Source organism: Giraffa tippelskirchi, chromosome 6 (assembly GCF_054371585.1).
Source record: "Giraffa tippelskirchi isolate mGirTip1 chromosome 6, T2T-mGirTip1v1.2.pri, whole genome shotgun sequence".
In the NCBI taxonomy this organism is placed as follows: Eukaryota; Metazoa; Chordata; class Mammalia; order Artiodactyla; family Giraffidae; genus Giraffa; species Giraffa tippelskirchi.
The window spans coordinates 114299393-114368398 of NC_137280.1; the positions used below are offsets into that span (position 1 = coordinate 114299393).

The following is a 69006-nucleotide window of genomic DNA, read 5'->3' on the forward strand; positions in this document are numbered from 1 at the left end:
ATAAAATTCACACACACACTTTTTTTTGGCGGGGGTGGGGGGAGCACAGTATGGCTTGCAGAATCTTAGTTCCCTGCCCAGGGATAGATCCCTGGCCCCAGGCAGTGAAAGCCTGGAATCCTAACACTAGACAGCCAGGGAATTCACACACAGACACACACACACTCACTCACTCTTAAAAACATTGAGGAGCTAACAAGATAGTGAGGAACTGCTGGGCCAAGGTCCTGGAGAGGACAGGATTCCAAAGAGGTGATCCTAATACTTGATGCTATGGTTGTCCTCAGAAGCTTTTGCCAAGTGCAAAGAAGTGGCTGAGAGGCCAAGCTCACTTCTAGTGGCCTTGCATGGCTGGAGACAAAAATCAGAGTCAGGGGGCTTCCCTGGTGGCTCAGTGGTAAATAATCCACCTGTCAAGGAAGACAAGTGTTCGATCCCCGGTCCAGGAAGATCCCACGTGCTTTTGGAGTAACTAAGCCCATGCATCAGAACTATTGAGCCTGTGCTCTAGAGCCAGCAAAACACAATTACTGAAGCCTGCATGCCCTAAAGCCCTTACTCTGCAACAAGAGAAGCCACTGCATTGAGAAGCCCATTCACCACAATTAGAGAGTAGCCCCGCTGCTCACCTAGAGAAAAGACTGCACAGCAATGAAGACCCAGCATATATATATATATATATATGCTACATTTTCACTATGATGGATCGAGGCATGGATTTCTTTTTATTTACTCTGGTGGGATCCATTTGAGTTCTCAAATCTGTAGATTAATATCTTCTATCCATTCTGGAATATTCTCAACCCATCTTTTGAATGGTGTCTCTGGTCTGGTCTTTCTTTCTTCTTTCCTTCTGGAACTGCAATTAGAAATATGTCAGATCTTATTATAATTTTCTTAGCTTCTGTATTTTCCATCCTTTTATCTTTCCATACTTCTTTCTGGTTCATTTCTTCTGACCAACCTTTCTGTTCAGCAATGCATTCTTCAGTCATGTCAAATCTGCTGTTAAAGCATCCATTCAGTTTATAATTTGAGCTTTGAGTTTTTATTTATTCTGTTTTTGCATATGCTATATAATTTTATGGAGTTCCTAGTTCCTTGCTGAAATTTCCAATGTTAGTATTTAATTTTGTAAACATAGTAAATGTAATTTGTTTTATAGTCTGGAGTTCCTCTGGCTCTGTTTCTATTTCCAAAGTGTTTATATATATATATATATATATATATAAATTATTTATATATATATATATTTTTTAATATATATAAATTATTTATATATATATATATAAATCAGTCAGGGGCCTACCAAGGGTGGCGGACTGACAAACCAGCTCAACATTGGGCTCAGCCCCAAAGAACTGCACCCCAGAAGTAAAAATGAACTGAAAGCAAAACTGCCCTTCCCTGAATGGTAGTCAAGCTCTGAGTCATTCAGGTGCCCCAGAAAACATCATGCCCTAAGTATGAACTAACATGATCTCAGTTTGCTAATCCCTCCAGGCACCTGGCAAGAGCAACAGAAAATTCCCCTTGGTGAATTACAAAATCACCTCATATCAAATTATTCTCTACAAATAATTTCACAAACACAATATTCAAATACAAAAATAACCAGACACAGGAGGAAGTAAGATTCCTTGAGCAAAACCCTTTGGAAATAGAAACAGAGCCAGAGGAACTCCAGACTATAAAACAAATTACATTTACTATGTTTACAAAATTAAATACTAACATTGGAAATTTCAGCAAGGAACTAGGAACTCCATAAAATTATATAGCATATGCAAAAACAGAATAAATAAAAACTCAAAGCTCAAATTATAAACTGAATGGATGCTTTAACAGCAGATTTGACATGACTGAAGAATGCATTGCTGAACAGGAAGGTTGGTCAGAAGAAATGAACCAGAAAGAAGTATGGAAAGATAAAAGGATGGAAAATACAGAAGCTAAGAAAATTATAATAAGATCTGACATATTTCTAATTGCAGTTCCAGAAGGAAAGAAGAAAGAGAGACCAGACCAGAGACACCATTCAAAAGATGGGTTGAGAATATTCCAGAATGGATAGAAGATATTAATCTACAGATTTGAGAACTCAAATGGATCCCACCAGAGTAAATAAAAAGAAATCCATGCCTCAATCCATCATAGTGAAAATGTAGAATATCAAAGAGAAAAATGGTAAACACATCCAGAGGAAAATAGGTAATAATTCTGGTTATTTACTTCTTGTCTCTCAGGTCTTAGCCCACTCTTCCATAACAAGCTCTGCAATGTTAGGGGCGAGGGGTTGAAAGCCATATTTCCCAGGCTCCTTTGCCAGCTGACTTTCTATTCAGTTCTGCCAGTGGGAGGCACTAAAAGGAAATTGACATGTGGGAGAAGGGGATTCCTTTCTGTCCACTTCACTTTAGGAGCCTCCAGCTCCTTTCAATGCTCCCAGCACAAGTCACACAAAACCCCCTCCAGGAAATAGCACAAGCCAGCAGGGCCCTTCCTATAGTCAATCCAGCCCAGCTGCAGGTCCTTCTTCAAGCCCTTAGGTCCTGCTACCCTGCCTCTTCCCTTTTATCCTTCTAGGCCAAGGGATGGCAGCTGCTTCCTGTAATTATTAATATCTGGGTAAACTCAGCATCCTCTTTTGCTCTTGCCACCTTCAAAAATATGTGTAAACAACTCATCTTGTATATTATATCCCCTTTGTTTGAAAAAACTAACATAATTTATATTTTCCTGAGTGTACCCAAAGTGTACCCTAGTGAAGAGGAACTAAAGAGCCTCTTGATGAAGGTGGAAGAGGAGAGTGAAAAATCTGGCTTGAATCTCGACATTGAAAAAACTAAAATCATGGTATCTGGTCCCACCACTTCGTGGCAAATAGATGCAGAAAAAAATGGAAACAGTGGCCAATTTTATTTTCTTGGACTCCAAAATCACTGTAGACGGTGACTTCAGTCATGAAATTAAAAGACGCTTGTTTCTTGGAAGAAAAGCTATGACAAACCTAGACAGCGTACTAAAAAGCAGAGACATCACTTTGTTGACCAAGGTCTGTATAGTCAAACTATGGTTTTTCCAGTAGTCATGTACAGATGTGAGAGTTTTCATTTTTGCTGTTGATGAGCCAGATATAGTTGAATTCTGTGAATCAGTCAGGTTTTGCTAGAGTATGCTGCAGTAACAAACAGCCCCTGAATATCTTTGGTTTGTGACAACAAAGGTTTATTTCTAGCTTTCTTTCCATGTTCTGCATGAGTTGGCTGCAGCTCCTGCCTGAGACATGCTAATCTCCTAGCAGAGGGAAAAAGAACCATGGCAAAATCATGTGATGGTTTGTAAAACTTTTACTGAGAAGTAGTGGTCTTTTAATTTCATGGCTGCAGTCACTGTCCACAGCACAAGCTTTACAAACCATAAAGAAGGCTGACCGCTGAAGAACTTATGCTTTCAAAATGTGGTGCTGGAGAAGACTCTTGAGAGTCCCTTGGACTGTAAGGAAATCAAACCAGTCCATCATAAAGGAAATCAACCCTGAATATTCATTGGAAGGACTGATGCTGAAGCTGAAGCTCCAATACTTTGGCCGCCTGATGCCAAGAGCCAACTCATTATCAAAGACCCTGATGCTGGGAAAAATTGAGGGCAGGAGGAGAAGGGGTAGACAGAGGATGAGATGGTTGGATGGCACCACTGACTCAATGGATGTGAATTTGAGCAAACTCTAGGAGACAGTGAAGGACAGGGAAGCCTAGTGTGTTGCAGTTCATGGGGTCGCAAAGAGTCAGACATGACTTAGTGGCTGAACAACAACAACAACACACCTAAGTGCTACAGAACTCTTCAAAGGAGCTACAGTGTGATAGCACTATTGTTCCCAATTAGTCATCCCTCAGGATCCACAGGGCATTGATTGGTTCTAGGATGCTCAAGTCCCTTATGTAAAATGGTATCGTATTTGCATATAACCTACACACATCCTCCCATACACTTTAAATCATCTCTAGATTACTTATAGTACTTAATAGAATGTAAATGAAAATAAATAGTTAGCTGGGTGCAAAGCAGATTCAAGTTTGGCTTGTGGAACCTCCTGGAATTTTTTTCAAATATTTTTGATTGAAATATCATGGTTGGTTGAATCCACAGATGCAAAATCCTTGGATATGGAAGGCCAATTGTATTTGCCACCAATCTTCATGGGAGGCTAATATTTTTCCAACCTACTGTCAGGCTTTGGACAATAACATATGTGGATAAGTGATATCTACCACCACTTCTCAGCAAAAGCTTTCAAACCATCACATGATTTTGCCATGGTTCTTTTCCCTCTGCTAAGAGACTACCATGTCTCAGGCAGGAGCTGCAGCCAACTCATGCAGCACATGGAAAGAAAGCTAGAAACAAACTTTTGTTGTTGCAAACTAAGGAGACTCAGGGGCTGTTTGTTACTGCAGCATACTCTAGCAAAACCTGACTGATTCACAAAATTCAACTATATCTGGTTCCTCAACAGCAAAAATGGAAATGGATGGTTGAACAATAGCATCAATTTACTAAAAGAAAATTGGTGCCAACTTAGAATTCTATATACAGAAACATTATTCTTTAAGGAGAAATGCTAGATCAACACACTGTCACAAAAACTGAGAGAATATGCTACCAGGAGACCACAATACATGAAAGGAATTCTAAAGGCTGTTTTGCAGAGAGAAGGAAGAGTTGTTGGAGTCTGTCTTGCCTCATGGTGCCCTCTACTCAATCCTGCTCCCTTTTCTTTCATAGATGTTCCCCCAATAAACTCTCCCCTTCTGCCTTTCCATCTCAGCATCTGCTGCCAGCAACAAACTGTTCAGTACGTTTGTGGACCTTCCCACTGGCTCCTGTGGGTAAACTAACCCAGGGACAAAGGGTGAGGTACTATTTGTCCCCGTCAGCCTGGTAAGCCCCCTGAAACTGACAGCTGTGTGCAGAGTACAGGACTGGCCCCATCCCCCTGATGTCCATGCCCACACACAATCCTGTGCCCATCCTGCTGTCAGATCTGACAGGGGTACTACCAACTCCTGCTTGAAAAGACCTTGAGGACCACGTGAAGATCTGTATGTGGCCTGGATTTCAGAGGAGGTGGAGCAGTGGGTGGAGAATGTCTTCTCTGGGGAGGTTTGGTTGGTGGGTGGGGTGGGGGTGTGACAGGCAGGTAGGCAAAGCTGTGCAACAGCCTGTCTGGCTCTCCTGGGTGGGGCCAGTTGAATGTTTGGGTATGGGCAGCAGCTGACACAAGCCTCTTAGTCAAGCCTGCCATGAGTTGGGGATGGAAGCCAGATAGGCTGTGTCGGGCATATCTACTCAGTGGGCTGAGGAAGGGGAACAAAGCAGGGGCCTGAGCAGAAGACACAGGGAAGAGGGCTGACTTCCAGACTTCCAAGGCCTGTAGCCTTTCGTGCGCCAGGGCCTGGGGCATGGATGAACAGAAGGGCAGGTGAGGTGCTCACAGGGTGGATATGTGAGTGAGGGGACCAGGGCAGCCAGGTAGCCGAGCTCCCCAAGACCAGGACCTAACTGGTCAGGCCTATGGCTCCCACTCACTGTAGGAAGCATCCTTGTCTTGGCGCTCCAGCCTGCACCTGAGCACGTCAGCCATCTTTTAGACATATGCAGGGGTCCTACAGGTGACCTCGAGGTCTTTCCCCCTGGCCCTCTTTAGAGGGCAAGAGAGAGGAATGAGCTTCCTCGTTCTCTCTCAGGAAAGCAGTGTCAGTGAGCAGGTCACCCCGGTGGTGGTAGAGGGCAGAGAGGAGACCACCAGATGGCCCTACCTGGCAGACCCTGAGGAGTCCGAACCCTTCATACCTGTGAAATCACTCAGCCTAGAATAAATGCGCATATAATTTTAAATGCTTGTTGACACTGAAATATTGACAGATGAAATACCCTGTCTGGAATTTGCTTTAAAATAACCCGGAGTGGAGGAGGAGCTGAGGGCATGGGGAGGGTTTACATAGAGATGAATAAAATCAGATGATGGGGTGATGGGTACCTGAGAAGTTTTTTATTCTCTTCTCTTTACCTTTGTGCATGTTGGGAAATGTCCATGATTAAGCTTTGAAAGTAATCTAGGTAAATCTTTGTTAAAAAAAAAAAAAAAATACCCTTAATAGCACCTTTTAGTGAACACTGGAATATGTGAATCCAAGTTCACTTCAGTGTAGTTTTTTCTGTTAAAAAATTTCTAATTGTGGTAAAATACATGTCACACAATTTACTATCTTCAAGTGTGCATTCAGTATTGTGCTGTGCTTAGTCACCCAGTCACAGCCAACTCTTTGCGACTCCAGGGACTGCAGCCCACCAGGCTCCTCTGTCCATGGGAATTCTCCAGGCAAGAATACCGGAGTGGGTTGCCATGCCCTCCTCCAGGGGATCGTCCCAACCCAGGGACTGAACCCAGGTCTCCTGCATTGCAGGCAGATTCGTTACTGCTTGAGCCACCTATTGGGCCCCCAATCTCCACAACCCTTTCATCTTGCCATAGACTTCCCAGACTTCTCTCAATCTTCCCTCACCCCCACACCCAGTCTCCCCTACTGCCCACTGCCCATAAGTCACTACAGCCAAGGACAAGAGCCCAGATCTCGCTAGTTTCAGGGCAGGTTCCCTGCTCCCACCCTGGCTGGCAGCTGGGCTCAGCCTGGCTGTGAGGCCAATGGGCTGGCCAGGTGGCCTGGACTTCTGGGCAGCTTTCACAATGCAGTCGTGCTGGCTCCTGCAGAGCCAAGTTCTCTGCCCCTGGGCAGGCAGCTGAACAAGTTCAGGCAGCTCTCAGCTTCCCCCTCCACCTGCGGCCTGAGGTTGCCCTGGGTCACGGTCACCGGAGGAGGCTGGTCACAGGGACGGTAGCAGAGGTGGACTCGAGCTCCTCCCTAGCATGGTAGCTCAAGGAGGGCAGTCCAGATCCCAGGAGTCCACTTTCATCCCAGGGTGTGGTGTGCGGGAGGGTGAACAGGGTCCTTCTGCCTCCACCCTGACAGCCACAATGCCCCGGCCATGACACAGCTCTTGGGTTTAGAATAATCTTGGAGCTGGCAGCAGCTAGAGTGGGCACCAGGAGTTACCTGCTAGCCTGCCCTTGCCGTGGTCTGAAATTCTCAGTTGCTGCCTCTCTGGGAACGCCAGGGCTTCTCCCTCTTCCTTCCTCCTGCAGGCTAGGGCGTGGCCTCAGAGGACGAGAAGGGACAAAAGAGGACAAGGAGTGAAGAGCAGGTGGGGGACACACAGCTCTCAAGTCCCTGTATGTGCCAGTTCCTTCCCATGGCTGAAGCCCATGACCTGTTCTGCCTGTTGACAAGTGAAGAAATGAAGGCTCGGAGAGGTCACCAGGAAGTTTTGAACTGGGGATTACAGCCAGGGCCACCTTTCTTCATCCTCCTCCTCCTGGTTAGAAAGCAGTCACGAAGAGGCTTTTTTTGCAGGTGGTGGGTTGGAGCTGAGCATGGTCAACCATCAGGTTTGGGGAGGCACCGGGGGATGTGGACTGGGGGCTCGGAACTCACCAGATGTCTCCAGCCAAATGAACCACAGGTGCCAATGCACTGCATCAAGTGCTGCCCCAGTGGCAGGGAATGGGGGAGCAGTTTTGCCTTGGGGGTAAGAGGAGGGGCCATGGGCATGGTGGGTGCCTTTAGTGGATTCTTCCAACAAGCACTTACAGACGAGGACATGGACGTGGTCCCCAGCGCAGAGGTGGGGGAGACAGGGGCCAGAGCTGGGCCTGGAGGAGCTACGGTACCAGTCCTGAAGATGAGATGCCATCTCTCAAAGACAGGACGGTAGAGACAGAATGCGTAGGATGGAAAGTGCCCTCCGGGGCAGAGTGGGCAAAGGCCAAGGGTAGACAGCAGGGAGCTCAAGCAGGTTGATGCAACAATCAAGGAGAAAAGTGATGAGGGCAGAGGTGGCAGACAGAGAGAAAGCAAAAACCCCAAGTCTCCATGGGTGGCTCCAGGGCTTCACTTTCAAGTAGCGTGGATGTATGTACCACCCAGTCCAGAGAAACTGACCCAAGACAACGTGAATGCGTGCTAGGTGGGAGTTCAGTTGCCTCAAGATAGGCTTGGTGGCAAGCATTTTGACCTTCTGATAAACTTTCCCCATAAGGAGTAGGAAAAGGACAAACTGAACATTTACAGATGCCTATTATTTGCCAGATAAGGTGGCGGGCACATGCTTCACAGATGATACTTCATTTAATCCTCCCAGCCAAATTATGATCCCCTTTTTGAGATAAGAAAACCAAGGTGTAGAGAAAGAAATGAAATTGTCCAAGGCCAGCCAATTCAGGAAGTGGGTGCATCCAGGAAGCTTCTTTCCACTCCCCTGGCCCCAGGCCCTCAGTGCCTCGCCCCTTGGCATCTGGGCAGTGTGTGGCTCCTGAGTCAACTCCACGGGGATGCCAAATCTGGGGGCAGGTGCCCAGGCAAGGGTGTCTGCCTGGTGAGCCCAAGAGGGTGAGCAAAGTTCACTGCATTCAACCCCCACCCCCGTCCAGTCTGGCTTCTCCCCTGCTGTCCAGGTAAGCATGTGGAGGGGAACAGAGGTCTGGTTTCTGCTCAGCCCTCCTTTTTTCTTTTTTGTTTTGTTCGCTGAGGCTGCTGGCATTTATTGTTTATTACTGAAGCCACATCAACTCTATGATACACAAATTTGACTAAATCTGGTGGTGGTTGTATCTGAGAATGTGATAATTCATGGAATGTACAGGAGAAAGAAGGTGGAAAAGCAAACACAATGAGTAGAATATTTTACAAAACTGAAGGTGACCCCAGTTAGGTTAAAATAAAGAAGAACATCAAGTTAGCATAAAGAATTTCACTTTTGTGCTGTATTTCAAGGATATTTTCAACTTTCAAATTTAACTTGTTTTTGAAATATAGCTTTACTGAAATATAATTCACATACCATTTAATTAATTCATTTAAATGTATAATTTAGTGATTTCTAGTGGTGTTGTCACCTCAATCAATTTTAGGATATTTTCATCATCAAAAAAAGAAACCTCATGACTGTTAGCAGTAACTCCCCATTTCTCCCAAATCCCCAGCCCTAGGAAACCATTAATCAACTTTCTGTTGATTTGCTTATTCTAGACATTTTATATAAATGGAATCATATAATATGTGGCCTTTTTAGACTGGTCTCTTTCACTCGACATAGTGGTTTTAACATTTATTCATGTTGTAATAGGTATCAGTACTTCATTCCTTTTTATAGTCAAATAATATTTATAGCTATAAATTTCCCTCTAAGTACTGTTTTAGCTGCTTCCAATAAACTTTTGTCATTTTAATTCATCTCAATATATATTCTGATTTCCTTTGTGATTCTTCTTTGACCCACTGATTACGTAGAAGTGTACTGCTTAATTGCACATATTTGTGAATTTCCCAAATTAATTTTGTTGTTGATATCTAATTTCATTCCATTGCCAGAGAACATAACTTGTATGATTTCAGTCCTTTTAAACTTATTGAGGCTTGTCGTTTGACCTAGCACATGGCCTATCCTGGAGAATACTCCATGCGCACTTGAGAAAAAGACACCTTCTGCTGCTGTTGGATGGAATGTTAGGTTTGGAATGCTTGGGTAATAGTGTTGTTCAAGTCTTATACTTCCTTGTTATCTTCTGACTAGCTATTTTATCCACTATGGAAAGTGGGGTATTGAAATCTCCGACTATTGTTCAACTTTCTATTTCTCAGTTCAATTATATGCATTTTTGCTTCATGTAATTTGGGGCTATATTATTATATTCTCTAATTTTAAAGAATCAGTATCCTCAGATTTGCCAACATATCCTTGTCTAAATTATTTTATAATTTTATTTATTTATTTTTATTTTTGACTCTGCTGGGTTTTCGTTGACTCTACCACTGAGCCACCAGGGAAGCACTCTATGTCTAAATTTTTATGAGGTAATTTTCAGGAAGCTTTATATGAGAAACTGAGATAACTGTTTTTAAGAATCCATGCCTAGGGACTTCCCTGGTGATCCAGGGGCTAAGACTCTGCACTCCCAAAACGAGGGGGCCGGTTTGATCATTGGTCAGGGAACTAGATCTCACATGCCACAACAGACATTTAGCACTGCCAAATGTTAAATAAATAATAAAATTACATTTGAATATTAAACAATAGTCAAAATTAAGTTGATTTGCCTTTTTATAATACAAATATAACAGAAACAGTCCATTACTTTATAGAAAGTGTTAGTCGCTCAGTCATGTCTGATTCTTTGTGATCCCATTGATTGTAGCCCGCCAGGCTCCTCTGTCCATGAAATTCTCCAGGCAAGAATACTGGAGTGGTTTGTCATTTCCTTCTCCAGGGGATTTTCCTGACCCAGGGATTGAACCTGGGTCTCCCTCATTGCAAGCAGATTCTTTACCATCTGAGCCACCAAGGAATGAAAGCTTTATACAGTGAATATACTATTACTAATATTAATTCTAATATATTTAAAAGGAAAATATTTTAACTATTTTTCAGTTTCCAAAAACATTAGACATTATAGAAATGAAGTATATTAATCTATGAGCAATTGCTATCTTAATTATAATTCATTCTTATTTACTTATTAGAGTAGATAATACCCCAAGGTGTATTATTTTGGATTTCATTGTATTATCTTGTATTTCATTCACTTGGAACGAAATAACATTTTGCCAGCCCACCTTCTTAAAGGCCTCAGAAAGGTAGATCAAAGGTTAAAGGCCAAGGGGACAGAGGTAAGAATAAGAGGCAGCCTGCATGGAGGGAAGGAGAACAGTTGAACTGTTAGGTGGCTAGACTTTCAGCTTTCATGTCCAGCTCTCAGGAACTAGCTATGAAATGTATTTTGGGGGAGTAAGTCATGTGCCTTCTCTGGACCTTAGTTTTTCCATCAGAGGTGGCTGGACTGAGGCCACCCAAAGGGTTCAATGTCATGCTCTCTGGTTAATGCCCTAAGGGAAGAAGGCCTTCATAAACGAACAATGCAAAGAAGTAGAGGAAAACAATAGAATGGGAAAGACTAGAGATCTCTTCAAGAAAATTGGAGAGATGAAGGGAACATTTCATGCAAGGATGGGCACGATAAAGGACAGAAATGGTAAGGACCTAATAGAGGTAGAAGAGGTGGCAAGGATACACAGAAAAACTATATAAAAAAGGTCTTAAGGTCCAGGATAACCACGATGGTGTGGTCACTCACCTAGAGCCTGACATCCTGGGCTGTGAAGTCAAGTGAGTCTTAAAAAGCATTACTACAAGCAAAGCTAGTGGAAGTGATGGAATTCCAGGTGAGTTATTTAAAATCCTAAAAGATGATGCTGTTAAAGTGCTGTATTCAGTATGTCAGCAAATTTGGAAAACTCAGCAGTGGCCACAAAACTGGAAAATGTCAGTTTTAATTCCAATCCCAAAGAAAGGTAGTACCAAAGAATGTTCAAACTACTAGACAATTGCGCTCATTTCCCACGCTAGCAAGGTTATGCTCAAAATCCTTCAAGCTAGACTTCAGCAGTATGTGAACCAAGAACTTCCAGATGTACAAGCTGGGTTTAGAAAAGACAGAGGAACCAAAGATCAATTGCCAACACCCATTGGCTCATAGAAAAAGCACGGGAATTCCCCTCCAAAAAATCCACTTCTGCTTCACTAACTATGAGAAAGCCTTTCACTGTGTGAATCACAACAAACTGTGGAAAATTCTTAAAGAGATGGGAATACCAAACCACCTTACTTGTCTCCTGAGAAACTTGTATGCAGGTCAAGAAGTAACAGTTAGGACCAGACATGGAAAAACTGACTGGTTCAAAATGGGGAAAGGAGTATGACAAGATTTTATATTGTCACCCTGCTTATTTAATTTCTATGCAGAGTATGTCACACAAAATGCCAAGCTGGATGAATCACAAGCTGGAATCAAGACTGCTGGGAGAAAAAGAGAGAACAAGAAAAGATTGCTGGGAAAAATATCAACTACCTCAGATATGAAGATAATACCACTTTAACGGGGGAAAGTGAAGAGGAACTAAAGAGCCTCTTGATGAGGGTGAAATAGAGTGAAAAAGCTGGCTTGAAACTCAACATTAGCTTTTACTAAGATCATGGCATCTGGTCCCATCACTTCATAGCAAATAGAAGGGGAAAAGTAGAAGCAGTGACAGATTTCATTTTCTTGGGCTCCAAAATCACTCCGGATGGTGACTGCAGCCATGAAATTAAAAGATGTTTGCTCCTTGGAAGGAAAGCTATGACAAACCTAGACAGCATATTAAAAAGCAAAGACATCATTTTGCCAACAAAAGTCCATATAGTCAATGCTATGGTTTTCCCAGTAGTCGTGTACGGATGTGAGAGTTGGACTATAAAGAGGGCTGAGCACTGAAGAACTGATGCTTTAGAATTATAGTGCTGGAGAAGACTCTTGAGAGTCCCTTGGACTGCAATGAGATCAAACCAGTCAATCCTAAAGGAAATCAACCCTTCATCGGAAGGACTAATGCTGAATTTGAAGCCCCAATATTTTGGCCACCTGACGCTGAAAGCCAACTCACTAGAAAAGACCCTGATGGTGGGAAAGATTGAAGGCAAAAGAAGTGGGGGCAGTGGATGAGATGGTTAGATAGCATCACCAATTCAATGGACATGAATTTGAGCAAACTCCAGGAGATAGTGAAGGATAGGGAAGCCTGGCTGCTGCAGTCCGTGGGGTTGCAGAGTTGGGCACGACTTAGCAACTGAACAACCGTTAAGCTTCTGAATATGCATGGGAAGATGTGAGGGTGAATGGCTGTGGGGGAGGAGGAGGAGGCACTTTCTGGATTAGTGCTGAAGGCAGCTGGTCCCCTCAGCCTTGCACTCCCCACCCAGGTGACACGGGCATCATCAAAGGGCTCCAAGAAGCCGGGCAGGGAGGAACATCTGCCAGGCCAGCTCCTCAACTTCTGAGGGGAAGTGTTGGGGTGCTCTTAGCAATACAGAGACCAGAGCCTGTGCAGGAGATTGGGACCAGTAGCCCGGTCCAGGCTAGAGGGGGCCACAGACCTAAGCTCGGTTTCTGTTCATGACAACTCTCCTAGAGAGATGGGGTCAGGCTGCTCTCTACTCCTGCCCCAACCCACTGCACTCTGCATCGTGGTGCCCAGCAGCCAGGGGTCTGCCAGCCTCCCACCACCAGCTGCTGTCTCTGGTTGCAGCCACTTTCTTGGTATTCCTTTCAGTGGAGACTCTCTGGCCCCTCTCTCCTCCCTGCCCTGTTTTTATATCTCTGGGTTCCAGAATATCATCTGATTTCTTTCCCTCCTCCTGGGATGTTCTAAGATATTGAACACCCTTCCCCTCCTACCTCCCTCTGGCTGGGAAAAAACAGACTGGGGGTTGGGGGTTGGTCAAAAGATTTTGGATAAGTCACTTACCATTGATCCCTTCCCTCTCCTCCTCACGGAATTTCTCACCAAGACAAGTCAATTCTCTCAGACCATCTCATGAACATCCTTCCTCTCCTCACTTCCCTTTCCTTCCGTAGCCCTGTTTCTATTCCTTAACCCTCCTCTAATCCATCCTGCCTTCCTCAATCACCTCATAGGGCCTGTGTACATGCCCCCAAGTCCAGCTTGGTCCTCCCACTCCCCTCTCTCAACACCTCCGAGGCTCCCATCGTCTGGCCTTTCTGAGTCTGCTCAAATGTGTCACCTGTGTTCCGTTTCTCCCATTGACCTTTCCCACCCCAGGGCTCTGGGTTCACTAGTAAGATTGCCTTCACCAACCATGCAGTGCTTTCTCCAGCCACAGGGTCTCATTCCATCATAAGCACCCTCCTCCATGGAAATACCTTCCACCCTTCAAGTACCATCTCAAAACCCACTTCCCAACGAGGCCTTCTTTCAGGTCTCCCGAGAGGTAAAGTGCGTACTTGTGCTGAAGCTTCATATGTAACCCTATCAGACTAGGGGCTCCCCAAGAGCTGATACCCTAAATACTTATTAATGAGTTTTCTTAATTAGACAAGTCCTCTGAACTCTAGCACTTCCATTGTTAGAACACTGGTAAGGACAGCATAGAAGACAGGGGTTGCAAACTGGTGGCCTGTGGGCCAACTCTGATTCAAGGGCAACATGATGTCTTTTTGTTTGTTTGTTTAATTATTTATTCATTTTTGGCTGCACTGGGTCTTCGTTGCTTTGCGCAGGCTTTCTTTAACTGTGGGGAGTGGGAGCTACTCTCTAGCTGCGGTAGGCTGGCTTCTCATTACGGTGGCTTCTCTTGTTGCGGAACACAGGCTCTTGCAGCACGTGGGCTCAGTAGTTTTAACGTGTGGGTTCTAGAGCACAGACTCAGTAGTTGTGGTATGGGGGTTAGCTGCTCCGTGGCATGTGGAATCTTTCCAGACCAGGGATCGAATTCATGTCCCCTGCATTGGCAGGCAGATTCTTACCCACTGTGCCACCAGGGAAGTCTTGATGTCTCTCTTTTTTTCAATTGAGGTAAAATTCACATCATATAAAACAAACCATTTTAAATTGTGCAACCACCATTTCTATGTGGTTCCAAAATATTTTCCTCATTGAAAAAGGAAACCCCACAACCACTGTCGACTTAAAAAATATAGTCATAACCTGAAAGTGGAAAGTTGTTTTATTTGGTGGGAATGTTTAGGACTTCAAGCCCAGAGGACGGCATCTCAAGTAACCTTGAAAGAACTGTTCGAGGAGGCAGGGGAAGGAGTCAGGTTATACAGAAGTTTGCAAGAAAGGGGGCAGGTAGCCTGATTATCGTTAATTAAGGAAAACTAGATATCTCAAGTTAAAGAATCTAGCCCTTTGCTATGTATAGGAAGATGCAAGCTCTGGGCTCACTGAAATCTTTCCTTTCATACACATCTCAGCTATCTGGGGTCAGCATCTTGCTTCTTGGTTTCTTTTACATCCTTAGTTCCTTGTTCACTGCTGGGAGTGACACAAGAATGATGGCCACTGACAGCTGCTGGATTGCAGGCATTGTTCTCCCTTTCAGGCCCCTCCAGACTCAGAAATTCACTTTTGGAGGCCTTGAAATCACTGACATCCTTATTTACTGATATGGCAGGAATCAGTCCATTTTACACCATCAAGCAGTCACTCTTCATTCTTCCCTCCCCACAGCATCTAGACCTAATCTGCCTTCTGCTGGATTTATCTGCTTCATATAAGTGGAATGATACCACATGCAGTCTTTAGTGTCTGGTTCAGCAAAACTGGCAGATCATCCAAATTGTCCTTTTATGGTTGAATAATATTCCATCTATGGACACACCACATTTTGTGTGTCCATTTATCTGTCGATGGACAATTGGGTTGTTTCCACCTTTGGGCTATTGTGACTAGTCCTGCTACAAACATCCATGCACTAGTGTCTGTTTGAATTCCTGTTTTCAATTCTTCAGAGTATATATCTAGGAGCGGAATTGCTGGATCATACCTCAGTATACATTTATAACCTTTTTTGGAAGACGTGGTGTTTTCATATTTGAATCTGAATGCCTCTAGGTGTCCATCTCTGTCTCGGTTTCCATCTCTTCTGTTGTCTTACACCTGCCAGTCTGACTCACGCTATTCGCTTGGCCCCTGAAGACATCTGCAGATGGTGACTGCAGCCATGAAATTAAAAGATGCTTGCTCCTTGGAAGGAAAGCTATGATCAATCTAGACAGCATATTAAAAAGCAGAGACATTACTTTGCCAACAAAGACCCACCTAGTCAAAGCTATGGTTTTTTTAGCAGTCATGTATGGATGTGAGAGTTGGGCTATAAAGAAAGCTCAGTGGCGAAGAAGTGATGCTTCTGAACTGTGCTATTGGAGACGACTCTTGAGAGTCCCTTGGACTGCAAGGTGATCTAACCAGTTTATCCTAAAGGAAATCAATCCTGAATATTCACTGGAAGGACGGATGCTGAAGCTGAAACTCCCAATTCTTTGGCCACCGGATGAGAAGAACTGACTCACTAGAAAAGACCCTGATGCTCAGAAAGATTGAAGGTGGGAGGAGAAGGGGACGACAGAGGATGAGATGGTTGGATGGCATCACCGACTCGATGGACATGAGTTTGAGTAAGCTCCGGGAGTTGGTGATGGACAGGGAAGCCTGGCGTGCTGCAGCCCATGGTGTCACAAAGAGTCGGACACGACTGAGCGACTGAACTGAACTGAACTGAAGACATCTGAATCTGCTCCCCTTATAAGTCTTTGGCACCAAAAACCCCCACAAAAACATAGCGCCCAATTCAACTGCTAAGGAGCCCGAGATCTTGGGCAAATCTCTCCACACCTCTCGGAATACTATTTTGCTCAGCCTCGCCAGGGAACAACACTGCTTACCTAAGGGGAGGCGGCAAGAATCAGGGAGATGATGGACGGAATGCGTCTCTTCGGAAGCTGTCGGGTTCTGGAAACCAAGACGGACGGGCTAGGCTAGAAGAGGAGGAGGCGGCGGAGGAGAGGGGCGGGCTGGACGCCCTCTGGGAGCATAGGCCGCACTTCGGGTTGCACACCGGCCCGGGGTCCGAGCCAGTGCGCCCGGGCGTCCGCAGCACAGAGCGCAACCGGCAGGGGGCTCGGGCGCCACCGCCTCGCGACGTCTCGGCGGGCTGGGCTAGGCTGGAGTCGCGAGCCCGGGCGGGGCTCAGGTTGGCACGCGGTGGGCGGGAGGTGGCCCCCGTCCCCGCCCCCCACATCCGGGGGCCCGGGCCGGGCTGTGGGTCGGCCGCGCGCCGGTGAGTCAGGCCGGGTTTTCCCTCCGCCTCTGGGGCAGGCTAGCGAGCGCGGCCGAACGCGTCCCTCCCTCCCTCGCCAATCCGGCTCCGGAGCCCGCCCGCCCGCGTTTTCCCGGCGCCTGCCGCCTGGCCGCTCCAGCCTGGTTCGCAGTCTCGGCCGGAGCTGGCTCCCTGGAGGAAGGGTTCAAATCCGCGCGCAAGGGAGCTGCAGCGCGCGAGGGGTGCGGATGGGCGCCAGCATGGTGAGTGGGGCGCACCGGGGGGCTGGAACCGCGGCCCGGGGCTGGACTCGGGGGGTGGCGCTGGCCGTCGCCAAGGTCTAGCTTTCCCGGCGACCTTGGCCAAGCCCGCAGCCCTACGCGGACGAGATTCTCGTCTGAGAAGTGGGCAGGGGTGGCAAGGTGAGGTGTGCGCCCAGGTACCCCTTACTTTCAGACATCGAAGCACCGAGGTGCGGGAACGGGGACCGTCCGCGGGCAGGGAATCTGTGCTGAAAGGGCAGGCGACAGGTTATGCTCTCCGTAACCCATGCAAAACGCGCTTTCCTTGGAGGAGTTCCTGGGACCCCTGAACCACCACTGGGGTGGGGCAGGTGCCCTTGGCGCGGGAGTCTGACCTCGGCTTCCGCACCCGCAGCCCATCCGTTCGGGGTAAGTCTTAGAGAGAAGCCTGGGAGAGACATCCCCTCCCACCCCTCAGGTAGTTTGGGGACCTCCCCCACTTTTGGGGGAGCCCTCGCCTCTGCCACATCCGTCCCGGAGGAAATTCCATGGAGATGCCAACCTCCACCTTCCCCAAGAGACGGCTTTCTGCCCTCTTCTGCCCCCTCTGGGATACCCCTTCCTCCACTATATGAGCCCTGTATGAGCGGCAGCTGCCAGCCTGCTGTCAGGGGTCCCGTGAAGAGCAGACGCTCCCAGATCCTGAGCACCATCCCAGTCTGGCCACAACCTTCGGCCAAAGTGAGGGCCCGTCTGCAGCCAGGCGGAAATCGGGGCCGTGACTGCGTCCGCAAAAAAGGACTGGGACCTGTCGTCTCCGACGCGGCAGTCCACCCCCTTCTGCCCCCTACCCGCCCGCCTCCACGAGCCGACCGGGTCTCTCCTGGCTTGCACCGGGGGCTCAGCCTATCCCGCGGCCGTGGTGCTCTCTCCCTGGCCGGCCCAGGGAAGGAGAGAGGCAGGAGGCCGTCCTGGAACCGGTGATCTGCCTCCTCTCAAAGCCCTCCTGGGCAGGGCTCCTCTCCTGCCGACTGGCTGTGTGTGGGTGTGTATGTGCCAGACTGAATGAGGGCGGCCAGTCTGCTCAGGCCACCGCCTATGGAACTAGCAGCTTCCAGGGCTCACAGTGCCCATGCAGCGGTGCTTCCACTATTTCTACCTGACCCAGGGGCAGGCAGTGGGTATTCCAGGTTGAGGGGACTGGGATCCAAACCAACCTGGTTGCAGGTACCCTTGGGAGAAGCAGGTGTGGGGAGCTGAGCAGACATAATCCACAGCAGTGTGTGAGCCCAGGGAGGCCAGGTGGTAACTCCTGGCTGGGACAGCCTGGGGCAGAAGAGAGGTCCTTGCCTGGGGAGTTGGGATTGTTGGTCATGTGGAATCATGGACAGCTCACTTCTTTTTGGACCTCAGTTTACCTAGCTGTAGGATGGAGTAAGGGTAACTACTGTCTTGCCTGCCTCCACGAAGCTGTCGCAGAGATGAGAGGATGAAATGAAAGGGCTGATAAAAACTGTAGAGCGCAAGTGACTTAGTGATACTAAGAATCACTCCAGCAGGACTCTGCCTCTTCATGAGTTGAAATGGGGCTAGGGAATGCCAGCCTCTCCCATCTCCTCCCTGGGCCCCTCTTACCCATTGCCCCCTCTTTTGGAGCTGGGACATTCCAGTCCCATTCCTCAGGGGCAGCTGCAGTCACTCCCCTCAGCAAAGCTGATCCTCCAGCAGGTGGTGGGACCCTCCCTGGGGCCAGGGCTCAGGAGGGGCTAAAGGCAGTCGAGGCAGGACTGGGAGCTACCTACCCAAGTGCTCTAGGTACGCTCCAGAGGAGATGCACAGTGGGGTCAGGGCAGGCTTCAAAATGTAGAGAGCCTATGGTCTTTTTCCTGTGCAGCTGAACATGACCTTAGGCACCTTATTTTACCTCCTGGGCCTCAGTTTTCTCCTCGGAAGTGGGGGATGACACTCTTCCCCTCCCATGTGTGTTGTCAGCATGTGCCAGGCCCAGCATCAGGCTGACCCAATGAGGCACCCACTAAGGGACACCAGGACGTCTCCCTGAGTGTCCTGTCTTTTTCTGCTTCATGGCCAGGGCGGTATCCCAGCCCCATTCTCCGGTCTTTACCAAGAGTTGGTCCAGAGAGATGCTCCCAGTGTCCAGGCTGTCTGATCTTGGAGTGGGCGGAGGGGAAGATGGAAGCAGTGGTAAAGGGACCCTGTTGGGACCAACTAGGACCTGTGCAGAATAGGGCCTATGTGACCAGCTGAAAGCTTGCTGGCAGAGCAGTGGGGTGGCGGCGGCAAGGTTCTGCTCTGTGCAGAGCTCTGGGCCCCAGGCACGTCATGAGTTCTGGGTAGAGAAGCCCAGGCACTTGGAGGAGGAGGCCCTGTTTTCCCCAGTGGGGCTGCAAGGCACTTGCGGTCTCTCCCTCCCTCCTTCCCCCACCACATCCTCTCCTGCACAGCTGCCCTGGGCCAGTCCCTGGGCTTCCAAGCAACGGGAAGGAATGTGTGTATTGGGGGATGTGGAGAAGGCAGGGGAGGTGGATGGAGTCTTTTAGGAAAAAGGACTGTCTCCAGATTGAGACCTGGGCAGGGTGGAGCCTCCTGAGAGCCAGGGGCCTTGGCCCAAGGGGGAGGAGCTAGTAATACAGCCTGAGAAGTTATCTAGGAGGGGTGGAGAGAGGGGGGGGGGCCTTAGATAAAGACAAAGGGAAGGGCTGTTGGTGCCCCTCCGTGTAGCTTGGGAATTATTTCAAATTGCTCAACTCAAGTGTGAAGAAAAGCCAATCCCATGCCCTCCTTGCCACACACACACACACATACACACTTGCCTTCATCTAGCAGCCTCGGGGCTAGGAAGGACAGCTGGGTATTTGTGTGTGAAAGGTGCTGAGTGCTGTGTGGATGACCTTCAGTGTGTGTGTGAGCCTTGCTGTGTCCTCTCACCGAGGAGCTTCTGGGCTGCTGGTGGCACCGACTAGACTGCAGTATGTGTGTGGTGTGCGTGTTTTGGCTCATGACTGCTTCTCCCCTGGACCTGAGACCCTTTGTGGGGGTTATGGGGTGTTGATTATTGCTCCCTGAGACAGGAAATGAGGCTGTGGCCAGGGGAATGTGAAGCACTGTGTGTTTGGGATGAAGAGGGCGTGTTTAGCTCCCCCTGCCACCATCCCTGCCCCCAGGCTCTCACCAGGCTTGCAGCTCAGGAGCCCTTTCACCTCCCTGTCCCCATGCTAGTTGTCAATGCAACCCTATAGGAAGGCAGGGAAAGTAGAGTCTTTCCCATTTGGGGGAAACTGAGGCATGGTCAAGGGAGGTGTCCCATGGAGAGATAATGTAAGGGTGGGCTAGAGACCAGATTATCTGCTGTCTACCTCCCCAAGAAGCAGTGACAGGAGTTCAGTGGGCTTGTCTGTTGCTCAGTGGGCTTGTCATGGTGAAGGGGTGTCAGAGTGGGAGGCAAGATGCTTCGATTAAACTCTTGGGTTGTGGGTGACATTGTTGGTTCCCATTAGACATTTCAAGTCATTGTACTGTAATCACAGGTGAGCACCTCACTCTGACCACCTCTGTGACCTTGGGCAGGCCACTTCACCTTCTGGAGCCCCATTGCCCTTACCTAAAAAACACAGAGAGTTAACCATGTGCCAGGACTCTGTGAGACCCCTACGCAGGGCCGCATCACTGTAGGTGCCCAGCACCTGTCATCCCTTATCTAGATGACTCCCCTAACCCTGTGTGGTTTGTGGCACCCTTAGAGGGGTTGAGCTGTCTGGGGACTGGAAAGGGAAGCTTGGGGAGGTTTCTTTTGCCCAAGGTAAGGTTGAGGACCGCAGGGTGTAGGGGCAGGTCCGTGCCTTCCACCCCCCTCCCTCCCTCCTCGCTGAGAGCTTTGTCTTCTACAAACACAAAACCTGGAAATGGTTGAGGAAGATGGAACCTCCTAACCATTGTTTGGGGTGGGAGTCTGTGTCCCAGAAGCATATTGGATTGGGGTAGTTGAGGCGGGGCGCGTTGGGCTTGTAGCTGCATTGTGCCTGCTGGGTGTCTGTTCAGGAATGGGAATAGCTGGGTAGGAGGCAGAGAAGGGGGCTTCTCTGGTAGCTCAGCTGGTAAAGAATCCACCTGCAATGCAGGAGACCCCGGTTCTATTCCTGGGTAGGGAAGATCCTCTGGAGAGGATACCCACTCCAGTATTCTTGGTCTTCCCTGGTGGCTCAGATGGTAAAGAATCCGCCTGCAATGCAGAAGACCCTGGTACGATCCCTGGGTTGGGAAGATTCCCTGGAGGAGGGCATGGCAACCCACTCCAGTATTCTTGCCTGGAAAATCCCCTCGGACAAAGGAGCCTGGCTACAGTCCATGGGGTCACAAAGAGTTGGACATGACTGAGTGAGTAAGCATAGCATACAGACGGAGAAGGTGGCATTCGTTTATTTGGCAAGTCCTTTCTGAGCACTTACTGTGTGCCAAGTGCTGGGATGGACACAAGGGATCCAGCGGGCACTTTGCGGACAGGTCCTGCCTTCCACAGTGTGGTCCCAGCACAGGTGGGAGGCAATCCATAACCCCGTCACTCGGGCACTCGCCGGTGGCGTTAGTGTGTCTACCAGCTAAGCTCGGCTTCAGCTGGCCTGTGTTGACCCTGGCTGTGGGCCAGGCCCTGGACTGGGCATTTTATCCTCTAATCTTAGCCCGTCCTCCCAGCATCCGTGAGTGATAAGAGTTGACATAGTCAATGTCCAGATGAGGAAGCCAGGGCCCACACACTGATTGGTTCCACACATTGGGTCAGGATTGGGGCCCTGATGCCTGGCAGTGGCCTTTGAAGTGGCAGCATATTAGAGGGGCTGGCAGGGGCTCTGGCTGCCCCGTCTCCCTGCCTCCTACCACTGCCCCAACATGAACACCTGTTCCGGAAACTGTGGCCATTGTTCCTGCCATCCTTCCTTCCCCTGGGCCCTTCCTGTTTGTATCCGTCCCGCTGGAGCCCCTAACCCCACCCCTGCCAGGTGCTTCCCTTGGGAAAACTCTGACCCTCTTCAGGAAGAGGGGTTGAATGAGGTTTTTTCCCTCTCCCAAGGGAAGAAGAAGGATTGGAGCTTCTGAGGCCACTGGTCTTGGTTCCCTGTGCCCTCTGCCCACCCACCACGTTGGGTGCCTGGCAGGAGAATGAACAAAGTTAGAGTCAGAGATGGATTCTGCCAGCTCAGTCCTGGGAGGGGCTCCTGTCCTACTGCTTCAGGTCCTGGTCCCCCTGTGACCCCAGCCACACACTGGCCCCTCGTCGGAACTAGGGCACTAGACAGGTAGCCTTGGGACTTCTACTAATTTCTCTAGGAGTCTTGTTCTGGATTCTCTCTGGAACCCACATCTGCCACTCCTGGGTGGGCTGGGGTGGGGGAGCTGACACAGAGAACAAGCACCTGGTTTTAGGGCATCTGGGGAGTTGGGCAGCAAGTGCATACCTGCCCCTGATGGAGCCTCCCAACCCCCAGAAGCAGCCGCCTGTGCCCTGGTGAAACTTCATGGCCACAGCCCCAGGCCCTGCTGGCATTGCCATGGGCAGCGTGGGCAGCCTGTTGGAACGGCAGGACTTTTCCCCTGAAGAGCTACGGGCGGCACTCGCAGGGTCTCGGGGCTCCCGCCAGCCTGATGGGCTCCTCCGGAAAGGCTTGGGCCAGCGTGAGCTCCTCAGCTACCTGCACTTTCCCAAGAAGGATGGCAAGACCACCAAGCGGGCCCCTCGGAATGAGCCTGCCGACTATGCCACCCTCTACTACCGGGAACACCCTCGGGCTGGTGACTTCAGCAAGACCTCGCTGCCTGAACGGGGGCGTTTTGACAAGGTGTGCCTCGGCTCCTCCCCTCCCTACTGTGGCAGGGCAGGGAGGGGGGCCCTCCTTGAAGACCCCGAGGCTGGGATGGGACATGGAAGTCTTGCCGTGGGCTGGCCTGGTGACACGTACCCCTTGTTCTCAAAGAGGATTCCCAGGGGCTTCGGGAGGGAGCACCAGAGAGCAGTCAGCCCAGAGCCTCATCCCTGCCCTCTCTTTCTGGCAGTGTCGCATTCGCCCATCAGTATTCAAGCCGGCCTCGAGCACCGGGAAAGGCTTCCTGTCCATGCAGAGCCTGGCAGCCCACAAGGGCCAGAAGCTGTGGCGCAGCAATGGCAGCCTGCACACGCTGGCCTGCCATCCGCCCCTGAGCCCGGGGCCCCGGGTCAGCCAGGCCCAGGCCCGTGCCCAGCTGCTGCACGCCCTCAGCCTGGATGAGGGCGGCCCCGAGCCCGAGCCCAGTCTGTCTGATTCCTCCAGCGGGGGCAGCTTTGGCCGCAGTCCCAGCACTGGCCCCGGCCCCTTCAGCTCCTCCCTGGGCCACATTAACCATCTTGGGGGCTCCCTGGACCGGGCCTCACGGGGTTCCAAGGAGATTGGGCCACTGACTCTGCTGAACTGCCTGCCCGAACCACCGCCCCCCTATGAATTCTCCTGCCCCGCCGCCGAGGACATGGTGGCTGTGCTGCCGGACACCTGTGAGGAGCTCAAGAGGGGCCTTGGTGAGGAGGATGGCGCCAGTCCCTTCACGCAGGTGAGAGCAGCTGTTGCCTTGGCCACCTGTTCTGTCCCCTGGCATTAGCATACAGGGCAGACAGAGGGTCACCCACCAGCTCTCCTGCAGGGCTCCGGGTATAGGAGGGTAAGGAAGAAAGAGATGAGTTTGCTTCTCTCCCCAAGCCCCACATGGTGGGGATGTCATGTCTTTGGTGGTCCTTGCAGGAAGTTGTGAGGGAGGGAGACTCCCTGGGAGGGCCGCATGCTGGGGACACTTCACCTCCAGAGGACACATCCTGGGTTGGGGCACATGTGTGCCCAAAGCATTGGACCCTGGACCCTGTGGTGTTGAGACAGAGGATATCAGGAGCAGCTGGAGCATTGGAGCAGCAGGCCAGCCGTGGGAGTGCAGGCAGTTGGCATCCAGGGGGCAGGGCGGTGTGTGAATCTTGGGCCATGGCAAGTGCCCTTTCCCCTGGGCAGGTGCTGGAAGAGCGCCAGCGGCTGTGGCTGACTGAGCTGAAGCGCCTCTACCTGGAGCGACTGCACGAGGTGACCCAGAAGGCAGAGCGTAGTGAGCGCAACCTCCAGCTGCAGCTGTTCATGGCCCAGCAGGAGCAGCGGCGCCTACGCAAGGAGCTGCGAGCACAGCAGGGCCTGGGCCCGGAGCCTCGGCCACCAGGCAGCCTCCCAGAGGCCGATCCTAGTGCCCGAGCAGAGGAGGAAGCCCGCTGGGAGGTGAGAGACCAGGCATTCAGAGACTCCTGCCCCCACTGCTGTCATGCCATCCTCGGCCTGCCCTCCTACCGGTCCGCCCCTTACCCTGCTTTGTTTGGCTCTTGCCCATCCCTGTCCCCCTTCAGGTGTGCCAGAAAACAGCAGAGATCAGCCTCCTGAAGCAGCAGCTGCGGGAAGCCCAGGCAGAACTGGCTCAGAAGCTAGCTGAGATCTTCAGCCTGAAGACACAACTTCGGGGCAGCCGGGCACAGGCCCAGGCCCAGGATGCAGAGCTGGCCCGACTTCGAGAGGCCGTGCGAAGCCTGCAGGAGCAGGCCCCTCGGGAGGAGGCCCCAGGCAGCTGTGAGACCGATGACTGCAAGAGCAGGGGGCTGCTGGGGGAGGCAGGAGGCAGTGAGGCCAGAGACGGGGCTGAGCAGCTGCGGGCCGAGCTCCTGCAGGAGCGGCTCCGAGGCCAGGAGCAGGCGCTGCGCTTTGAGCAGGAGCGGCGGACGTGGCAGGAGGAAAAGGAGCGGGTATTGCGCTACCAGCGGGAGATCCAGGGCGGCTACATGGACATGTATCGCCGCAACCAGGAGTTGGAACAGGAGCTGCGGGCACTGCAGGAGCCCCCCGCACCCTGGAGCCCTCGGCTTGAGTCCTCCAAGATCTGAGGCCCTGGAGCAAGCTGACAGCAGGAGCACTGTCAGAATATGGCTTGGACAAGCCCACCCTGAGACGGCCAGCTCCTTCCTTACATTGGTCTGGGGTGGAAGCTGCTGAGACCAGCCAGGGATGGAGAGGCTGGCCGAGAAGAGGGATCCAGTGGGGCTGTGGGCTAGATGGGGTGCCAGTAGCAGGAGGAGCCAGGGCAAGGTCCCCCTGGCTGAGGAGTCTTCAGGCAGAGCCCAGCCCTGGAGTAGGTATGGCCCAGGAAAGGAGGTTTGGAAGTGAAGAGCCCTATGAGGCGAAAAGGGCCAGTGTGAGGAGGGGAGGCTGGGATGGGAACTTTGGCCTCCCCAGAATAAAATCACATTTTCTACGAGGAATTACCAGGTGATAACGTCAGGCCTGTCCCTGGCCTGAGTGCAGAGGACTGCGGAAGGTCCGGGTTGGGGCTGTTGGCCTGGACTGTAGCTCCGCCACGTCCATGATCGGCGGGCAGGGTGAACCCTGCACCTCTGTGTGCAGCTGCTGGACAGGCACGTTGGGGAATGGGGGGATCCTTGCCCTGGCACTGCCAAGTTTCTTAGCTGCCATGTGAGCTGAAATTCCTTTCTTTAGCATTGGTGAGAATTTTAATAGGGAACAATGCTGGGAACCCAAGAAAACAAAGGGGCAAGTCAACCAAGGCATTGCTAGAATATGAAATGTCCTCTTGATAAAAAGTCTGGGCTCCTGGGTCCCAGGCCCGGCTGGATGTGGGGCCAGCCTAAGACAGCTTCTGCTGGAGAGCCTTAAGCCTCCAGTAGTCTTCCCCTCCCAGAACTTGCCTCCCACCTTTCTCTCTGGCTTGTGTACCCCTCCCTCCATTGGGATGAGGGCCTGGGAAGATGCAGGAAATGAGGCAGAGAAAGTTCGATAAAGGGCTAGAACCACAGCAGGGAATGAGGATATTTCCCCGTAGGCATGGAGGGCCATGGGGTATTCTTGAGCAGGAGTGTGAGGTGTGATCTGATTTGTATTCTGGAAAGCTCTGTCCTGGGAGGAAGCACCCCTGTGCCCAGCCCTGCATTGCCTGATCCTTGCTCTTAGCCAAGGCTTGCTGGTCCTTGGCCCCTAAAACCCACTCCCATCCTCTCTGGACCCTTGCTCCCTCCTGGTGGGTTACGTAGAGCACAGAACCAGTCGGGCTGTGCAAGTGGCATCTCCTTGCTTGTAAAGCTTGGTGTCCTTACAGATGCATTAGTGTATCTGCTGCCACACATGGAGCACTTCCTGTCTGCCTGGTGCTGCGTTAGGCTGTCTGGGTCTGGGGGCTCAGGGTTGAATGACATGTGCTTCCTGCTGCAGGGGAATCAATACACAAACGTCTCCCTCCTAGGCTGCCTGGCCGCCTCAGATCTCCGCAGACACCCCCAGTTTGCTCCCTATGGCTGTGCTCTGCTCCTTCCCTGGCCCCTTTGGCAGCCCCCTCAGGTGGGCCCTGATGGTGGGGGGTGTGCAGGGGTACGGACGCAGCAGTGGAGTGTGAGCCAGTGGGCCCCGCCTTTTTAGGGCGGAGAGTGGGGTGTGTGTGTTGTCTGCTGTGGGGATAATGTGTTTATGTCTGTGTGAGTGGCATCTGTGTACAGTAGAGGTGTGCTGTGGGTGGTAGGTGTGTCTAAGGGGGTGTGTTTGGGCCTCCTGAGTTGGAGGCTGGGTTGGGGCTCCTCCCTCTGTTCCATTCTTTCCCACCCTTCTCAGCCCCTTTTAGTCCTGATCTGAACTTGACTAGAGCTTGACTAGAGCTTGTGACCAGGTCAGATCCCTGGGCCTAGGTGAGAGTTATCTGGGCTCACCCCTGAGCCAGGTCCTCTGCCTGGGGAGGGAAAGTAGAGACACCTGAGTTAGGCAGGCCTATTCTTCACAGGCCTTGATACCCATTTTACACACCCCACCCAATCAAGCTTTCTGGGTCAATGGTTCCTCCAAAGGGCCCTCCAGAGCTCAGTGCTAGCCTGAAGCCTGGCTCATCCCATGGGCTGGAGCTGGTCAGGCTGGATACCCACGTGGTCCACAGTGGCCGGGGTCTACTTTTTGGTGTCCCAGCTTTGCAGAAGAGCTCCCCACCCAGCAATTAGGGAGCTGGGCCGGCCAGTACAGCCAGCAGGGAGTGGGTGGGCGGTACCAAAACTTGGCAGGTGTGCCAGAAACCAAGGCCAGGCCCAAATGTAGGGGGAGGGCACAAGAGAGCTGAAGCTGGGGCGTCTCAGAGGGAACAAGATCCTGTTAGCTCATCGCTGCCAGGAAAACCAGTTCCCTGTCCCCAAGCCGGCTGGGCAGCTCTGGGGCCAGCTGATCACAGGTGTCACTGTAGTGGCTACACCTTGGGGCAGCCCCTCCATTCTGCCCCCAGTGGATCCCTCAGCGCCCAGCTGTCCTCTGAGCCCCTCCCCCAGCAGACTAGGCCCAAGAGTTGATTCTTTCCAGAACTGAGGCTAGCTCCCTGCACTGGACTCCCTGCCTTTGGTCCCTCTTGTTCTCTACTCGATAGTGTCCTCCAGTGGCTCCTTGGGTCCCTTAGCCTATCACTTGAGGCCTCTGACAGTCTTGCCTCCAGGGCCACTGATGGTGGTACCCCTCCTAATCACAACAGCCCTCTGCGCCCTCGTTCTCCAGGCAGACTACTCCCCTCACCCCGACTATGCTGCGCAGATTTTCCCTCCTTAGGGAAGCCTTCCCTGAACTCACACCCTGTCCAGGCAATTCCTTGCTCCCTATGCCCACCCCTGTTTCTGTCCACCAGCTCTGTCTGTTCCATTGGAATGGTCAGTTTGCCTCTGTTTTCCACTGGGCTGTGGGCATGGCTGGAGCAGGACCACATCTTCTGTTTTCATCCCCAGAGCCTGCTGTGATTCCAGCCCAGAAAGCACTGGGGTGGCTTTGGAGTCAAGAGAGACCAGACCCCTTCCCTGACTGGCATGGGTTCAAGCTAGAGGTCATAGGGGGAGATGGCAAAGGCTCAAATGCCAAGCATTCATTCACCTTTCGTGCCACCTGGTCCGAACCAGGTCTGTGCCAAGTACCACCATTCACTGCACAGTGATGTACCAAGTGCCTCCTTCGGGGAGGAAGCTGAGGTGGTCAAGGCCTTTGCCCCTGTGGTCCTTTCCAGAGGGTGAGGGAAGGAGACAACACATACGGGTCCACAGTAGTGACTGGGCCAGAAGACTGCCAGCATTACAGGGGACAACAAAGGCACCTGCACAGTGGTGAACAAGTCAGCAGGGCATGCAGAAGGCAGAGGGAGTCCATCTGGGGGATTAAGAGTAGATTTCTTTGAGACCGGTTGGCTGCGGGTATTAGGGAAACTTTTCCCAAAGAGGGTGTAGGCCCCACAGTGACAATTCAGATTGCAATAACCCACCATTCTAGTAGGTGGGGGCTTAGCCCTCTCTATTGGATTCAGAAAAGATAATGTGCTATTCCTTGTAGAAAAAACAAGAAATATGACATATGCAGCAAAAACAAAAAGTGAAATATGTCATGAGAGATGAAGTTTGAATGCCATGGGAGTTCAGAGGAGAGCTGGCTCACTTATCACTCCAGGTGGTGGGGTGGGGCGAGGGGACAAAGGTTGACCAAATTTGGGGCAGGCACTTCCAAGCTTTCTGACTGTGTCTTCCTGTGTGCTTCCTTGTGCAGCCCAGTTCTGGCAAGAATCCTGCTAAGTTAGGTTAGCCAGAGTCTCCCATCTTCTATGTCTGAACACCCTCCATATTCTAATCTGGTTCCTCCACCTCCACCATCTCCCACATTATGTTTGGTCACTCTGGCCTGCCTTCATTGAGAATTCTCTGCGGTCGTTTCCCAGTTCCCCCTGCCCCCTGAGGTTTCCTCTTAGTAATTTTTCATCCACTGACCTCCACCCTGCACCTTGGCTATGAAATATACTTTTCCTTGTATTTGGAGTTGAGGCCATTCTCTGACCCTTAAATCCCATTCCAGTAGCCCCCACTGAATAAAGTCTTCCTTACCACTCTTTAACACACATCATGGCAATTTTTTTTCTTTTTTCTTTAACAGAGGCAAGCTTCCCTGAGGAGGAGAAGTTGTTGGGGGGGGGGGATATTTCCTGTGGAGTGGGGTGGGATGAGGGCATTCCAGGATGGGCCTGGATTTGGGCATGGGGAAGTGTGGGGCATGTCTGCAGAGGGTCTTGTCTGGAAAGGGATGAGGAGGCAAGACAGATATTGGGCAGCCCGGCAAGCTGGCACAGAACTTCACATCTTGTGACCGTGGGTGGATCCCTCAGGCAGCCAAGGGAAAGGGCCAGAACTGGGACCAACTTGGTGTGTGTATGACCTGTGCAGTCACCAAGGCCTCACACTCAGAAGGGCCCTAGGCTTGGTGCGGTGCTCTACTGTCACTATCTGGAACTTAATGATGTTTGAACAAGGGGCGTCACATTTTCATTTTGTTCTGGGGCCTGCAAATGACACAGCTGTTTCTGGCCTGAACCAAAGCTTTGCAAGGACAGGGAGAAACAGGAGACTGGTTGGGAGCCACCTGAAGGGTGGAAGGAAGAACAGGGCCTGAGCAGGCAACTTGAGCTCCACAGGCTGAGCCCTGATGCTCCCAGGTTCTGCAGAGAGCAGGCAGTGGAGGTCTCACCTGATGTTGCCCCCTATCCCACCAGCTATCAGGGGAGGGTTCATCTTTTTCTAGCCTGGCCTTCCTAGACACACTCTGGGAGGCAAGGAAGACTGTGTTTTCAGGACAGAATTCCAAGGCTTGTTCTCTCTGTCAAGGACCAACCTTTCTTTCTTCCTAAAGATTTATCTGGTGTGCTTTTTGTGTAGTGGTCTCCCTGCCCCCTGCCATTTAAAAAGTATAATTTACATAGAGAAAATTCAATGTTTTGACAATACAGAGAATTGTACAACCAGCCCTATGCCAAGATACAATATGGTTTCATCCTCCTCCCACATCCTGCCCCTGCCACCCCCTCCCGGGTCCCTCTACCCTTCTGCCCCACCCTCAGGCAACCAGTGATCTCCTTTCTCAATAACCTTGTGTTTTTCTTTTTGTGAGCAGTGTTTAATCCCGATTTCAAAGTAGTGAGTAAAACAATATGCAAGGGTGCGTGCATGCTCAGTCTCTTCAAGCTCTTTATGACCCCGCCAGGCTCCTCTGTCCATGGGATTCTCCAGGCAAGAATACTAGAGTCGGTTGGTTGCCGTGCCCTCCTCCAGGGGATCTTCCTGACCAGGGATAAAACCCGCATTTCCTGTGTCTCTTGCATTGCAGGCGGATTCTTTACCCACTGAGCCTCTTGGGAAGCCCAAAACAATATGACATTGGTGTAAAAATAAAACTATACCTCACTGGAAAGAATGAAGAACTAGAAATAGACTTCCTTTTGAAGAAAAATCTTGGTATTATGGTAACGGGCTTCCAAAATGAGAAAGGAAAGAAGGATTATTTTATTAGCAGTTCTGGGATAACTAGACAGAAGTGTGGGGAAAAATAAGTCATACTTTGCACCATCCCCTGCAAAATAAAATGGAATTACATTTTAAAAATAAAATCCTAAGAAACTAGAAAAAAGGTGAAACAGAGTGTTAATGAGTTAGTGGAGAACAGCTAAGTTTTTCTGCTTTGAAGCAGCCACACTCCAATAAAACGAAACGAAATAAAATCACACAGTCCCAACGAGGAAAGACTGACAAAATTAGCTAGGTAAGAAAACATGATGTGCCCTGAAAAGTGACAAAACCATAATGACAGACAGGTGAAGGAGCCTGACATGTGAGCTGGGCATTCTAAGTTTTGGCAGAAGGTAGGCTTTACTCACATCCCAGTGTGGCTGAGAAGCAGGCTCCTCCAAAGTGGGGAAGCCTGGAGCGTGTGTTTGCGAAAGCCTGTGAGGTCCTGCTGGAGTGAACTCAGCTTCAGATCAGTGGCCCCAGGTAAGGTTCACTCAACCTTCCGACCCCCACAACTCCCACCTGGGCCAGGACCACCCAGGCTCCCGGTGCAGACAAGCTTCTCGGGGATGCTCTGACACCTCTGTGGGTTCCTGGAGGGGCTGTTGACCGCCTTCTTCCCTGCAAGTTTCATCAGGTTTGGAGCCGAGGTTTCCTCATTCATAAACAGAGGATATTGGCTACTTTAGACTATTTCTGAGCACCTCCAGTGTTCCAAGCACAGGGTGTTGGGGATACAACAGCGATGAGTACCAAGTGCTGGCCCCAATGGAGCTTTTATCCTGAAAGGAAGGGTGGGGAGAGTTAGGCGCAGGAAACCAGGATAAACAAATAAACGCTCAAGACAATTTAAAAGTCAAAGATTATAGAGAAAACAGGACTGGATTGTGCAAGTGCTATACAGAAAACAAACCAAGATTGTGCAAGGGTGTTCTGTTGGGATGGGGAAGAGGTATGGAAGGTTGGAAGGCAAGAGGCCTTAGAATGAGACGGGCCCTGAAAGGAAGCAGGAAGTCAGGGAAAAAGAGAGTCTTTTCTCTCGGGATGTTTCTAGTCCAAGTCCCTGAAGCCTTCGGAGGGGGTGGGGAGGGAGGGGCTTCTCTACCCCTTCCCTGCAAAGCAAGGGTGCCTGGCAGGGTTGTGAATTCAGTCCTTAGGGTCACCGCCTACTCTTTCCTCCTTCCTAACTCTTACCCTTCCGCCTCAGGGAGGTTGTGCAACTCCTGTCTCCTCCATTCTGCAAAGAGGGCGACCAATGGAGGGCAGCAGAGCAGGGCTGAGTCCCTCACAACTCAATTTAATTGCCCAGTGTCAGGCGCCATCGCGGGAAAGCCTAACTGTTGGACCTTACGTGCATTGTATTGTGTGCTACTGTCTTTACTTTGAATGAGAGTGGAGGGCGGGGAGTCAGAGCGGCACAGTCGTTTCTAGTCTAGAGCTTCTTACTTTCGAGCCGCCCCGCGTACCCTTGCTGGCCAGCGAGCGGGTTGCTCCGATTCCTTCCCGCACACGTGGAAAGTCGGGGCCCAGCCGGCGGCTTCGGGGGCTGGGGCCCCTTCCCCTCGGGCTGCCCAAGGGAGCCCGGTCACAGCCGCAGCAGACATCTAAGGTGCAATTTCTAGCCGCCGCCCGGATCCTGTGGCCGCCTTCACTCTTACTGCGCGGGAGGAGGAGGCTCGGCCACCCCTCCGCGAAGCTGTGAGTGGGCGAGCCCGGAGCTGCTGCGCAACTGTCGTGGCTTCCGGTTCCGTTGACAGCTGCACCGGAAACCAGAGACCCGGCTGCAGGACCAGGTGAGAGCCCGCTGGCTTCCCGGATGGGAGGTGCGGCTTAAGGGCGTGGCGCGCTGGGCGGCTGCTCCGCCAGGCTCCCAGGTCCCGAATCTTCTTCCAAGCTTCGGGACTAAGCGCCCTTCACCAGTCCTCCCTCGGGTTTGTGTTCTCCGCAGACCTCGGCCCGGGCGGGGAGTTGGACCCTTGCATTCTGAGAGATTTGAGGAGCCGCCCCTACTGGGGAAGTCGCTCGAACCGACAAGACCCATCCAATTGCGACCCGGCCGAGTCGGAGGTAACCGTCATAGGGAAATCTGGAAGAAGTGTTCTAGGCAGTGGGAAAAACCTTGAGGTAGAAGTAAGCTGATGCTCGAGAAACAGAAAACTAGTGATTGGAATACGGCCATTGAGAGGGACAGTGGTAGGAGATGAGGTTAGAGAGGTGGTTTGGAGTCACATAGAACCTTGTAGACCATAAAAACAAGGGTGGTTTTTAAGTACGTGTAAATCTATTGGTTTTTTAAAATTCTTTATCTTTTTGTTGTTGTGCTGGGTCTTTGTTGCTGCTCATGGGCTTCCTCTAGTTGGAGCAAGCAGGGGCTACTTTTCATTGTGGTGCACAGGTTTCTCATTGCAAAGGCTTCCCTTGTTGTAGAGCCTGAGCTCTAGGCATGCAGGCTTCATTAGTTGTGGCACACAGGCTCAGTTGTGGCACACGGGCTTTAGTTGCTCCACAGCATGTGGAATCTTCCCAGACCAGGGATCGAACCCTGCATTGGCAGGCGGATTCTTACCCACTGTACCCCCAGGAAAGTCCAGTCTATTGGGTTTTAAGCAGAGGAGTGATGTATAAGGTGAAGAATGGATAGAGATGGGGGGTGTAAAAGGTTAAGTCTTGGGCCAGTGGAGGCTGTTCAGTTCTGTGTCAAGCAAAGGGGACTTTCTGTGATTTGCACAAACCCTTACCCGCTCACCCCAGAAGGTGCCCCTCTTGTGTTAGGATGCTGAAGACTGAGGACAAGACCCCTGTGCACACGCCTTGATGGGGATTTCATTATTTCACTCATGTCTCTTCCTGCCCAACCAGGACATGTTTGAGTTCCGGTCCCCTAATTAGGAAGTGCATGTACCCACTGTGGACCAGGCCATAGGCCTGGGGAGAGAAGATGAGATTGGACTCCAGCCCTGAGCAGCTTACAGTCTAGTGTGGGGAGACAGATGTGTGAATGGGCAGTTACTGTGTTGAAGTGCTGAGAACTCAGATGTCTGTGGTTTGGGGCGCCCTTGATAGAGGTTTGGTTTGTGAAGCAGAGGAGGAGACAGGGAGTTTCATTGAGGGCTTCATGGGGGAGCTGATGATTAAATGTCATCTTGTGTTCTCCTTGCAGAGAACACTCTAGACATAGGAAGAGTAGCACTCTAAATGTAGGAACAGCTCATGCAAAGGAAGTGAATGAATGTACAATTGCAAAGGGCTTCTGTGTCAAACCATGACAGTGATGAGTAAAGGGGTGACAGGATCTGATGTGTTGTTTTGGGGTGATCATCCCGGTAGATAATTTGAGGCCTTGAGGAGGAGGGCTTAGGACAATGGAAGTGAAATTCCCTGGATTAATCCTGAAGACAGACTCCCACTCATCCATCTTTGTGCCTGGTGAAGATGACCGACTGTGACTAAGACAGAGTGGTTTACCCTGGACACACTGAATTGGCCTCTTGGGCTTTTCAGATGGAATACCTGCAGGCAGTTCTATTTTCCCCATCTCGTTCATTAAAAAAATTTTTATTGAGGTAATCACACTTGTCATTTCATGGTACATTTAACTGGTCCACACAGGCCATCTTTCTCCTTGGCATTTGTTTACATTTTTCCCTTTTATCCCTATCCCTCCCTCCATTCCCTTCACCTCCACCCTGACTGCAGAAAGCCACTCTCTTATGTGTTTGGTACGTATCCTTTTATTTGCGTGTGTCCTTGGTTGTATACCATATTTTAGAAGTGCATAAATGGTATTCTGCCTGGACTTAATTTTGTTTCTTTTTTTCCTTTGGTACCATGTTTTGCCATCTTACTGATGTTGCTGTGGTTTCTCAGTGCTACCCCAGTTTCCACAGATGCATCTCCCAGATTTTACTTCCCTGACTTACAGCTTCCTCTAGGCTCCTGAGTTGTCTCAAGCTCCCTGCCATAACACACAGCACTGGGATAAAACTTCCATCTCCTTCCTCAGCTTTTTAATTCAAGTTCAAGTTGGTGACTTGGGCTTCCCTTTAATAATCCTGGTATTAGCTGATGTCTGATAGGGTCATACTCTTTGACGTTGGTGAGGTCCTAACCTTTCTTGAGCTGTGTTTATTTTTGGTAAATTGTGATTCTGGTTCCCAGAAACTTTTGGCAAATACTCTTTTGTACTGCCATCTTTCCTAGTTGATCATTTCATAGGCTGTGAGGTTACTTTCCTGTTTCTTGTCATCATGAATCATTGCTGTCTACTCATTCCAACCACAAATATTGGCTGTGTTCCTTTCCTGGTGACCTGGTGGCCTGTTAAGCTGGTCCAGGGAGGACTATGATGCAGAGTGCTTCAGAGAGGGGCTCTGGAGCCAGACTGCCCAGCTTTAGTTCAAGATCCTCTACTTTCCAGCTACGTGACCTTGAGCAGTTTATTTAATCTGAGTTTCATTTTGTGTTCTGAAAAGTGGGTCTCATAATTGTACCTGCCTCATAGTGCAATTGTAAGAATTAAGTAAATTAGTTAATGCCAAGTCATTAGAATAGTTCCTATCACATAATAAGCCCCTATGAAATATTAACTATTAATAGTAATAATTATAGTATATTATTTCCAACCGGTATCCCTGTTATATTTCGCTTGTAATGGTTCATATCCAGTTATAGAGTATTTCTTCAGGGAGCATGAAAATGGGGGCATGTTTTCTAGACACGATGATGAACAAATTCTAGTGTGATAGTGTCGACCATAAGGAGGGAGGACTTGAATACATCTCAAGGCCCTGCGTACCATTCTTCATCACTCATCACCTGTTTGATAAGGAGACATTGGCTGCAGGTTGGGCTGAGATGATGGGGCCAGAACTAACAGTGCTGGTGGGAATGGGAAGAGAGCCTAGTAAAACTGGGAGAATCCCAATGGTCACTTTGGACACAGAATTCTCTTTGTGGTGTTACTCTGTACCCTTCTTTGAGAGAGAGAACAACTGGCTAGATGTGATCATTTGAGAGGTGCATTTGACAGAACCCTCTCACTTTTTTGGGGGGAGGGCTTCCCTGGCGGCTCAGACGGTAAAGAATCCACCTGCAATGTGGGAGACCTGGATTCAACCCCTGGGTTGGGAAGATCTCCTGGAAAAGGGAATGGCTACCCACTCCAGTATTCTGGCCTGGAGAATTCCATGGACAAAGAGGCCTGGCAGGCTGCAGTCCATGGGGTCGCAAAGAGTTGGACACAACTGAGTGACTTTCACTCTAAATCCTGTAGATGGAGGGATGAGGAGTGAAATCAACTCTGTCACTAACATTTTAAGGATTGTCTATGTGTTCAGTGTCACAGGCTGCTCTGAAACGGAAGGGAGCGGTGGCCCGGTGTTGAAGGGATTTAGCAGTGGGACCTCAGTGGGGAAGGTAGGACAAGAAAAGTCAACTCTCTTTCAGTGGTATAGTGAGAAGGAAAGTTGTGTTACAGCAAGAGATTTTCTAGTCTAGTGGGGGAGGCAGGCCCTCAAACAGATCATTACCCAGTGATCAAAACTGAAATAGAAGGGTGCCAAGTGAGAGCGGAGGGAGCCAGGTGGGAGCAGGCTAGGGATAGCTGCAGAAGATGCCCTCTGATGGGCCATCTTCTCCAGTAGTTGAGGAGGTGAAGGGTGATGGCATACCGAGGCATGGAGCTGTGATGGAGTATAGATAGTATTGCCTACTGAGGGCTCTGCAAGGCCTGCTCTCCATTTTGATCTAAACAAGAGATGAAGGGAGTCCCCTGGTGGTACAGTGGTTAAGACTTCATGATTCCACTACAGGGGTCATGAGTTCGATCCCTGGTTGGGGAACTAAGATCCCTGCATGCTGGGATCAGCCAAAAAAAAGGAAGAGAGATGAGTGAAGATTCTGATAAAGAGTTGAAAACAATGAAAACAGGAATAATTTTCTTACCATGATTCAGAAAACCCCTGTCCTCGTGTCTCCCTACACCCTCCAATGGGCACCCTGGCTGGGGGTTATGGAAGCTGTGTACGTATATGTTAGGCTGGGAATTTCTAAGCATTGAAATATGATATGGGAATGGTGAGGTGGGATCTGGAAGCCCTCTTCACTGTGCCCCTCTGACCCAGGTGGGGGTCTGACGCAGTGGCTGCTATGGAGCAGTGCGCAAGTGTGGAGAGAGAGGTGGACAAGGTCCTGCAGAAGTTCCTGACTTATGGGCAGCACTGTGAACAGAGCCTGGAGGAGCTGCTGCACTACGTGGGCCAGCTGCGGGCTGAGCTGGCCAGCACAGGTAGGTGTCCCCTCATGAGAGTCCCACATCTGCCTCCCTAGGGGCCTAGGAGACCCCAAGGCTTCTTGATGACCGAGTTCTGGAAGGATGGTGGTTAGGGCATTGATAATGTGGGTCCTTAGGCCTCTTCAACAGGGGACAATGGAAGTCTCTGAACTATTTCAGAAAACCCAACAGAAATTGTTAATTTACCTGAGATTATTTTCATTTATGTTTAGTTTTCGATTTATTTTCTATTTTGAATGTTTAAGACATTTTAAGATGATTTCAAATTTACAGAAAAGTTCTAAGAACAGTATAAAGAGCTCATATATACCCCTTTATCTAGATTCACCAACTGCTAATATATTGCTGTATTTGTTTTATCAGTTTTCTCACATATTATTACTTTTAAAACCACTAGAAAGTAAGCTGCAGATATTATACAGCTAAGTATGACCTAAGGTCAAGGGCATTCTTGTACATAAGTTCAGTGTAATTATTAAAATCAAGAAGTTAAACAAGCCACTATTTTCTGGGAGGCAGGAGTAGAAAGTCTGCCAGTTGATGGTAATGGTAGATGAGGAAATTAATGAGGACTATCCAGTAGAAATTCATGAATATTTATCAACCTTTGAGAATTCCATTGGTGGTGTGGATGAGATGCTGAAGACCAAGATGTCTGTTTCTAGAAATGAGTTGTTGCAGAAGTTGGACCCACTTGAACAGGTAAAAGTGGATTTAATTTCTGGCTTACACATTAAATTCAGTGTTTGGGGTTTATTTGGCAACTCATGGAGTCAATCCTAAGGAACATCCAGTAAAGCAGGTATTGGAGAGAATCAGAGTGTACATGAACAGAGTCAAAGAAATACAGGCAAGAAAAAGGCTAGCAAGTTGGACAGCGGTGCAGCTTCAAGATTTGTAAAAAAAATACCCTCTGGGATCCAAAACCTAATAATGAATGCATCCAAAGTTGCCAATAAAGGAAAAAGTAAAAATTAACCTTTCGGTTTTGACGTACACATATTAAAAAGTACATAATTTTTATTGTTTTCCACAGAATAGATGATGATTATGTGGTATTGTAAGGTTTAAATGTACTCTTTATTGAATTCATGTATAAAACTTGCATTTTAAATTTTTAATGCTGAATACTTTTTTCCTCAGTAAGATTGTTCAGTTCAGTTCAGTTCAGTCGCTCAGTCGTGTCCGACTCTTTGCGACCCCATGAACCGCAGCATGCCAGGCCTCCCTGTCCATCATTAACTCCCTAAGTCCACCCAAACCCATATCCATCGAGTCGGTGATGCCATCCAACCATCTCATCCTCTGTTGTCCCCTTCTCCTGCCCTCAATCTTTCCCAGCATCAGGGTCTTTTCCAATGAGTCAGCTCTTGTTACCTTTATTGATTTTCCTATAGAACACTATGAGGTTTTTAACATTGTGGTATATATATATTTTTGAACTTTTTATTTCGTATTGGGGTATAGCCGATTAACAGTGTTGCAGTGGTTTCCTATAGCAGTGAAGGGACTCAGCAATACATGTGCACGTATCCATTCTCCCCAGGGCTCCCCTCCCATCCAGGCTGCCACATGGTACTGAGCAGAGTACCATGTGCTATACCGTAGGTCCTTGTTGGTTATGCTTTTTAAATATAGCAATGTATACATGTGTACCCCAAACAACATTGTGGTATATTTTGTATTTATAGTTTACTGTCTCTTGATCAGACTTATTTTATTAGGTCACTCTTTAAAGTGTCATTTTATAAGCAATTATGAAATTTAAGTTAAATGTTCTTTGTACACATTTGTCTATTTTTGATGAATAATGATTTTATGAAGTATGCTGAAGTTATAAATACATCTGTTTTCACTATATAGTATTAAGAAAGAATGAAATGACTTAAATGTCCGTTTTTTTCTGTGTAGTTATTTCATTGTGCTTTCGTGATTTGAGGAATTAATGCTTTTTGTGATATTTGAATATGAAAAGCAGGAATTGGAGAGAATCAGAGTGTACATGAACTTCAAGGTTATTCTTCAAGTCATGGCAGTTTGCCACTTGTTAGTCACTCAGTCGTGTTCGGCTCTTTGTGACAACATGGACTGTGGCCCGCCAGGCTCCTCTGTCCATGAAATTTTCCAGGCAAGGTTACCGGAGTGGATTGTCATTTCCTTCTTCAACTTTGCCACTGTGTCCCATTTAAAATAAAATATATTCTTGTTAACTTTAAATGGGAAATGAGGTTGTACCTTGATGGCTGAATTTGACGTAATGGCTATACCCTATCAGTAAAGCTGTAAATGTGTGGGACGTGTTTTTTATTTTTCTCTTTTTGAGTAAATTTTCCCTTGGAATTAGGAAGGTGGGTTTTAGAAATCCTTAGAAATGGAGGAATTCATGAGTTTTTGGTCCGTATGCATAGTGCCCATAGTTCTTTTGGCCTCACTTTTTTAGATTTCTTTTTATTTGTTTCTGAGGCTACAGCAAGTATGTACAATTATTTTGGAACAACTTTGTATGTTATATTATGCCACCACTTAAGCAGAGGAGAAATCCAAAGGAGAGTACATTGTGTTTATAATCTGATTTATTGTTCTGCAATATTTGTTACAGAGGATTCTAAATATTAAAACTTTTAAAATATCTAAGCCCTTGAATTTTAATTATATACCATTAATGCTTTCAGTCTTTTTTCTTTTTTTTTAATTTATTTATTTGGCTGCACTGGGTCTTAGTTTCAGCTTGTAGGACCTTTTTAGTTGTAGCATGTGGAATCTGGTTCCCGGACCAGGGATCAAACCCACACCCCCTGCATTAGGAGCTCAGAGTCTTAGCCAGTGGATCACTAGGGAAGTCCCAATGCTTTCAGTCGTTGAGTTCACATCATTACATAGAGGAATGCCAAGTATAGTAAAGTACTTTAATTTTAATTTTTGAAAAAGAAGTGTTAAATTTTTCCATGTGATTAATTCTCCATAAGTAACCTGGAATAAATGGATTTCTTGGTTTATGGTAGCAGATATGGGAAATGGTCTTCAATGTAATGGATTTTGTAGTGTATTGAACTCTTTCTGTGGCACATGAAGAGGAAGGTGCAGAAAGACAGATGCAGATAGATGCATCTGATAGATGCAGAAAGTCTTCTGATGCAGATGTCAGACAGTTTTTGAAGTAGAAGAACATTCATAGTTATTTCACTCCTTTTTTCACCTTCATCTCCTCTAAATTGTAGCTTTTTAAAAAGTAACTTCTTTATGAGAGAAGTAAATGTTAAGATAAAAAATTAAGTGAATATAGCTAACGAATATAGCTCATATTTCAATTTGCCATTACCCAGTAATTTTCATAAAGCATTTTATTTCCCAGTCCAGGCTCTGATCTAAGATCAAGCACTGCACATAGTTTCTTATGTCTAATCTTTAGTTTTTTTAGTCTGGGACATTTCTACCACGTGCTTTTGTCTTTCAGGACATTGACATTTTGGGAACATTAAGGTCAGTGATTTTGCAGAATGTCTCTTGATTTTAATTTGTTTACTGTTTCCTCATCTTTTTTTTTTTGCATTTTGGGCAGGACTACTTCAGAACTGATGTGTTTCTCAGTGCATCACATCAGGAGGTACAAGGTATCAGCTTGTTCCATTATGGGTGATGTTAACTTTGATCACTTGGTTAAGATGGTGTCTGCCAGGTTCCTACACCTAATAATGTTAATATTTCTTTCTTTAGCGTTAATAAGTAATTTGTGGGGAGATACTTTGAGACTGTATACATTTTCTGTGCTTCTTCAGACTCTGCCTCATTGGTTTTCACATCCCTTGACAATTCTTGCCTGAACAAATCATTACAGAGTTAGTTTCAGCATAGGTGGTTTTTCCTGCTCTATCATTTCCTATACACTTGTTAGTAGGCATTTAACATAAGAAAGAAGCTTGCCCATCTTCCCTACTTAAGTTCATGCTCATAAATTCTTATTTTATTTAATGGGTTATAATCCATTACTGTTACTACCAAGTTGTCTAAGATTTGACCAGAGATAACCCCTAGTTCCTATGTTCCTTTTTTTTTTTGATTGAACTATGACTCACATTAAAATTTACCCTTTTAAAGTATACAATTTAGTGGATTTTAGTATATTTCCAGAATTGTACAATCATTACCACTAATTGTAGAACATTTTCATCTCTCTAAAAAGAATCCCCCACCCATTAATAATCACTCTGTCAGGTCGGTTTATCTCTCTTCCTCAGTTCTTGTCTGTCACAGTAAAAATTTGGAACAATGAACTAAAGGGTTTAAAACAACAAACAAGTTAAGAGCTCAGTTCAGCTCAAGCAGACAGATCTTTTATAAGACAGACACTCACAAGACATCCGAGCAGGCCGACCCCAAAGGAGTTGTCCTCCCCTTCCCTCTTGGCTTCCCCCTTTTTATACTTCCTGTCGCCTCCTATTGGTTTTGCCCTGTGCAGAATAGGGCTTGTACCCACCAATAATTAATGAAAGGGAATGCAAATGGGCATATGCTCAAGGCCAGTTGACAATTGCAAGTTCTATAACAGCAGGCCCTGTTGTTTATGTCTTCCCATAATTCAGTCTGTTATGATCATATATACATATATATATATATATATATATATATGTTATAATATATATATAGGGCTTCCCTGATAGCTCAGTTGGTAAAGAATCCGCCTGCGATGGAGGAAACCCCAGTTCGATTCCTGGGTCAGGAAGATCTGCTGAAGAAGGGATAGGCTACCCACTCCAGTATTCTTGGGCTTCCCTTGTGGCTCAGCTGGTAAAGAATCCACCTGCAATGAAGGAGACCTGGGTTCGATCCCTGGGTTGGGAAGATCCTTGAGTGTATGCTCAAGGCCGATTGACAATTCCAAGTTATATAAAAGCAGGCTCTGTTGTTTATGTCTTCCCATAATTCAGTCTGATAATAATCATATATACATACATATATATATATACATGTTATAATCATACATGTATATAATCATATGTATATAGACAGACTCTTTGTGAACCTTTAATGGGCTCCTAGCTACCTGTGGTTACTTGGAGAAGCCCCTGTGGTTAGTTTATATCCACTGTGTGCCTGGGATGCATGTGCAGGAGTTGGAAAAGGGGTTATTTTTGTAGCACATCTGTGAGCTCTCCTGGGTGTATCTGGGATGGAGTTTAGAGATCAGCTTGCATCCCTTTCAGCCAGGCCTCCCCTGGTTGCTTATGTCTAACTTCCAACCTTGTAACTCCATTTCTGCTTCTCCTCCACTAACCTACTTTCTGTGGACTATTCTGGATACTTCATATAAATGGAATCATGTAATATGTGACCTTTTATATTCTCACACTTAGTGTGTTTTCAAGGTTCATCCCTGTTGTGTCATGAATCATTACTTCATTCTTTTTTATGTGCTGGGTCATATGGTAACTCTCTGTTCAACTTTTTGAAGAGCTGGCACACTGTTTTCCAAAGTAACTGCAACATTTTGTATTCCCACCAACAACGTATGGGAGTTCCAATTTTCCCACATCCACGCCAACACTTGTTTTTACCTATTTTTTTGGTTACAGCCATCCTGGTAGGAGTAGGCCCAGCCACCACCTTCTGTTTGTATTTGTCAGGACTCATTCAGTTACATGTGACAGAAACCTAGCTCAGACTAAGTGGGGGGTTGGGCTGCTGGATTTATAGTCTCAGGTAACTGAAAGGTCCAGCCCAGCTGGATCTGGGTGCTTATGTGATGCCTTCAGTCTACACTGACTTCATTTTCAGAGCAGTGCTCTCTGGAGGTGACTGTGGTGCTCCAGCAACTCCAGGAGTTCACATTTTGTTTAGCAACCTGGCAGAATGCCTTTCTCTTCCAGGGCTTCTGGTCTCGGAGCTGAGACACTCTCTGGTCCTCATGGGTCATGTTATCTTCCCTGGGTTATATTTTCCTCCCTGAACCCAGATGCTACCATCTAAAGATGGGGCAGAGATGCTGGTTGGAAGAAGGGACCTGTCTGCCCTTCTCTATTCCAAGCCCCACGCGCTTTTGGTAGTTCATGTGGTTCACCCAGCCTTGGGGGTGGAAAGCACTGTATTGTGAGACAGAAATGTCCTTGTGCTTCCCTGATGGACCCTGGCCTGCCTGGTGTCCTCTGGGTTAGAGGCATTAATGTGGGGATAATACTTTATGATTCAAAGCCTTCCCACAGAGCATCTCCCTTGAGATGTTAAGGAACCTTCCGATGTGGTGGTGAGGAGCCAGGGCTTCAGATCTGTCACTGCTGTGAGCTCTGGCAAGTTACTGCCTCAGCTTCCTCAGCTGGGGTATAGGCTACTAACAGTGCCACTGCACAGAATGGTGGTGAGGAGTAAATGAGCTAAAACCAAGTACTTAGCCACAGTAAGTGCCAGAACATCTTCATTTCACAGCAGCCTCCAAGGCCAGTGCTATCACCTCTGTTTTATAGATGAGGAAATGAAGACTCCAGGCAATGAATCGCCTTGTCCCACTTGGCTAATTCCAAGTCATACAGTTAAAAAGTGGCGGGACCCGGAATGGAAGCTGCGTCTTTCACTCTGGAGTTCAGGGCTGCTTCCCAGGCCTCCATGCTGGCATTTAGAATAGGGAGGCCGAGACAAGGTCTGCTCCTCTGTGTCTGAGTCCTGACTCATTACCACTGTTTCTCTGCAGCCATCCAGGGAACCCCTCTGTCAGCCACCCTCTCCCTGGTTATGTCACAGTGCTGCCGGAAGATAAAAGACACCGTGCAGAAGCTGGCTTCGGACCACAAGGACATTCACAGCAGTGTTTCCCGAGTGGGCAAAGCCATTGACAGGGTGAGCACGTGGGCAGCTCCAGACTGGGGGCGGGAATACCTATGGCCGGTGTGTATGTAGCAGGGCTCCTTGGGAAGCCAGTGTGAGAAGTACAGGCCCGAGTCACAGGGTACTGTCTCTCGTCCTTGTCAGAACTTTGACTCTGAGATTTGCGGTGTGGTCTCCGACGCAGTGTGGGACTCGCGGGAAAAGCAGCAGCAGACCCTGCAGGTGGCCATCTTGGAGCACTTGTATCAGCAGGGGATGCTCAGTGTCGCCGAGGAGCTGTGTCAGGTAACGGGCTCACCGGGGAGGTGCCGGGACCTGCTTGTTCTGCTTTCTGCTTGGTAGCGTTCTTTATATTAGGACCCCATTATTATTATCTTTTTTTATATCCAGACAGGTCAGTTTATTTACATGACTCAAACACGTGTGTCATCAGTCTCTGATTGTCTGATGGGAACGCCTGTTCCCAGAGACCCGTTTCCAGTGGACAGTTGGCCTGGCAGGGCATCCTCCTCTCTGGACTGCACATGGGAAGTCCAAGGTTTCCTTCACGACTGTGTGCCTTTACCTTGTTTCCATTGATGCAGTCTTTCCTTAAAAGAGTTAATTCTATTTTGAAAATTGTATTTAATTTATTAAAATGAAAAACAACAAAAATAGTTCACCCATTGCTCGCACCCCCTACCCTCCACTTCTTTTAAGCACCAGTCTGTTCTTTGTATTTATGAGCTTGGTGTTCTTAAAAACATTTTAGATTCCACATTTAAGTGAGATTATACAGTAGCTGTCTTTGTCTGGCACATTTCATTTAGCATAACACTCCCATCCATATTATCACAAATGACAGGATTTTCCCACTTTTCTTAATGGCCGAATGCATGCATGCTCAGTTGCCTAGTCATGTCTGACTCTTTGCAACCCCATGGACTGTAGCCCACCAGGCTTCTCTGTGTGTGGGATTTTCCAGGCAAGAATACTGGAGTGGGTTGCCATTTCTTACTCTAGGGGATCTTTCTGACCCAGGGATTGAACCCAAGTGTCTTATGTCTCCTGCATTGGCAGGCGGGTTCTTTACCACCAGTGACATCTGGGAAGCAATATTTCATTATATATATACATATATATATATATTTAGATGGTAAAGAATCTGCCTGTAATGCAGGAGACCCGGGTTTGATCCCTGGGAAGGGAATGGAGTTTTACCCACTCCAGTATTCTTGCCTGGAGAATTCCATGGACAGAGGAGCCATGGACACAAGGACAGTGGGATACAGTTGATTGGGTTGCAGAGTTGGACATGATTGAGCGACTATGTATTTATTTTATATATATATATATATATACACACACACCACATTTTCTTTATCTATTCATCCATAAATGGACACTTAGGTTGTTTCCTTATCTTGGTTATTGTAAATAATGCTGCAGTGAATATGGGGAGGGTGTGTGCAGATATCTTTTCAAGTTAGTGCTTTCATTTTCTTTGGGAAAATACCCAGAAGTGGGATTGCTAGATCATATGGTAGCTATATTTTAATTTTCTGAGAAACTTCCATACTGTCATCCATAGTGGCTGCACCAGTTTACATTCCCACTAAAGGTGCATGAGGGTTCCCATTTCTCCACATGCTTGCCAGCACTTATTTCTTGTCTTTTTGATAACAACCATTCTGACAGGAGTGAGGTGATGGCTCACTGTGGTGTTGATTTGCATTGCCCTGTTCCCTGTTCCCAATGCCCATGAGGTAGAGCATCTTTTCATGTGCCTGTTGGCCATTTTGATGTCTTCTTTGAAAAAATGTCTCTTCAGATATTCTTTCCATTTTTTATAAAAATTTTTTGTGTGCTATTGAATTTTTATATATTTTGGATATTAGTCCCTTAGATAACACAACCTACAGATATTTTCTCCTATTCTGTAGGTTGCCTTTTCGTTTTGTTGACGGTTTCCTTTACTGTTTCATAAGTTTTAAATTTAGTTTGATGTAGTCCTACTTGTTTGTTTTGCTTTTGTTACTTCTTAAAATAAATTTATTTTAGAAATCAGTGCCCCTGCCATAAATGGAAAGTAGCTACAAAATATATACAATAAAAAGTGAAATTATTAATTTCTAGCTAGATTTGGTTGTCTGCCAGAGTTCTCAGTGCCTGATAATCCCTTTCCTAAAAGAGAAGATTAGTAAAGTGACAAAGTTGCACTTGTTAGGTGTTAAAAGACACCCTGGCAGTGAAAGTAAAGGATGCTTTCCCTTAATGTAATTAGGGGGATTGAAAAAGAGTAATTTTCTCTCCATGCTACTCAGTGTGGGTCTCCAGTACCACAGCAGATGGGGTAGGGTTTGCAGTCTGCCCTCTGGGAGGCCAGCATGTAGCACTCAGCCTCCCAGAATTTGAACTGGGAAAAAGAGGAGTCCAAGGGACTGGCAAGAGACCATGGCCCCTCTCTAGCTTGTCTTTGGTGCATGAGGTTTTACTAGGTGTGGAGCAGAGAAGGTTGGAAACACAGTCCTCCAGTGGTAGATGGCTCTCTCTCCCTCTAGGAATCAACACTGAATGTGGACTTGGATTTCAAGCAGCCTTTCCTGGAGTTGAATCGTATCCTGGAAGCTCTGCATGAACAAGACCTGGGGCCAGCATTGGAGTACGTTGGCCTTTGGGTGGTCCTGCAGGGGATAGGGCTTGTCTGTGCTCTTCACTTCACCCAGCATACTTGACACACCTCCAGTCTTGTCCCATGGGCCTCACATAAGATTTTGGAGGCCCTGCCAGGTCCCCTTCTCTTGCCTTACTAGCTCCACACTCAGCTGGCCCCTTTCTTTCCAGATGGGCTGTCTCCCACAGGCAGCGCCTGCTGGAGCTCAATAGCTCCCTGGAGTTCAAGCTGCACCGACTGCAGTTCATCCGTCTCCTGGCAGGTGGCCCTGAGAAGCAGCTGGAGGCCCTCAGCTACGCCCGGCACTTCCAGCCCTTTGCTCACGTGCACCAGCGGGGTACGTGCCCGGGTGCCGGGGTGGCCTCCACATCATGCATGCCCTTATGCTGCTCTGCCTCACATGCTATATGGCATCCCGCCCCCCCGCCAAAAAAAAGATCAGCTAGTACTGGAGCAGAGGGACAGGAGCCTGAGACCCGCTCCTTGATGCAGCTGGAAGGATGGGGAAGAAACTGCAACCCCTCCCTACTTCATGTCGTGTGGTCATGCTTGCCACACAGACAGCCCTGAAACCTTACTTCCTCACTGGATTTTAGGGAAAACTAGCTTTGCCAGAAGGCATTTTAATCCTCGATTGGCCAGGTCATGGGCCTGGGAGCCATGGGGCACAGCCTTCTCCCCATGCTGCCTCTGCAGCCCTGCCACCCGAGGGCTGGGGGCAGAGCCCGGAGAGGGGCTGCCACCTTGCACCCTGATTCCCCTTTGCCTTGTAGAGATCCAGGTGATGATGGGCAGTCTGGTGTACCTGCATCTGGGTTTGGAGAAGTCACCCTACTGCCATCTCCTGGACAACAGCCATTGGGCCGAGATCTGTGAGACCTTTACACGTGATGCTTGTTCCCTGTTGGGCCTTTCTGTGGAGTCACCGCTCAGTGTCAGGTATAGTCAGCCCTGCGGGGGCAGTACAAGTGGGAGGGCTAAGGGAAACCCAACTTGTCAAGGCCCTGCCCTGTCCAGAGATGGTGTCTGGTGCCTTCACAGACCTAAACTGGCTGCTCAGTCACTCTTCTAGATAGGAATTACCTTTCTTTCTAGCACTCCTCCCAGGTGGTGCTAGTGGTAAAAAACCTGCCTGCTATGCAGGAGACATAAGGGACATGGGTTCAATCCCTGGGTAGGCAAGATCCCTTGGAGGAGGAAATGGCAACCCACTCCAGTATTCTTGCCTGGAGATTCTCATGGACAAAGGAGCCTGGTGGGCTATAGTCCATGGGGTCACAAAGGGTCGGACGTGGCTGAAGTGACTCAACACACACCACAGTTGGAGAACAGATTTAGAGTTGTGGCCTGGGATCACCACAAGGTCAGTGGCAGAGTCAAGGTTCCCATTTTGTAAGGTCTCTTGAATGAAGTCTGTGCCTCCTGCACCTCACCTCTGGGTAATCACAGGACCCTCTGACAAGCCCAGCCTTCTGGCCACCTCATGTCTCAAACACCACTTCCCTCAGGGAGTCTGAGTAGCTGAGTCACAGGTGCTGAGAGCTTTCACTTGGAAGGCTCCTTTACAGTAATATTCTCCTCATGGCTTCAAACCAACCAAAGAGTTACATACTGTTACCCTCATTTTACAGGAAGAAACAGAGGCTCCTAGGGCCTCACAGGGAATGAAGGTCACCTGGACCTGACCCCACCACATATTGTGCCACAGTGGTGTGTTTTATTTAGGCTGGCTGTGGAATCGCATGGGGTGCATTTGCCTGCCCGGTCGTGATAGGCTCCATCCTCCAGTTTGTTCCCATGGACTCTGGTTACAGAACAGTCTTCCCCAGCATGAACACAGGCACCTTAGGACGGTTCTGTTTGCACACCTGCTCTGTGTATTGTAGGGGTTTGGCACCCCAGACTCCAGTCAGTTGGTTCCCCATCCCCACCCCAATCCTAGTGAAAACTGAATCTACTTTTTCCCGTTTCTAAATGCCCTGGTTGATAACCAGTTATAGAGGTGCACTGTGATGACAGAGTGGGGTACACAGGCAGGATGAGGCCCTTCCAAACATCAGTGTCCCTGTCACACCAAGGACTTATCAGTGGATGAACAGGTATCTGTCCCCTGGATATTCCTTTCGTCCAAATTTTGGAGTGCATTAGAATGACTTTCTAGCATTAAGACACAGAGCCACATATGTGGCTTTATGCGTGACCTGAGAGATTTTTAAGGACTGGTTTGATCAAGTGCCACTTTGAAACCCTGTCCTGAGTCACGTACTGACAGCGTGCTGGTCCTTTTGTCTGTCTGCTGGGCTCTTGGTCAGGCTGGTCACTCCAGCCCCTGCTGTCTGTTCTGCAGCTTTGCCTCTGGCTGTGTGGCGCTGCCTGTGCTGATGAATATCAAAGCTGTGATGGAGCAGAGGCAGTGCTCTGGGGTCTGGAGTCACAAGGACGAGTTACCGGTGAGGCCCAGCAGGGGGAGGTACAGCATGAAGCGCTGGGGAGGACAGCCGCCACAGGAAGTGGGACTCACCCCGCTGTTGGCCTCCCCAGATTGAGATTGAACTCGGCATGAAGTGCTGGTACCACTCAGTGTTCGCGTGCCCCATCCTCCGCCAGCAGACGTCAGATTCCAACCCTCCCATCAAGCTCATCTGTGGCCATGTCATCTCCCGAGATGCACTAAACAAGCTCATTAACGGAGGAAAGTAAGTTCCTGGGGTTCTGTTCCACCTTAGGTTGATTCTTCTGCTGGCTGGCCATCTGAGACATTCTTGGTTCTTCTCCCTTTGTAGGCTGAAGTGTCCCTACTGTCCCATGGAGCAGAACCCAGCAGATGGGAAACGCATCATATTCTGATTCCTGCTGGGGAGGAACTTCGTTGCAAGAGGTTTTTCACCCACAAGCCTTGGTCTGTCTTGGTGGGGGTGGTTGGCTTCCATGAACTGTGGTTCATTTCAGAGCAACTGGCTGAGGAGTGCCACCACAGGCAGGGCCGGCCCTCTGGCAGAGGCCAAGGAGGGAGATAAGACAGCCTACAGCAGGCAGCTGGCTTCTTGACTGTAACGGCAGGGAAATTCGGGCGTCTTGTACTCCTGCTCTGCCTCCTGCTCTTTATATTTGCTATTGACTAAGTGGCAACTGACAGAATAGCAAAGGACGTGGTGGGCACAGCAGATGTCTTCCATCCCTGCCCTCAGCCAGATCTCTTCCTGCTACACCAAGGCTTGTGTCCACTCCTCCCATTGTATAGCCTCACAACTCGATGTGTCAATTCCCCACTTAGTCCGGGATAGAACTGAATGCTGTTGTTTTATAACTTTGAGCAAATATATTCACAGGCCTTCTCCTTACTCTGCCTGCCTTTAGCTTCACTGGCAAAGAATTGCCATGCGCCCATTGTACACAGGTACTGGGCATGCCGGTTGGAAGCATGGCAGCCACAGAGTGCAGCTGGAAAGAACCCAACCTGCATGTGATTGGGAGAAAACACTAGGAGATGGCAAACCCTGAGCAAGACGCTTTTACATATACATAATTGTATTACCTCCTTGTTAGAAACGAGTGTGAAGGGATGTAGAAAGATGAAATGACTTGCCTGGAAGGGCTCACAGCTTATCAAGAAGAGAGCTTGGAGTTTAAACCAGTTACAACCCTCAAGCCCAAGGTCCTTCCAGTTTATTGCAGGGTGCCTGAAGCTTGGCTGCTGTGTGTACTGAGTCCTGCGCTGGGCCTCTGAGAGCAGGAAGGCACTGTAAGTCTAAAATGTTTGAAGAGATGAGGTTACTGGGGCCATAATGGCAAAGTAGGAGAGATGGCCTGGGATTCTGCATTTAGCTTCATATACCTACTTAAAATTTACTGTGTGGGTGGATAAATTGCGTCTGTCAGCTTCCCAGTGGCATTTAAGGCTCTTGGGGGAAAAAGAAAAGAGGAATGGGGGTGTCCCCAACATAGGAACTACAGGCTCCCATGAAGTGGGTTCTGGGCTCAGCTGGCTTGCCCTGCAGCTCCCAGCTACTCTAGAAGTAGAGTGGGAAGCTCAGGGTGCAAGCAGGGTCCGTTCTCAGCTTGAGTCCAGCACTCACCCTGGTGGCCAAGCATTCACACTGAGCATTATTGAAGTCCTGGGGTCTTCTGGTGAGAAAGGTTACTTCTGCTCTTTCCTCCCCACCAACAACTTGGCCCCACCAGTAGTTGCTGCTTAAAAAAAAAAACACCCACAGACTCACCACATTTTAGTTTTAGGATTTACTTCCCCCACATCACATTCTTGGAACTATCTTCACTGACGCTCAACAGGAAACAGCACTGACAGAGAAGATGCTGGCTCTGCCGTTGTGAAGTAGCTGTTGGAGCTGCTTAGGAAGAATACATGCCTCAAGGGACCACGGAGATGCCTGAATGTGGGCAGCAGGAGGGCAGCCAACTGGCCCGCCACCAAGCCAACTGTTTTTGGAGCAGGTGCCCAGGTTGTGCCTAAGTCTTTCACATGGGCGGGGGCAGGGCTTGCACCTCCTCCAGGCACTCGTCATAGGCCTCCTGGTATTCCTCGTGGGGCTTGACCATTATCACGCAGGTGGGGCGCTTAGAGCCAGCGGCTGCACCCAGGTCCTGCAGAGAAGGAAAAAAGGCTGTTTGGAACAAAGGCCACACAACCTGTACACCTAGTCATGCACTGATGATCCACAGCCTAATCCAGCCCACAGACATGTGCTAGTCAGTCAGTGTTAACATTTTGAATTGGTTGCCACCATTTAAACTCAGCAGACTTTCAAGCTGTGGTCCAGCGACACTGGGCCTACAGTTCCATATGGCAACTGTAAAGGGGCTCCAGCTCAGTAGGGCCTGTCCCCTTAAGCAGGGCCTATGCTTTCCAGCCTCTGCTACGTAAGGGTAAGGACAGCTGCAGGTCCCTAGAACATCCCTTCTGAACACTGCACCCACCTAACAGGGCTGACACATTCAAGTTCATTCTATTTCATTCCCACAGTCCCATTTTACAAGGCAGTAGAAGTACAGAAAGGTGACTTATCTGCATTCCCTCATCTAGGAAGCAGCAGAGCCAAGAATCCATCCAGGCCTGTCTTTAGCTCCAAAGCTCATGCTGTTTGCCACTACGGCCTACTTCCACCAACCCGATCCCAGACCCTCTTCTGTGCTGACCAAGATCAGGGGCTCAGGTGCTCCTTACCGTCTTAGAGGGGATATAGACATAGGGCAAACTGCGGTCTTCACACATAACTGGGAGATGGCAGTATACCTCAATGGGTAACGTGTCTCCTGCCAAAACCATAATCCTGAAATAAGAGAAACCACTGTCATTCCCGGCTTGCTGGTTCCCTTTTCAGTCATAAGGGAGGCCTCTGAGCTGGGCCTTGGGGGCTACAGAGATGGGTAAACTGGCCCCTGACCTCAAGGAGCCCCATCATATATGTCTCCCAAACTCAAGAAATGCATGCAGATTTGTTTGGTGAGTGCATTCTTCTGGGGAGGTGATCTCTGTTGGCTGGCAACAAGTAAATGCCACCAAGTGTGACAAAAGGTACTGTACCAGGACAGATGAAGTATGAGAGATGCCAAGGAGTGAGAGCTCAGCTCTCCTTGGACAATCAAAAAGGGAATCAGGAAGCAACACTTGAGAGGAAAGCTGAATGATGAACATCTGTCAGGCAGCCCATGGAGGGGCTTTGTTGCTGTCAGTCACTAAGTCATGTCCGACTCTTTGCGACCCCATGGACTGTAGCCTGCCAGGCTCCTCTGTCCATGGGGTTTTTCCAGGCAAGAATACTGGAGTGGGTTGCCATTTCCTTCTCCAGGGGATCCTCCCAGATCAGGGATCGAACCTGCATCTTCCTGCCTTTGCAGGCAGATTCTTTACCACTGAACTACCAGGGAAGCCCATAGAGGGGCTGGGGGCAGGGAAAGCATTTAAGGTTGAGAGAATCAGAAAGATACCAGATACACAGGGGATGGCTGTTGTTGGGAGCCAGGGATGGCTTTGGAATCCAGGATGGGGAGATGAGGCTGACAAGAAGGCTAGAAAAACTAGTCACATGTAAGGGTCTTGAGTGCTTCAAGGCTCATTCCTAAGAGGGATAGGGAACCAAGGAAAGCTTGCCAGAGAATCTGTAACTGTTCTAGCTGGCAAGGTGATGGGGTTCTGTGACAAGGGCTTCGGGAGCCCTGATGACAGAAGGAAGAGTCTGTTCTAGGGGAGAGGAAAACACAAGGAAAGAGCTCTTGGGTTCAAAGCACTACGTCCACACTCCCTAGTTTTTCTCTGGCTCATAGACTCTCCTCTTCTGCAGGCTCCGCTTCCTTTGAGTAGCCTTTATTGTTTTTGGCCGTGCTGTGCAGCTTGTGGGATGTTAATTCCCCAACCAAGGATGGAACCCTGGCCCGCTTGCAGTGGAAGCATGGAGACCTAACCGCTGGACTACCAGGAAGTTCCTGAGAAGCCTTTCAATGCTGGTATTCCCACAGCCTGGTCTTTCTGCTCTGTCAGTATGTTCTCTCAGCTGACCCCATCCGTAACCAAGGCTTCAAGTGTGCCAACTCTATATTGACAACTCCCAAATCTATTCTCTCCAACCCAACCCTCTCCCAGACTGAACACCCATATAGCCACCTGCCTATTTGACAGTTCTGCTAGGGAGAGGGTTCCCATGTTTAAAAGGCACCTTGAAAACTTGTCTAAAACCAGACTCGTGATCTTCTCATACAAACCTAGCTCTCTCACTGTTCACTGTCTCAGTGAACAGGCCCTCTGTCCATCTGCCTGGAGCCCACACCTCCTCACTCTGTACGCAGAAGTCCTCTCATCCATCCACTTTAATTCTCTCCATCTCTGCTATCAATAACCCAATCAAAATTGCTCTCATCTCTTCTGCACCAGAGTAGCCACCTATCTCAATTTCTCCATCTATTCTTCCACCTCTGATCTTTTCCAAAGTTGCCAGAAAAACCTTCTAAAGGTGTAAACATAATTATGTCACCCCTCACTTTAACACTCATTGGCTTCCAAAACTCCTGAGTACAAAAACTAAATTTACAGTGGCTTATAGAGTCCCATGAGAAGATAGCACTTCTATCCACTACTACCCTCTCCTGCCCTGGAATCTACTTTCTTTTGGCAGAATGCCCCCCAAGCCCCGAAGCCACAAACTAATCCTATATCTTCAGACCTCAGCTACCCCACCTAGGTCAGAGTTCATAGAACACCAAATCCTCCCACCATTATTTAGCTCTTGAGCACCTACAATGTACCAGGCACTTCTGAAAATAAAACAGTGAGAGGCTTTATTCTGTTCTCAAAGAGCTTACTTTCTGGCCTGAGTGAGAGACACAGGGAATAAAAATGCAAATAATTTTCAGATCCTGAAAAATGCCAAAAAGGAAAGCTGTAGGATAATGAAGTCATTCTCACTGCATCCTGTACTTTTCCTTCATGCTTACCCATGACAACTTGTAATTTTGTGTGTATTTGATTACTGTCATTGTCTCCCCATAGCACAGTGCCTGAAAAACAGTAGACACTTGGTAAATAGTCGCTAAGTGAATGAAGCTGGGATCAACCCTAAGTAAGTTGGCTTATACGATATGGTTCCCCTGGAATTCACCTTCCCCAAGGTGTCCCTTTGAGCTCTTGTAAGTGGTATCGACATCTGTAAGGAAGGGAATGTACCTTCTGCATACGACCCAAGTCGGAGCACTTCTACCAACTACTTGTTAAGTAGCAGGATACCATCCCAGAAATCCGGCGGGGGTAGGGGGGATTCTTACCCTTTCTCGCCTTTGTTGATAAATTTCTGAACCTCCTTCACCCCGCGCCGAATCTGCTTCTGCTTCACGGCTGCAACGACAGAACAATCAGTCAGGGGGGCCTCGGCCTGCCACCCGCGTCGCGTCGCGTCCCGCCCCGGCCCGGCCCGGCGTCTACCGCACCTTTCTTGATGCATTTGTAGAGCTTCCGCGTGAGGCGGCGAGAAGCCAGAGGCTGCGCGATGGGGTTCAGATTCACCAGCAGTTCATGGTAAGTGCGCTCCCCGCAGCACGCGTCCGCCTGAGCCTCCGGCCCGTCCGGATCTGCCTTTATTTTGGTCATGGCAGCGACTGTGGCAACCCAGCACTCAAGGGACAAGTCCACGCGGCCGGCACTTCAGAAATCACTTCCGGGTCATGCTGCTCTGCGGGAAGACGGCAGTACAACATAGCCAATTAGGAACCCATGTCTCCGACTCTGACCAATCCTTGAAGCTCAGGTCCTCAAACAGGGAGTGCGGAGGGGTGGAGTCTTGGCCGTAGGGGCGGGGCCACACCCACAACGCAGGCGGGGCGGAAGCGGTTTAGGGCAGGAGTTGGCAGGCAAGCTGTGAATTTGGGCGAACTCGGGGAGATAGTGAAGGACAGAGGAGCCCAGAGTGCTACAGTCCATTGAGTCGCAAAGAATCGCACACAACTTCACGACTAAACAACAACAACGGAGGGCCTATGAGGCGAGGGGCGAAGGCCGGGGGGAGGCGGGCCCTGGAGGAGGTGAAGAGGGACTAGGACCCGGGCTTGGATTTGTTTGAGAGTTTAGCGTCACAAGTGTAGGCGGTGCGAGGAGGAAGCTGTATCTGTAGGGGCGTGACCGCATCTAAGTGGACGGGAGCCTTGCCTAAAGGCCGGGGTCTGCGACCAGGGTTGTGGAATGGGAAGTCTTCGGTGTGATTCCAAACCTCCTTAGACTCTGATCCCTCTCTTGGGCAGTTCCAATCCCCATCTGGTCCCAGGTCCTGAGTTGGTCCTGGGTGGTGTACCCTAGGTGCCAAGGTTAAGGTAAAGCCTGGCACTGCTTGCGATTTCTTCGTTCTAGCACAGTTCTCACACTGCTTTCTCTTTCCTGGCGAGGGATGGAACCATTCACTCACTAAGCGCCTCGGGGTAGACCGGTTTTCTCCGGAGAACTCGGTACCACCCTTCCCGCAGCAATCTGCTCAGCTGTTAATCACGGGAGAGGTTCTCCTGACCGACATACCTAAAATTAAAGTTCTCCACCGACCTCCCGCCGGCATCCTCTAACCCTCTTGTTTTCTTAGTAGTTCCCGCCGCCGCCTGGCATCACACCCACAGAAGGCATGACGGAGACCGCTGGTGGGAGCTGAGAGGGAAAACAGTGTGAACACGGGCTGAGGCTTGAGGGTGAGGAAGTGCGCTGAGCAGGCGGCGCGTTTGCAGTTAACTCTAGAGGATTAATTGGGCTACCCTGGTGGCTCAGATGGTAAAGAATCTGCAGGCAATGAGAGAGACCCCGGTTCGATTCCTGAGTTGGGAAGATCCCGTGAAGAAGGAAATAGCAACCCACTCCACTCCAATATTCTTGCCTGGAGAATCCCATGGACAGAGGAGCCTGGAAGGCCACAGTCCATGGAGATCGCAAAGAGGTGGACACGACTGAGCGACTAACACACACACACAATGCTGGGGAGGTGAGCAGGCCTAGACCGCGGTGGATCTTGTACCTCTGACTTATTTCTTGTACTCTGTCTTGGAACGTTGGATGAATATTTGTTGTTATTAAGTCGCTAAGTCGTGTCTGACTCTTTTGTGACCCCATGGATGTAGCCTACCAGGCTTCTCTGTCCATGGGATTTCCCAGGCAAGAATACTGGAATGAATTGCCATTTCTTTCTCTAGGGAATCTTCCCAACCCAGGGATCAAACAGGGGTCTCCTGCATTGGCAGGCAGATTCTTTACCACTGAGCCACCAGGGAAACGAATCATTGGTATAAATCAATTGCCTTTGATTATGTGGTGGTAGGCGGGCTATTTTTGTGGTAGTGGAACAGGCCATAAAGTGGAACTTTAAAAGTCTGCAGGGGACAGTTAAGCCAACTGAAAACCTGAACTTTTAACCCTCTAACCAAGTACAGCTGTTACATAAAAAACAAGTACTCTTGTTTTCAGACTTTAAACTTTTTATTTTGTATTGGGATATAGCTGATTAAAAATGTTGTGGTAGTTTCAGGTGAACAAGGAAGGAACTCAGCCATACATACACATGAATCCATTCTCCCCTAAGCCCCCCTCCCATCCAGGCTAGCACATAACGTTGAACAGAGTTCCTTGTGCTATACAACAGGTCCTTGTTGGTTATCCATTTTAAATATAGCAGTGTGTACCTGACCTTCCCCAGATCCTAACTATCACTTCCCTCTGGCAACCATAAGTCGTTTTCTGAGTTTGTGAGTGTCTTTCTGTTTTGTAAGTTCATTTGTATAATTTCTTTTTTGATTCCTCATATAAGGGATGTCATATGATAGTTCTTCTCTGTCTGACTTACTTCACTCAGTATTACATTCTTTTGGTCCATCCACGTTGCTACAAATGGCATTATTTCATTCTTTTTAATGGCTGAGTAATATTCCACCATATATATTATCACATCTTCTTTATTCATTCCTCTGTTGATGGACATTTAGGTTGCTTCCATATCTTGGCTATTGTAAACAGTGCTGTAATGAACACTGGAATGCATGTATCCTTCCAAATCATGTTTTTTTTTCCAGATATATGCCCACAAGTGGGATTGCGGAGTCATAGGATAGCTCTATTTTTAGTTTTTTAAGGAACTTCCATACTGTTCTGCATAGTGGCTATACCAATTTACATTCCCACCAACAATGTAGGAGGGTTCCCTTCTCTCCACACCCTTTCCAGCATTTGTTGTTTGTGGATTTTTTGATGATAGCCATTCTGATCAGTAGGAGGTGATATCTCATTGTAGTTTTGATTTGCATTTCTCAAATAACTAGCGACGTTGAACATCTTTTCATGTACCTATTGGCCATCTGTATGTCCTCTTTGGAGAAATGTCTATTCAGGTCTTCTGCCCATTTTTATGCTGTTAAGTGTCATAAGCTATTTGTAAATTTTGGAGACTAATCCCTTATCAGTTGCGTCATTTGCAAATATTTTCTCCCAATCTTTGAATTGTCTTTTCAATTTGTTTATTGTTTCCTTTGCTGTGCAAAAGCTTTTGAGTTTAAGTAGGTTCCATTTGTTTATTTTTGTTTTTATTTCCATTATTCTGAGAGATGAATCAAAAAGGATGTTGCTGTGATTTTTATGAGAGAGTGTTCTGCCTATGTTTTCCTCTAGAAGTTTTATAGTGTCTGGTCTTACATTTAGGTCTTTAATCCATTTTGAGTTTATTTTTGTGAGTAGAGTTAAAGAATGATCTAATTTCATTGTTTTTTTACAGGTGGCTGTCCAGTTTTCCCAGCACCATTTGTTGAAGAGACTCTCTTTCCAGCATTGTGTAGTCTTACCTCCTTTGTCATAGATTAATTGACCATAGGTGCTTGGGCTTATTTCTGGATTTTCTATACTGTTCCATTGATGTATATTTCTATTTTTGTGCCAGTACTGTACTGTTTTGATGAGTGTAGCTTTGTAATATAGTCTGAAGTCAGACAGCCTGATTCCTCCAGCTCTGTTTTTCTTTTTAAAGATTGCTTTGGCTATGTGGAGTCTTGGGTCTCCAGACATTTTAAATATTGAGATTTTTAATTCTAGTTCTGCAAAAAATGCCATTGGTAATTTGATAGGTGTTGCATTGAATCTGTAGATTGCCTATCTTTCTGAAACTATTCCAAAAAGTTACAGAGGAAGGAAGCTTCTAAACTCATTTTATGAGGCCATCATCACCCTAATACCAAAACCAGACAAAGATACCACACACACAAAAAGAAAATTACAGGCTAATATCACTGATGAATATAGATGCAAAAAGTCCTCAGCAAAATACTAGCAATACACATCCAACAATACATTAAAAAAATCATACAAAGTGTCAGCTTTTTGAGTCATAAGACAATGAAATGCCAAGAATAAATCTGTCATTAGTAAACCTCTCTGATGATCAAGAGGGATTCATCCCAGGGATGCAAGGACTTTTCAACATCTGCAAATCAATGTGATACACCACATCAACATATTGAAGAATAAAAACCATGTGATCATCTCAATAGATGCAGAAAAACCTTTTGACAAAATTCAAAATTCAGCACCTATTTATGATTTTTAAAAAACTCTCCAGAAAGTGGGCATAGAGGGTACATATCTCAGCATAATAAAGGCCATATATGACAAACCTTACAGCTAACATTATACTCAGTGATGGAAAGCTGAAAGCATTCCCTCTAAGACAAGGATATCCATTCTCACCACTTTATTCAACATAGTTTTGAAAGTCCTAGCTACAGCAATCAGAGAAACAGAAGTAAAGGGAATCCAAATTGGAAAAGAAGAAATTAAACTGTCACTGTTTGCAGATACCGACATGATACCATACATAGAAGATCCTATGATACTACCAGAAAAATACTAGGACTTGGCAGTGAATTTGCAAAATCACAGGTTACAAAATTAATACATGGAAATCTGTTGCATTTCTATACACTTAACAACAAAAGATCAGAAAGGGAAATTCAAAAAGCAACTATAAAAAAAAAAAAAGCAACTTCATTTACCATCACATAAAAAAAGAACCTAGGAATGAGCCTACATAAGAAGACAAAAGAACTGTACTCTGAAAACTACAAACTGCTGATGAAAGAAATCAAGACATAAACAGATGGAAAGATGTACCATGTTTGTGGATTGAAAGAATCAATATTAAAAAAATGACTATACTATCCCAAAACAATTAGCTTTTTGAAACTTAGTATTTGAATAGGAAAAGTAGGATGTAATCCATTCTAACCTTAGACCCCAAATAATTTCACAAATAGAAAAATATATCAATTGAGCAATGAGAATGGTTACGTAAGCAACAAAAAATAATTTGAAAATAAAGTTTGTATGCACAATGTAACCAAAAATTGATCTTTCAAATGTTTGTACTGTGTAATTTCTTGAGAAAAGATAACCTGTCCTGAACTTTAGGACCGGAGAAGGCAATGGCACCCTACTCCAGTACTCTTGCTTGGAAAATCCCATGGATGGAGGAGCCTGGTAGGCTGCAGTCCATGGGGTCGCTAGGAGTCGGAGACGACTGAGCGACTTCACTTTCACTTTTCACTTTCATGCATTGGAGAAGGAAATGGCAACCTACTCCAGTGTTCTTGCCTGGAGAATCCCAGGGACAGGTGAGCCTGGTGGGCTGCCGTCTATGGTGTTGCACAGAGTAGGACACAACTGAAGCGACTTAGCAGCAGCAGCAGCAGCAGAACTTTAGGACTGGTGGCTACTGTCAGATTTGCCTTACTGTCCACCACTTTGCTACACCATTTCTCACCCCAAGCCCTCCCCTGCCTTCCTCCCCCTAGGTCTTGCAGTAGAAGTTCTGTCCCTCCCTGGGGAGCCCTCCCCAAATGGCACCTGAGACCGTGAGAGCAGCACTCCTCTGAGCACACAGCTGGCTGGGCTCCCCAGGTGGTTTTCTATTCCTCTTTCAACCTTGTTGGTTGGGTGACAATGTATCAGGGTTGCAAAGGGGAAAAATGTTCCCAGATGTGTGCACTGGGCATGATGAACTCTGCAGAGAATTTCATCCCCATGAAACTCAATTCAAGCAAATGTGCTTGACTGAGGTCTCAGGTATGAAGACCTCTCAGTTCTTATGTGGAAAGAGGAAGGAATTAAAAATGCATGTGCCAAGCACATTACATGTAATAGCTCACAAAGAATACCTTTATTATTTACAATTTCCTTAGGCTCATAAAGGTAATAGCTTCATGCAGCTCACACAAAGCTGAGTTTGAATCCTGTCCACTAGTGTCCAAACTCATGCTCTGCTCATCTCCTGTGGACTTGGTATTCAACTTTAGTTCAAAGGTGATGAAACATGGCTGGATAATGAAAGTGTGGGCATCTTGGCTTGACTACTTCACAAGTGTCAGCCTTTTGAACTCTAAGACAATGAAATGCCAAGAACAAATCTGTCCTCAGTAAACAACTTTGTATATTTCTAACACCAGTCTGGAGCTCTGTGCTAGACCTAAGGTGGTTTGTGTGACCTCACTGATTTTTTGTGAATGGCCCCTCGTGCACTTGAAGTAGGGTAAAATGGGTGAGGACATACCGCTAATGGATAGTCAGGCCATCAGAATTCTAAATGGCAAAAGACTTTGGGCAAGTCACTTTAACCTCTCTGGGCTTCAGTGCATCATCTAGAAAATGAGAAGGTTAGACCTTGATGGACAAGGTCTGTTCTTTTAAAACACTCGGGAGGATGATTTTTTTTCAGTTGGAAACATGGGACTTCCCTGGTGGTCCAGTGGCTAAAATGCTGCGTTCCCAATGCAGGGGGCCTGCATTCGGGGGCCTGGGTTCAATTCCTGGTTGGGGAAGTAAGATCCCACATGCTGCAGCTAAAACAAACGAAAAAAGATCCTGCGTGCTGCAACTACAACCCGGTGCAGCCAGATAAATAAATAAAGTATTTTTTAAAATAAATAAATTAAGACATAATTCCCATATCACAGAATTCACCCATTTACAGTGTACGATTAAGTGGCTTTAGTGTATTCACTGAGTTGTGCAGTTGGGACATTTTCATTAACTTCAAAGAGAGCCCCTGCACAATTTAGCTATCACATCTTACCACCTTATCCTCCCTGGACCTAAGTAACCACTAATCTATGCTTTGTCTCTATAGATGTCCCTATTCTAGACATTACACAGAAATAGAGTCATAAAATATGTGGCCTCTTGTGTCTGGCTCCTTTCACTTAGCATGTTTTCAAGGTTTGTCTATGTTGTAGCATGTGTTAGTGCTCCACTATTAAATAACATTCCATTGTATGGAGATACTGCATTTTATCCATTTATAAGTTGATGGACAGGGTTGTTACTACCTTTTGGCTATTGTGCTACTGTGGACATATATGTACAAGTTTTCATGTGGGCATATGTTTTTGATTCTTCTCTTGGGTATGCACCTAGAAATAGAATTGCTGTGTCAGTGATAACTCTTAACTTTTGGGGGAACTGCCTGACTGTTTTCCAAAGTGGCTATACCATTTCACATTTCTATCAGCAGTGTGTAAGAGTTCCAATTTCTCCTCATTCTCATCAATACTTGCTGTTATCTGACTTTTTCATTATAGTGATCCAAGTGGGTATGAAGCAGTATTTCATTGTGGTTTTGATTTGTGTTTGGCTAATGGCTAATGGCTAATGGCTAATGATGCTGAACAATTTTTCATATGCTTAATGGCTGTTTGCATACCTTTGGAGAAATGTTGACTCTTTTCCATATTTCATCCTGGAAATTTGGGGTGCACAGCTTCCGGCCTAAAATCTGAACTTCTCCATATTTCAGCATGGAAACTTGGGGCACAGATAAAAATATGGGAAACACATCTTCAGAGTTAACACCTTTTGAATAGTTTTTGAAAAAATCATCAAAACTTTTATGTATCATTTGATGGTACTTATTATCAGAACATGGGCCTGGTAAAATGTGACTTTTGCATGGCTTTCTTGTCCGTATTTATCTTGTTGGTAGGTTCATTGGCCTCTTTTGACTAATCAGTTGTTTTTGAAGCAAAGATTGAAATGGTAAATCTAGTTTGTGTGATTTTTAAAAATCTCATCCAAAGTAATTTCTCAATTGGTTTTTCTATTGTATAAAATTTCCCATTTTCATTTTGTTCCTTTTTTCTTGTTTTCTTTTGTGTTTGTAGCTATATATCCCATTTTTTTTTGTAATTGAAGTACATTTGATTAACTATATTTGTGTTGCGATACAACATAGTAATGCAATATTTTTATGGAATCGACTTTATTTAAATATTACCAAACTGTGAGCTGTTTGTTAGTTTTGGAGATGAATTGCTTGTGGGTATCTTGGTTTGCAAATATTTCTTTGCATTCTGGGTTGTCTTCTTCATTCCTTAAGATTTCCTTTTTTGGGCACCTGCTTTGAAATTGAAGTAGATCACATTTTCCTGATTTTGGTTTATTTCTCATTGCTCTAGGAGATGGATTCCAAAAGACCTTGCAATGATGTCATCCAAATCCAAAAAGATGTAGTTTATATCATCACATCTCCTTCCTATGTTTTCCTTAAGACTTTCATAGAATCCCTCCTGACCTTTAGATATTAATGATTTGGAGTTAATTTCATGTATGGGATTAGAGAGTGTTCTAACCTCATTCTCATTTTCTTTGTTTTAATAAGCCTCACGCGATCCTTCATAGTGTCTCTTACCAGTGTGTATTCCCAGCATCAGGGGAGGAATATTCCCTTTTCTCCACACCTCCATCAGTTAGTGTTTGTCAAGTTTCTGACAATGGCCATTCTGAATGCTGAGGTGATTCCTTCCTGTGGTTTTGATTTTCATTTCTAATATTTAGTGAAATTGACCTCTTTGCATGTGATTTCTTTTCAAAGGTGAATTCACGTTACCTCTCAATTCAGCTTCCTATAACTCGGCCTTGTTTTAAATTCTTTTCTGATGACCACCCCTAGGACGTTTGTTGAGATCAGCCGTTTTTGACTTAGAGACCCTTTGGCCTTGAGAATGCTCAATGCCCATCAGTACAGCTTTTCAAGCTGTTGTTACAGAAAATGGCCACAAGACAGCAGCATTACTCAGCCCTACACATTCCCTGCCCCCACCCCCACCCCCATCATTTCTGTGTGGTCTTATATTGGAATAGAGGTGATATCTGATTTTGTTTCAGGTGTACAGGAACTTGATACATTAGTGTATGACCGTTTATCTATTTTCTTTCAGGTTCTTGTTCTCATCTAGATGATTACGGTGTGTTCAGTAAACTTCCACCTGCTTTTCAGTAGGTCGTTTTGGATCATCTGTTGGATACATATATGTGTGTCTACATTAATTCAAATCTCTTAATTTACTTCACCTGTACCTAGAGATTGGGGGCTCCTGCAGAGGGCAAGAGGCACTCCAGGGACATCGTGGGGTCACACTGCCTGTCACATCCTCCCAGAACCTTGAGCCCCAAAACAACCCAGCCTTGGGACCCTAGCCTGCCCAGTCTCCAGAGATGTGATACCAGCCAAGGTAACCATGGGATGAGGGGAATCGAGTCAGCATGTTTCCATATTTATTGTGTTTATTCACTTGTTTGAACTTGAGTATATAGGTGAATTACAAGGCAGTGGGTGTTTTTTGTTTGTTTTTTTAAAAATTCAGTCACTTGATTTACTCACACAGAGATGTGTATATGTTATATTTCAGGGACTGTCCCTGTATAGATTATTACAGAAAGTGGAGTATCATTCCTAGTGTTACTCAGTAGGTCCTTGGGGCTTATTTTTTCAATAGCGAGCACATGTTAGTCAAGTAGCTCATTTCTATGTGCGCAACACCTTTCTTCTCTGCTGATAGTAAGTGAGAAGAGTTGTTTCTAAGTCTGTGAACTATTTATCTTGGCTCAAAGAGCTCCTGTGCATCCATTTTTCGATCCCACCTAGAAGTGACGTCGTATTCTATCACTTGCTACTGTCATCTCTACCTTCTTGCCTGTGCCTGAACATGGCATTTTTCATTCTTCCTTATGGCTGATTCATATACCGTTGTGTATATAGAATCCATTTTCTTTATTCATTTTTCTGTGTCCTTGTACACTTAGGTGGCAGCAGTGTCCTTCTTTTGGAAACCGGTCGGGCAGGGATGGCATGGGTGCCCTTGTCTTCGAAAATGTCTCTTTTCCCTGACTGCATGCCCAGGCACGTGACTGCTGTTTCCGCAGGCACTTCCACGTTTCATTTTCTTTTATTTATTTATTTATTTTTTTTCACGTTTCATTTTCTAAAGATCCTCCATACTGTTCTCTCTAGTGGATGAACCAATGGAGATTTTTAGTAATCCCATCCAAATTAACTTCTTGATGGGAGTTTCTGTTCCTCAACTTTTCCCATTTTTATTTTGCTAACCTTCATTATTGATTATTTCTTGTATTTGTAGCCATCCATCCACTCTTTCTTTTTCAGTTGAGGTATAGTTGATTCACATTACTCTATTTACTTTGGGATACAACAGAGTGATTCAATATTTTAATGGAATATACACCATTTAAAGATATTTCAAAATCATGGTTATATTTCTCTCTGTTGCATACTACATCCTATTATTTTTCTTACATTATACATAGTGATTTTCATCTCTTAATTTCTACTTCAATCTGGCAACACCCACAGCAAAATCCCCAAAGGCATCCATTAGTTTCTGGGTTTGTGAGTCTCTTTCTGCTTCATAGATAGGTGCATTTGAGTCTTATTTTAGATGCAAATTAAATGTGATTTCCTATGGAAGTTTTGTCTGTGTTTCTGACAACCTTGCCTTATGAGAACATGTAAATACATTTTCCTGAAAAGAGTATAATTTTCAGGAATAGTATAATGTCAAATGGATTTTTTTTCCAGCTTTCAGCCCACAGAGTTTCTGGCCCGAAATATGAACTTGTCCATATATCAGCCTGGAAACGTGGGGCACAGAGCTTCCCGCTGGAAATGAGCACGTCTTGTCCTCCATCTTTCAGCCCCGAAACTTGGGGTGCACAGCTTCTGGCCTGAAATATGAGCTCTTTTCTATTTAATATGAAATACGAACTCTTTCTCCATTTAAAATTAAGGATAAGTTTTTAATTGACTTTTTATTTGTCAAGCTAGATGCTTACTCTAGGAGCTGAAGTTCAATTAGAAGTTCAGTTGCCTTAATGGCAATTAGTGTCTCCCCAGAAGTGAAGCCTGAGATTTTGGAACAGAGGCTAAGGAGAGAGGGACCATCAAGTGGGATTCCAGAGGATGCAGCCTTCCTCAGACACAACTGCTTAGGACACACCTGACTCAGTGTAAAGCTGAGAGCTTAGAAAAATCAGGTTGACACTTCAGAATGCTAGGTTTCTTTAAGGTCAGGATTTTGGCTTTGGAATTTAAAATGTAACATTGTGATGATATTTATGTTAAAAACATTTTCAGATAGTACAGAAGAGTATAATGCAAAAGTTAAACATCTTTCTCCCTTAACACCTATCCTCTCATTTAAATGTTCTCCAGAGATATTCACTATTAAATTTGTGTGTGTATATATGCAAATATATTTCATGTATTTGTTTACATACATTTAATAATATAATACATTATTCTGACAATTTGTTTCCACTTCTCAATATATCTTGAGAAATTTTTCTATTTTCATCATAGATAAAGGTAAGTCTTATTCTTTTAATACATTGCCATATCATGTTGTATATTTAACCAACCCTTACTGAGAGACTTTAGTTTGTTGTTAGTGTTTTTACAATTTTGAATAAGTTTGCAATGAATCTTGTGTTCTATCTTTGGTACTTTTGTAAGTCTCTTCAAGGATAAATCCATGACTTTTATGTTTTGATGGATGCAGTATGGTTCAATTGTCTTCTAAAGAGGTGTGGTTTGAAGTTGTCCTAATAGTGTCTCTTTTGGAACACTGGGTTTTTGCAAACTTTTTTTTCAGAGGGAAGAGCACTGGTGATGATCTAATAGGGAGAAATAGTGTCTATTTTCATTTACATTTCTTTAGTTCAGAAAGAGACTGATACCTTATATTTTTATAGGTCATTTATGTTTCTTTTCTGTGAACTTCTGTTCTTTTCTGGTCCAGTTTTTCTATAGAATTGTCTCTTAGTGCTTTAGAAAAGCTTTTCGTATTTTAAGGAAATTTTCTAGTGCTTTTGTGCTTTTACTGTTTACAGGAAAATTTTTGATCATCGGTTTTACTGTGTGAGGAACAAGGCAGGGCTGCAGCTTTGTTTTCTTCCAGATGGCTTGCCATTGTCCTGATGCCATTTATTGAATTCTTTCTCTTCCTATCCATTCATTTAAAATGCCTTTGTGATATACCAGATTCTAATATGTGTTTGGGTCTATTTCCAGCCTCTCTATTCTTCTCTAGTATTAAGTTACTTTGATGGCTGTACTGCTTGTTTTTTAGAAATGTGTTTGTTTTTAATCTATTTCATACGGTTTTGGCAGTTTACCAATTAAATCAGGTATAGGGAAAAGAAGGTTATATGAAGAAAAAAAAGTGGGAGTCAAACAGATCACGATTTGATCCCAAAAATGTACTTTGTCAGCTTTTTAGCCATGGACAAATTCTTCAACTTTACTATGCTTCAGTTATGTTCACCTTTAAAATAGAATGAGGGTTGAGATGAGATGCTGCCAGGGAAGTACCTCCTGGTGCTCTTAGGCACATGATGGATGTCAGGCTGTTGCCTTCTGGGCCACCAGGCACTGCCAGGGCCTGAGCATGAGACATGTGCAAGATCAAGGGGATGTGTGCCCCCACCCCCAGTCCTCCAAGTGTGGTAATTCCCTACCCAGTCAGCCCTGAGTCCATTACTACAGACTGCCCAGCCCTCTCCCTTGATCTGTTCTTCAGAGAGAGAACTGTCCCTGAAGGGTGGCCAAGATGTGTGTGGGTGACGTGTGGACAGAGCATGGGCGTTTGCCTTGGGGTGTGCACATATGTGCATATGGTTCCCTAACTATACAGAACAGTGGGACGGGTGGAAATAGAAAAGGAGGGACCAGAACCCCATCTATACTCTTGCCCTGAATCCTTCCTATATGAAGGTTGGGCCTGCTTCCTCTCTTCCCTCATGGTGATAGACTGGGGTGGGGAGGAGATGTATTCATATGTTCAATAAGCAGATCCTGGGGACTGGCTGGGTGTATTAGTTTCCAAAGGGTGCACTAATAAAGTACTGAAAACTGGGTGGCTTAAAACAACACAGATTTATTGTCTCACAATCCTGGAGGCTAGAAGTCCAAAATCAAGATATCCACAGGGCTGTGCTTTTTCTGCAGGTTCTAGGGGAGAATCTCTTCTGTGCCTTTCTCTTAGCTTCTGGTGTCGCGGCCTTCCCTGGTGTTCCTTGGCTGGGAGACACATCGTTCTAAACTCTGCCTCTGTTGTCACATGGCATTTTCCCCTTCTTATAAGGACACCAGCCCTATTGTATTAGGGCCCACCCTAAAGACCTCATCTTTACTTGATTACCTCTGTAAAACCCTCTTTCCAAATAAGGTTACGTGCATAGGTACCAGGGTTAGCACTTGAACAGATCGTTTTGGGGGACACAGTTTAACCCATAACACTGGTAACACTGCCTCTTAGTAGGGTTATCCTCCTGCTTTTCCAGCCAGTGACCTGGGGTGGGCAGTAGCATGTGGCTTTGATTTTTGACAGAGAGAAAATTAGTGGGGAGGGTGATATTTTTAGAAATCCAAGGGGCCCTAGGGACCACCTCATCTGGGCACTTAACAGATGGGAGCTGAGGCAGTCCAGCGAGATGCTTGGTGTTCTGGTCGGGCTCTTTGTGCCAATGCAGCTGCCATGGGCCATGGACTGTGGCTCCAGCTTGTGGTGGAGAGAGGGAGAGGGTGGCCGCTGAGTCCATTGTCAGCCCTGGATCCCCAGTTGCAGCCTGAGGCAAATGCTACTAAGGACCACCAACACCGTGCTTTTCCCAGATGGAATTTCTTCTGGGGCTGCCTGGAAGGAGGAGGAGGCAGTGGGTGCCGATGCTACCACTGTTAATGTCTGACTCCCATTCACACCATCCTGAAGCCTGTGGATGCCATTTGAGGCAAGTTTCCTCTGCAGCGTCCCTGCCACCCCCTAGAAGACTCCCCTGGGATGCAGCTCTCACCACCTGCTTCCTTTTCTGTTATCCTTTTCCATTGGCTTTGCATGTTCTCAAAAATCAGAGAAATTTCTCCTCTGCTGTTTTCTTTGCTGTTTTGATAGAAGCTGGTGGTGTGTTGATGTGTGTGTGTGTGTGTGTGTGTGTTTCTGTGTGCAAGTCCGTGCATGTAAAACCTGCCCTGTCTTCACAGTGCCATCCTGCCTCCCACTGCTTAACAAGATCCTTGAGCTTGGTGGGCCCAGAAAATCTCATCCTCTTTCCTTGGCCTCTTTGGAATCAACACTGACATGCCTGCCAGACTTTGTGCCATGGAATGAGCTCTGGTCCTTAAATAGCTGATCCCAGCTGGGATTCCAGCTGCAATTTACAGGTAGGACAGAGGATGCCAGCATAGGCACCCATGGACTAGAGCTGAATGGCTGGAGTTTTTGCTGCCAGCATTTTCTGTGGAGTTGACAAACCATCAGGAGTAGAGAGGATGCTGAGGAGGTTTGCGTCTCCACCATTTGCCTATCAGACTCTCCATTCATTCCAAAAAATGTACTGAGCATTTGGTATGTGTCAAACGCTGTGCCAGGCATTGGAGGAAGTGCTAGTGAGCTAGAGAAAGTCCTTGCCTCCCCAGAGGTTCCATATGAATTCCACTATTGTGTTCCATGATGGGGAAGCATCAGGAACTCTAAGAGTATTGAACTGGAACCTAGGAAGGGATCTGGGAAAAAGCTCCTTCCTACTGAGATTTGTGGAATGGGTAGGGGTGGTGCTGGGAAAGCCTGGAGGTATGGAAAGGGGAGGGCAGGGATGAAGACAGCCTGGTGGGCCCACTAACACTTACCACAGCCATGTTCGTTGTTGGGGTCCCTCCGTCTCACAGCACTTAAAGCTCCAGGAGGGCAGAGACTGTCTGTGGATCTGACATGTGGCAGGGAGTCAGTGCTTAGAAAACATTTGAATGAATGAACTTTACAGAATTTTGTTTAGATCTTGATGCTACTAGGGGCTAGAGTTTGAGTGGAGGCTAACCTGGTTAGTTTTATGCCTTTGGAAGATCATTTAGGCAACTGCGGGAAGACAGGAGAATGGACAGTATGTCTGAGGAGCTTCCTCTGCTGGTGACTGAAGGGGACTCAGATTTGAACCTGGCATCTGAAGATGGAGGAGGCCACCTGGAAGGAACAA

At 47.3% G+C, this 69006-nt stretch overlaps 3 protein-coding genes and 2 long non-coding RNA genes across 23 annotated transcripts; 3 read left to right on the plus strand and 2 right to left on the minus strand.

Annotated features, from left to right (window-relative positions):
* Window positions 1-16765: 16765 nt before the first annotated feature.
* On the plus strand, window positions 16766-28982 carry N4BP3 (NEDD4 binding protein 3). 2 transcript variants are annotated; one of them, XM_081502041.1, is made up of 5 exons: window positions 16766-17036; window positions 22517-22867; window positions 23082-23609; window positions 24056-24310; window positions 24436-28982. In XM_081502041.1, exons 2-5 carry the CDS (start codon window positions 22547-22549, stop codon window positions 24961-24963), a joined length of 1632 nt encoding a protein of 543 aa, XP_081358167.1. In that variant the 5' UTR covers window positions 16766-17036; window positions 22517-22546; the 3' UTR covers window positions 24964-28982. The 2 variants fall into 2 exon arrangements, with proteins under 2 accessions (XP_081358167.1, XP_081358168.1); XM_081502042.1 differs by having other exon boundaries at window positions 22520-22867.
* Window positions 28983-30009: 1027 nt separating this feature from the next.
* On the minus strand, window positions 30010-32081 carry LOC145510556 (uncharacterized). Its single transcript, XR_014057106.1, has 2 exons — window positions 31867-32081; window positions 30010-31202 (listed from the first exon to the last, which is right to left on the minus strand). It is a non-coding gene; the product is annotated as an uncharacterized LOC145510556 (long non-coding RNA).
* Window positions 32082-32169: 88 nt separating this feature from the next.
* RMND5B (required for meiotic nuclear division 5 homolog B) lies at window positions 32170-49519 on the plus strand. 17 transcript variants are annotated; one of them, XM_081502043.1, is made up of 13 exons: window positions 32170-32213; window positions 32369-32487; window positions 36543-36706; window positions 37325-37414; window positions 40272-40323; window positions 43392-43537; window positions 43670-43810; window positions 46066-46166; window positions 46349-46515; window positions 46952-47117; window positions 48526-48628; window positions 48720-48874; window positions 48962-49519. In XM_081502043.1, the coding sequence occupies exons 3-13, from the start codon at window positions 36629-36631 to the stop codon at window positions 49023-49025; spliced, it is 1263 nt and encodes a 420-aa protein (XP_081358169.1). In that variant the 5' UTR covers window positions 32170-32213; window positions 32369-32487; window positions 36543-36628; the 3' UTR covers window positions 49026-49519. The 17 variants fall into 17 exon arrangements, 16 of the variants coding, with proteins under 16 accessions (XP_081358169.1, XP_081358181.1, XP_081358183.1 ...); XM_081502055.1 differs by lacking the exon at window positions 37325-37414 and adding an exon at window positions 40167-40192; XM_081502057.1 differs by lacking the exons at window positions 37325-37414; window positions 40272-40323 and adding an exon at window positions 40167-40192.
* Window positions 49520-50402: 883 nt separating this feature from the next.
* On the minus strand, window positions 50403-54321 carry NHP2 (NHP2 ribonucleoprotein). Of its 2 annotated transcripts, XM_081502061.1 has the most exons (4): window positions 54114-54321; window positions 53952-54021; window positions 51361-51466; window positions 50403-50780 (listed from the first exon to the last, which is right to left on the minus strand). In XM_081502061.1, the coding sequence occupies exons 1-4, from the start codon at window positions 54271-54273 to the stop codon at window positions 50655-50657; spliced, it is 462 nt and encodes a 153-aa protein (XP_081358187.1). In that variant the 5' UTR covers window positions 54274-54321; the 3' UTR covers window positions 50403-50654. The 2 variants fall into 2 exon arrangements, with proteins under 2 accessions (XP_081358187.1, XP_081358188.1); XM_081502062.1 differs by lacking the exon at window positions 51361-51466.
* A 195-nt stretch (window positions 54322-54516) lies between these two features.
* LOC145510557 (uncharacterized) lies at window positions 54517-59036 on the plus strand. Its single transcript, XR_014057107.1, has 3 exons — window positions 54517-54664; window positions 55253-55352; window positions 57416-59036. It is a non-coding gene; the product is annotated as an uncharacterized LOC145510557 (long non-coding RNA).
* Window positions 59037-69006: the final 9970 nt, after the last annotated feature.

What these genes read in the sequence shown, in the direction of transcription:
- N4BP3 (XM_081502041.1), top strand. Translation starts at nt 22,547, where the DNA reads ATGGCCACAGCCCCAGGCCCTGCTGGCATTGCCATGGGCAGCGTGGGC. An exon ending in AACGGGGGCGTTTTGACAAG is followed by an intron (nt 22,868 to 23,081) that starts GTGTGCCTCGGC and finishes TCTTTCTGGCAG; the next exon opens with TGTCGCATTCGCCCATCAGT. An exon ending in GCGCCAGTCCCTTCACGCAG is followed by an intron (nt 23,610 to 24,055) that starts GTGAGAGCAGCT and finishes TCCCCTGGGCAG; the next exon opens with GTGCTGGAAGAGCGCCAGCG.
- RMND5B (XM_081502043.1), top strand. Translation starts at nt 36,629, where the DNA reads ATGGGCAGCACTGTGAACAGAGCCTGGAGGAGCTGCTGCACTACGTGG. An exon ending in GACCTGGGGCCAGCATTGGA is followed by an intron (nt 46,167 to 46,348) that starts GTACGTTGGCCT and finishes CTTTCTTTCCAG; the next exon opens with ATGGGCTGTCTCCCACAGGC. An exon ending in GAGTCACCGCTCAGTGTCAG is followed by an intron (nt 47,118 to 48,525) that starts GTATAGTCAGCC and finishes TCTGTTCTGCAG; the next exon opens with CTTTGCCTCTGGCTGTGTGG.
- NHP2 (XM_081502061.1), bottom strand. Translation starts at nt 54,273, where the DNA reads ATGACCAAAATAAAGGCAGATCCGGACGGGCCGGAGGCTCAGGCGGAC. An exon ending in ATCAACAAAGGCGAGAAAGG is followed by an intron (nt 51,467 to 53,951) that starts GTAAGAATCCCC and finishes CTCTTATTTCAG; the next exon opens with GATTATGGTTTTGGCAGGAG. An exon ending in TCTATATCCCCTCTAAGACG is followed by an intron (nt 50,781 to 51,360) that starts GTAAGGAGCACC and finishes CCTTCTCTGCAG; the next exon opens with GACCTGGGTGCAGCCGCTGG.